Source organism: Citrus sinensis, chromosome 6 (genome assembly GCF_022201045.2).
Source record: "Citrus sinensis cultivar Valencia sweet orange chromosome 6, DVS_A1.0, whole genome shotgun sequence".
In the NCBI taxonomy this organism is placed as follows: domain Eukaryota; kingdom Viridiplantae; phylum Streptophyta; class Magnoliopsida; order Sapindales; family Rutaceae; genus Citrus; species Citrus sinensis.
The window spans coordinates 16,191,744-16,263,402 of record NC_068561.1 but is presented as its reverse complement, the minus strand read 5'-3'; the positions used below and the strand labels follow the sequence as shown (position 1 = coordinate 16,263,402).

At 34.3% G+C, this 71,659-nt stretch overlaps 6 protein-coding genes and 2 long non-coding RNA genes across 12 annotated transcripts in view; 6 read left to right on the top strand and 2 right to left on the bottom strand.

The window, feature by feature from the left end:
- The window catches only part of LOC127903015 (uncharacterized), a 3,563-nt gene extending 2,758 nt beyond the window's left edge, over positions 1 to 805 (top strand). For all 3 annotated transcript variants that reach the window (XR_008055769.1, XR_008055771.1, XR_008055770.1), the window contains exon 3: positions 1 to 805. This exon is cut by the window's left edge. This is a non-coding gene — a long non-coding RNA (uncharacterized LOC127903015).
- A 6,053-nt stretch (positions 806 to 6,858) lies between these two features.
- LOC102618921 (aquaporin PIP1-2) lies at positions 6,859 to 8,417 on the top strand. Its single transcript, XM_006480923.4, has 4 exons — positions 6,859 to 7,378; positions 7,475 to 7,770; positions 7,905 to 8,045; positions 8,136 to 8,417. The coding sequence occupies exons 1-4, from the start codon at positions 7,045 to 7,047 to the stop codon at positions 8,226 to 8,228; spliced, it is 864 nt and encodes a 287-aa protein (XP_006480986.1). The 5' UTR covers positions 6,859 to 7,044; the 3' UTR covers positions 8,229 to 8,417.
- Positions 8,418 to 33,165: 24,748 nt separating this feature from the next.
- On the top strand, positions 33,166 to 35,764 carry LOC102617099 (glycerol-3-phosphate 2-O-acyltransferase 6). 2 transcript variants are annotated; one of them, XM_025100264.2, is made up of 3 exons: positions 33,166 to 33,903; positions 33,997 to 34,089; positions 34,727 to 35,764. In XM_025100264.2, exons 1-3 carry the CDS (start codon positions 33,280 to 33,282, stop codon positions 35,612 to 35,614), a joined length of 1,605 nt encoding a protein of 534 aa, XP_024956032.1. In that variant the 5' UTR covers positions 33,166 to 33,279; the 3' UTR covers positions 35,615 to 35,764. The 2 variants fall into 2 exon arrangements, with proteins under 2 accessions (XP_024956032.1, XP_006480979.1); XM_006480916.3 differs by lacking the exon at positions 33,997 to 34,089 and having other exon boundaries at positions 33,168 to 33,903.
- Positions 35,765 to 42,297: 6,533 nt separating this feature from the next.
- LOC102616799 (protein ENDOPLASMIC RETICULUM-ARRESTED PEN3) lies at positions 42,298 to 44,307 on the top strand. The gene has a single exon (XM_006480915.3). It carries the CDS (start codon positions 42,512 to 42,514, stop codon positions 43,928 to 43,930), a length of 1,419 nt encoding a protein of 472 aa, XP_006480978.1. The 5' UTR covers positions 42,298 to 42,511; the 3' UTR covers positions 43,931 to 44,307.
- A 570-nt stretch (positions 44,308 to 44,877) lies between these two features.
- LOC102611396 (protein NRT1/ PTR FAMILY 5.5) lies at positions 44,878 to 47,509 on the top strand. 2 transcript variants are annotated; one of them, XM_052443552.1, is made up of 5 exons: positions 44,878 to 45,165; positions 45,279 to 45,338; positions 45,436 to 45,650; positions 45,760 to 46,301; positions 46,378 to 47,509. In XM_052443552.1, exons 2-5 carry the CDS (start codon positions 45,311 to 45,313, stop codon positions 47,270 to 47,272), a joined length of 1,680 nt encoding a protein of 559 aa, XP_052299512.1. In that variant the 5' UTR covers positions 44,878 to 45,165; positions 45,279 to 45,310; the 3' UTR covers positions 47,273 to 47,509. The 2 variants fall into 2 exon arrangements, with proteins under 2 accessions (XP_052299512.1, XP_052299511.1); XM_052443551.1 differs by having other exon boundaries at positions 44,879 to 45,197; positions 46,378 to 47,508.
- Positions 47,510 to 48,141: 632 nt separating this feature from the next.
- LOC127898697 (uncharacterized) lies at positions 48,142 to 48,866 on the top strand. The gene is made up of 2 exons (XR_008055746.1): positions 48,142 to 48,423; positions 48,550 to 48,866. It is a non-coding gene; the product is annotated as an uncharacterized LOC127898697 (long non-coding RNA).
- A 2,023-nt stretch (positions 48,867 to 50,889) lies between these two features.
- Positions 50,890 to 52,804, bottom strand: LOC107177426 (protein NRT1/ PTR FAMILY 5.5-like). Its single transcript, XM_015531199.2, has 4 exons — positions 52,583 to 52,804; positions 51,897 to 52,456; positions 51,118 to 51,799; positions 50,890 to 50,958 (listed from the first exon to the last, which is right to left on the bottom strand). The coding sequence occupies exons 1-4, from the start codon at positions 52,802 to 52,804 to the stop codon at positions 50,890 to 50,892; spliced, it is 1,533 nt and encodes a 510-aa protein (XP_015386685.2).
- Positions 52,805 to 69,061: 16,257 nt separating this feature from the next.
- Positions 69,062 to 71,659, bottom strand: part of LOC102611097 (protein NRT1/ PTR FAMILY 5.5-like) — a 2,862-nt gene continuing 264 nt past the window's right edge. Inside the window, exons 1-4 of the mRNA XM_006481338.3 lie at positions 71,431 to 71,659; positions 71,124 to 71,338; positions 70,466 to 71,010; positions 69,062 to 70,366 (exon numbers count right to left, since the gene is read on the bottom strand). The exon at positions 71,431 to 71,659 is cut by the window's right edge and continues 264 nt beyond it. Of these exons, the coding sequence (XP_006481401.1) occupies positions 69,478 to 70,366; positions 70,466 to 71,010; positions 71,124 to 71,338; positions 71,431 to 71,467 (1,686 nt within the window). The 5' untranslated portion in view covers positions 71,468 to 71,659 and the 3' untranslated portion in view covers positions 69,062 to 69,477. The remainder of the gene's footprint in view (positions 70,367 to 70,465; positions 71,011 to 71,123; positions 71,339 to 71,430) is intronic.

Here is a 71,659-nt window from a genome sequence, read left to right as displayed (position 1 = left end):
GTCATGATATGAGTGCTTTTCACTTTTACCGATTTTTTTTGTCACTTCTTTTTTTCTTTTTTTTTTTGTGTAGGCGGCCTTCTACCTTAGCCACAGTCTTCGAGATTTTAGTGGTACCTCGACTACACAGGCGGAGGTGGAGAAATTACAAGGGGAGGTCAGACTTGGTCGGTCTCAGGAGGAGAAACTTGCGGAAGAGGTCAAGGCCTTACAGGGGTGCTTGGACCATCTAACCCGATGGAACACTCGTATATCCAAGGAATTAGAAGGGGTTAAGGCTGTGTATGATGAGCTATTATCTCGCCAGAAGGAGATGGTCGACAAAGCTTTTACTCACATCATGACGGAGGTTTGGAGTGTAGACCCAGAGCTAGTGGTACCTCGGGTGGAGAAATAGGTGGACAAGTTAGCCATTTTGAGATCGATCAAGGATAAAAAGGTAATCCAGGCTCCACCAACTCTCAGCCCATAGCGATCTTCTAGGGTACCCCAGGTACCTCAGGCGGTTCTCCCCTCTATTAGCACTGTTCATGAGGGTAGTAGCTCTTTGATCGTGGGTGCTCATGTTGATGCCCCCATTGAGGGGAGCGGTGAAGAGGATGTTCCCCCTTCTGCATGATCCTACTTGTTGTTATTTAGAGTTCATCCCTGGACGTTTTAGTAGTCTTCTTTCTTCGCTATTGTACTTTTTATCGTATGATATCCCCATTATGATGTATTGGGATAATTGTCTTTTGAAAGGTTGCCTCGGCAATCTCGCAACCTGTTCACATTAAACTTTCGCAATAGACTTGATTTGGCATGCTATTAGATTCCTCGCTTACGATTAATTTGTGTAGACTTGTGGAGGTTCCTTCGGTACCCCAGGTACCTCCTGATGTATTTTTGGTGCTTGTGTGGAGATTCCCGTAGATATGCTCGTTGCTCGTCTTAAGAAAGATTATGGCGTATCTCAAATAATTTAATAATTCGAACATCATCATAATGTAAAATGAAATTCATAATTGCGCAACTAGGATGTAAATAAAGATTATGGCGTATCTGTAATAAACTTGTGGAGTTTCCTTGGGTACCTCAAGTACCTCCATTTTTTTTTTGTTCGAGGACCTACTCGGCCCCCTTTTCTGCAGAAATGGTAAAAAACATGCTTATTTTTTTATCTGATTCTGGTCAATATTTAATGAGATAATGCAAGTAGAGGTAGATGCTTGCCAACCTTTTTTCTTTTCGGCATTTAACTCTGGTGATTGTCATTTGTCTATTCTTTACTTAGCTCAAGTAAAAGAATGAAGGTGTGGGTGTGTGCATACCTTAACGGAATCTCATGGTGCGAGGGTATGCTGGTTTACCTTGCCTTCGAGCCTTCTTTGACCCTCCCTCTTTAAATTTGTTGTATTCTTTCTTATTGGCTTCGACCTCGAACAGATCTTCACGATCAAGTTGGGTCGAAAACCCCAGATTTTTCAGATTATCTTGTAATGGAGCAATTATAGCTGAAAGGTGCATACAAGACATGGTACAATAAGATGAAGTCGCATTAATGGCGAAAATTTAACTGCAGTTACATTTAGTAATAAAAAAGGAGAATACACATCATCTCATAAAGTAAAAAACATACTTATAAACGATAGAAGCAAGATCATTACATGATAATGTTTTGTTATCTTAAAGATGGGGGATCCTGAGATCACCCTTGTCATTAGAGACTTAGAGAATTGAAAAGTGCAACTAATCAGTTTGAGGTACTCTGGGTACCCCGCATGATAGAATATACTAGACAATAGATCAAAATTATAGACGCATAAGCATTGAAGAAAAATAAATAAAGTAAATAGAAATAGGTAAAGTGCTTCCCTTTATTAGTAGTACTTCCTCAGTATGGTAGCATTTCACAGGTTCTTTATAATTGTTCTTTTCATTTAGAGTAGCATGTGTGCTCCTTGCTTTTTTTCCTTCAGCACTCGGGGATCTAGGGGTAGTTCTAACTCTTTGATTGACGCTGAATTGGGACTTTGGGGTACCTTGGGTACATCATGCATAACCGCATCCACCTCCATTAGCCCTACTCTTTTTTGTTTCAGAGGACTAGTTGTCTATAATACTTTCCAGCACGCAGCTCTCCAATGTCTCGCAAGCGCCTAATTAGTAAGGAGAATAGATGTCATTGCACTGCTGGGGTACTCCGATGGTAACAGGCAAAGTGATGATGCCATCGGGAATGACTATGTCCCTTCAGCATCTTTCTTTATAAAAATGATTGGGATAAGATAAGATAGTTGGGTAACTGGGGTACCTTAGAGTGATCTTGACCAGCGAAGTTGACTTCCTTCCCGAGGCGATCCAAGATTGACAACCTACTATAATGCTTGATGGCCAATCGAGACTCTCTTGTGAAGGTTGTACCATATGCTATCATTCAGACGTAAACTTCTTTCTTAGACCCTTGGGGTACCCGGAATACACCAGCGATATTCAATCCTCTTCAACGTGAGGTTGGACGAGGTTGGCTATGTACCTAGAGCGCTTAGGAGGGTGCTTGGGCTACCTTAAATTTCTTTGGTTTCTCATTGCTTTTTGCGGCTTTTGCTTTGTCTTCCTCTTATTTCAAGTGACACTTCTCATCCATCTTTATTTGTTGTAGAGCTCGAGAATGAGCTTCCCCATATGAGAGAGGGCGGTGCTTCTAAAATGACCACCATAACTTCCTCAAACACAAATTCTTTTCAAAACGAGTGAGAGTGTGTTGGTGACCTAACATATCGATGTGCAACACCTCTTGGTGGAAGCGGGTTACGTATTCGGCTAAAGACTCTGATTGCCCTTGCTTGATGAAAGCAAGCTCGGAAGATGCTATATCTTGGGAGGAAGCATAACGAAACTCATGAACAAAATCTTTTAAGAGCTGGTCTAAGGAAGATCCACTACCTGCTTTCAACGATCGGAACCATGATTTGGCTAGTTCGGTGAGGGTGTGCGGGAACATCCGACACATAGCATTGTCGCCCACTCCTTTAATCAGCATCTTGTCACGATACAACTCAGCATGTTCCACGGGATCCGAGGTACCCGAGTATTGCTGTATTTGAGGCATGGTGAACGTTTCCGGGAGAACCGATGTCTGGATCTCTATGGTGAATGGTGAGTTATACGCTGGCGCTAAAACATTGGTGGGATTTTATTTTTCATAAAAGAGCTTCACTTGAGCTTTGAGATACTCCATTTTTCCATGAACTCGCGGGGTACCCTAGGTGCACCTGAGGATACCGCAGTTGTTTGGGAGGCTCTTTTAGCCTTCAACTTGTGCCGGAGATCTTCATGGGCTTTTTGTTTGCGTTTGCTACCCTAGCTACTACGGGAATAACAAGAGGCAGTGGAGCATTCTTCCCGAGAACCGCCGGTTTGAAACTTTGAACGGGTGCCCGATGGCTTGTGCTTTAGTCTACTTCCCTCTAGTATTTCAGATCTTGGTACGATCTGCTTCTCACTGCGTGGAGGCGGAACATCTTGAGTTACTGAGGAAGTGGCTGCTTCGGGTACCCGAGATCTTACTGCTCTAAGAATCGCGTGAGCTAGATCCTCAAAGTGTTTATGAGTAACAGGCTCCTCGTCGGGGTGAATACCGGTTGATTGCTTAATAGATTTGCCTTTGTCTAGGCCAGACGCCCTCCTTATCGAGTCACCCATCTCATCACTGTCATAGTCCTCCGCTCTATCATGACATAGCATTAGGTAATCAGCGTGTACGTCGGGTGCCATGGCTGCGCAAGCTCACGTACTGATAAGCTTAGCACCGTGTAGAGGCTTTTTGCGGGATCCCCACAGACGGCGCCAATTGTTTTCGGCGGATTTTGGGTCAATAAATTAAAAGCCACAAAACCAAGTTAAGAACAATAATTTTTTTTTTGTCGGGGAGCGGGGTGCCTCACTTGTTTAGCGTGTACGGGCTGTATAAGTTGTTTGTGGAGTGAAAGAGGATTGAGATGGCGGTGGATATGGCGAGGGTCTGACTTCAGGTACGGAGGGCTGGTGAAAATTGTCTTAAACCTGCAAAACAACAAAAATAGAGATCAGAGGTGGAGCCGGGGGTGCCCGGCGACCACACTCCGACGCTCAAGTCAGAGTTGGGTTATCTCATGTTAGAGAGCTTGCAAGCTCTCGGTAATTGAGGTTTTGAGGTTGAAGAAACCTTAGTGTTTTTGGCGTGAGTGTTAACTTACTTCATAAAAATTAAACCTGAGTATTTATATGGTGTACCTTGGTCGCCGTGCCACCAGACATTATATTATTGGCGTTCTCTGCTGTCATGTCATGAATATTCTTGTTTTCATGCGTATGGCGACTTAGGCGTATTCACGTGCTAGGCATAGTGGAGTGGTCTCGCGTACCTCTGCAATTCCATTGTAATTTTGCAGGCGTGGCAGGAAAAATGGTGGTCCCAACTATCATAATATCAAACTTTTGGTTGATTCGCTGGAGTGACATGCGGTTGTCTCCTCTTTTGTAGCTCGAGATTTCCCCACCGATTCCTTATTTTTTTACACGTATTCAACCGATCTTTTTGAACTTCGGGGCCCATCTATCCCTTGACATTTTTATGAATATTTTTCTAACTTTTTATACCCTTACATAGTGTACCCGAGATATTCTCGAAGTACCTAGGATAACCGGGGTACCCAAGGTACTCGAAGTAAGCCAATTTCTTAAATATCAACATGTGGCGCTTCATCATTGGCCTCTTGTTTTCTTCCCAAACAGTCACTTAAATGCATTTTGTTCCTAAAATTCGAAAAATGTTATGTGGTTTGTTTCACTCTTTTGATTCGACCTACCTCATCCAATATGTAGGGTATGTGGCTTCTCTTGTGTTCTCATGAATTGTCACCTTCATAATTCACATTGTTATCGATAATTATTCCAAAATAAAAAAAAAAAATAAGTCCTTCCAACTTATGTATTTTAGGAAAACGTTATTTTCGAAACATACTAATTCTCAATCATGGGATGCGATAATAATATTATTTTGAACACGAGCTTTTTTAGAAGAAGCAAGTCCAACGACACAAGTCAAAAGTCGACGAAACCAAAGCCATATTCTTCTTTCTGTAGCATTACATCACTAGGAAGTGTCCAAAATAAAAACGCACATCACAGATTCATTCACATGGCGCTTAAAGTTTTAGGTAGGGGACGGCAAAAGTCGGTAGCCGCGATTCTCGAGCCTGCCACTACCGGCCTTTGATCGCGTGGCTGTGAATCAACCAAGTGCCCCATCAAAGTGACCCCACGTTCACAGATACACTTGATCAACCGTTTCTTCTTCATTGATGCAACTCCAAAACAAAAACATTTCCGTGTAAATCCAACCCTCTACGAGTCTCTAAATTTGGGCCCTGCTTTGAACGGCCAACGCTACGAGCTTTTGCTGCGTAGCAATTATTGAGGGAAAAACAGAGTCTTGTTCCGTTTTCGACTGATATATTTGTAGGGTTTGAAACAAGAAGAGGAAATAAAAATGACCAACGATCCCCACGGTTCAGTCTTTTTTATTAATAATCATTAGACATCATTTGAAATTATTAGAAATGCACTAAAGCTTTCTTGATCTATGTAGTCCAACGGTCTAAAAGAAGTGAACAATTTGATCAACGCATGATCATAAATGAGCTTTATTGCAATAAAATTAGTTGTGATTATTAAGGAAATTCAAGAGCAGATCTAATCTTGTCCATAGAATTATTTAATTACCACGTGTCTAAATCTCTTATAAAAATTAGGAAAAATTAAATTATGAGATGATCCAAATCCTTAATATACTCCTGTTTCAATTCTTATTTATTTGTACTCTTCCTCTAATCCTCTTAATGTAGACATGCAACTCTACATTGGTTGTCTGAACCCAAAGCAGCTAGAATTAGAATTAATGTTAATGATACTCATTATCATGTCTGAACGTCTAAATTTTATACAACATAATAAAGCAATTGCATATTATTACACAGCTCTGATTCTAGTTCAAATATAAACTAATTTTCACAGAATCTGAATATTTGGATACGAGCATGACTGCTGATAATGTTCTGAACCTATACATAAGTGATACCACCTGTAAGTTCAGTTCAGACATTTTACTGAAAACGGCAAAACAACAGGAAGATTTTTAATTATCAAACCAAACAATTAAATTAATCAGATTAACTAATAGCTACCTTGAAGTAGAAGTTTTGTAAAATAGTTAATTGGAAGAATGCCTTTTGTTGTCTGTCTGTGAAGTGCCAAAACCAAATGTTGTGAAGAGCAAAACACCTCAATCAGTTATATATTTTGATAAAACGAGACATTTCATCACGTGCGTGATCTAAAATACAAATTTGGGGCTAGTTAGACAAAGTTATTTAACCTCAAATTTACATTTTCAAACGTATAGGCTATTGTGAAACGGTTATATATTGAAGAAAATACTCTATGGTAGCAAGGAAATTAAGTATACAAAAACAAAAGAGAAAAATTAACGGTAACGCATACATGTGCATCGCGTGCAAGTCAGATTGAAAAGATAAAATGCTTTTGTTAGTGGTTCTTTCCGTCCAATTTTGTCATCATATTTTGCCGTCGTTTTCTTGTAAAAAGGCATCAGACTTTCAGTTGAAGTTAAGAATAAAATGCAAGGTAAGGTATAGAAATTAAGTGAAGTGAAAATTACCCATGAGTAATGTAAAGAAAGAAGGACAAAGACATGCAAATCTTTCAATGATCTCCAGCGAAAGAAAGAGTCACTTTTTTCCAAGGCATGATGAAATGGTCGGTCACATGTCACAACAACACTCTATTTTTTTGGGGAGAAACAGTTCATTTTTTTCTCATTTAATCAATGAGCTCATGCCTCAAAGCCACCAAAAGCTTCACTACCCTTTGTCCCAAACTCACGTTACAAATACCCCCCGGCTCCCTCACTCTTAAATCGTGAGCCCGTTGTGCCATTTATTGATTCAATTCACTCCCAAGAAACTTGAACCTATCTTGTCTATTAATTTTCACAAGAACATAATGGAGGGCAAAGAAGAGGATGTAAGAGTGGGAGCAAATAGGTATCGAGAGAGTCAACCTATTGGAACCGCGGCTCAGACTCAGGATGTGAAGGATTACACGGAGCCACCTCCGGCGCCGCTCTTTGAGCCCGGCGAATTATCGTCGTGGTCCTTTTACAGGGCTGGCATTGCGGAGTTTGTGGCCACGTTCTTGTTTCTTTACATCACTGTTCTAACAGTGATGGGCGTGTCCAAATCCAAAAGCAAATGTTCCACTGTGGGAATCCAGGGCATCGCTTGGGCTTTTGGCGGCATGATCTTCGCTCTAGTCTACTGCACTGCTGGCATTTCAGGTAACACAAAATTGAATTATAACATGTACAATCTTTATATTCGATTCTTATTGGCCTGTGCCTAATAATTATTATTCTTTTTTTGGTGATGCACAGGGGGTCACATTAACCCAGCGGTGACATTCGGGCTGTTCTTGGCCCGAAAGCTGTCGCTTACCAGGGCAGTTTTTTACATGATAATGCAGTGTTTAGGGGCCATATGCGGTGCCGCCGTTGTAAAGGGCTTTCAGAAAAGCCAATATGAAATGCTAGGCGGCGGTGCCAACATGCTCAGCAAAGGCTACAGCAAGGGAGATGGCCTTGGAGCCGAGATTGTTGGTACCTTTGTTCTTGTTTACACTGTCTTCTCGGCCACTGATGCCAAGCGCAATGCCCGCGATTCTCATGTTCCTGTAAGCACAATGCCACATTCACATTGCTACTAATTTCTCTCTAGCCTTATTGCTGTGTACGATGTATATAATGGCGTGGCATGTTTTAAGACGCTATGGTTGTTGAATTAATATTTGATTGGTGATTGTTACAGATATTGGCACCCCTGCCCATTGGATTTGCTGTGTTTTTGGTGCACTTGGCAACAATTCCTATCACAGGAACAGGCATTAACCCAGCTAGGAGTCTTGGCGCAGCTCTGATATACAACAAGGACCAAGCCTGGGATGATCATGTAAGCAATTAACTAATTTCTTGGCCGCTTTGAAGGAATTTACTGCTTGATTATGTTTTACTAATGTTATCTTGTTATGGGTGTGTGCAGTGGATTTTCTGGGCAGGACCATTCATTGGAGCAGCGCTTGCAGCTTTATATCATCAGATTGTGATCAGGGCCATCCCATTCAAGTCCAAATGACTAGTCATTAATTTCGATCCGTTCAATTAATAGCCATGTATGGAGTTGAATTGCCCACTGTCACTGGGTTTGCTTTTAATTATCTGCTGTATATGTACAACCCTTCGGTGTTTGTGGTTCTTGAATTGTGTATGACTATACATGTTCATGGCCGATTCCTATTATAAATAAATTATTGTTTCTTGTTCACTGTGAATTGTTTGATTAAGATGGCCTTTCTACTGTAACATCAGGATACCAAGAAAGTTTAAAAATAAAAATCAAATAAACTGCAATATCGCAAATGATTTTCAAAGGTCACATGCAGACTTCGAAATTCAAAGGTTCTACTGGGCCGGGCCGGGCCGGCAAATGTTCGATTACAATCTATAAACAAGTGGCTCGTTGAAGAGTATTTGCGGTTTGCGCCATCATTTATGGGTGTGTTTGGGAGTGAGGTGCTGTAACTTTTAAGCTGCAACTACTATAGAGTAAAAGCTACAGCTGTAGAATAGAAGTTAGGAAAAAAATTTATTAAGCTATCAAAACCTAACTACAAGTGTTACCAAACACCTTAGTAGCTGGGTTTTGGCAGCTCAGCTACCACATCACACTCCCAAACGGGCTATATATGTCTTATAATTACAATTTTATCTTATTTACTTCATTTCACTCTTTTATAAACACGAAAAATATAAAATCCCATATACAATACTTTGAGCCGTGCCTCTTCCACAGGGTCAATTTTCAACTTCCTAAACAGAATGTACGAATGATATAAAATCTAAGAATTGACCCTGTGATGCAGTGAGGTAGCCCTAAGCATATTCAGTGCTTTAGACATATGTTCAAGTTAACCGATGAATAAATCACCTTCACGGTGAGACTGTGGTTAAAACAACTCGACAATATGAAATTTAAATAAATAATTCACAGGAGAATTAAAGAAGAGGATGGTGGATGCCAACTACTTCAGTATGTAAAAAATAAGAGGTTTGAAGTTCGAACCTACTCATATAAGTGAGGAGAAAAATTAATTTTCCTTAAGTTAATTAGAAAAATTATTTAAAGTTTTTTTTTTTAAAAAAGGGTGTTTATAAAATAAGTATTTGAAAAACACTTTCAGATTATATGATACTATATTATTTCTGATTTTAATTGACTAAGGTCAACAAACTCGAATCCTTATTAAACAAATAAATAATTTAAAAAATAACCCGGCTACAAATTTCATTGAGCACTTAACTTGTTTATACTGGAATAATTGCATTTTATGCCACCGAATTGGCTTAATTTTAAATTAGTTTCCTTTTAATAGGTTTTTTCTAGCTCGATCGACATTTCTTTAAAGGTTTAAAGGGAAAAAAAAAAGATAAATGCAATCAAAACTCAAAACAAAACTAAATTAGACTCATATACGACTTGTAGACTATTTAGTTGTCTACATCGTTAAGTAGAAAACCAAACATAGATAGGAAACCCTAAAATACTTCTTGAAAAAAAAAAGCATTTAAACATGGATAAGAACTTGTACAAATAAGTCAAACCATGCGTTTGAAAAAAGAATGTTTAGCTATAACGACTTGGCATGTATGAAAAATGTTAATAAATCATTAATTAGCATTGCATATGCTCATTGAACACATTATAAGGGAATAATTTAATTGGTTTGGCTCTTGTAGTGGAAGTAAGAGGTTAAGAGATCAATTCCTCATCACCTCATCTCACAAAGTCATTTAGTAGACTAATGTATATTTCTTAGTAGACTAAAGTAATAGTTGGTGTGAGAGAAAAATGAGTATCATTTGATTTCTTACTTCCACTACAAAAAAAGTCAATTCAACCAAGCTATTTCCTTAGATTATTTTTTCTTTTGAAGGTTATTAATTTTTCATTGCTGGATTTTCTTTTACAAGTATTGTGTAATTTGGTTCACTAAAAAAATTGTTTTATTAAAGTAAAAGATAAATTAAAGATAAGAAAACTATACACTTCAATACAGTATATTTTATCTTTTAATGTGTTGAAATTTATGTTTTTATGTCTTTTATATTGTCCATTGCCATATTGAAGTAAAGGAATCTTTTCTAGATAATAACTGTGTAAAATATTTTACAATTCGAAACTGTAAAAGTATGTATCTACATGAAAATTTGTGGAAATATCCGCACTTAAAATATTATATATATATATATATATATATATAGTTCTAAGATAATTGTAAAAGGGGATAATAGAGGTAAAGGATATTATAGTTAAAAGGAAATTTTAGTGTCCCTTTTTAAATATTTAGAATTTTCATGGTCATTTTTCTAAATTTTGAGGTATAGATATTCTTTTGTAGAAAAAAAAAAGAAGAAGATAATTTCCAAAGAATTTTATGGTGTTAGGGCAATACAAATGGGATCTTAATTCTTGGGGAACAAAAAAGTGGGCGACCAATAAGGTCTAGCAGATGGAACTTGAAGCTTCAATACTAGGCCCAAGCGTTTTATTTCAAGAAAAGGCTCCCTGTTGGCTTCATAAGTAAGCTAAGAAAACTTGTACTTTCTCTAAGTACACCGATAGTTGCAACCATGACCTCAGGTAATGGCTCAAGCAGGGGAGAAAGTCATCCAGTTCTAGACCCGCGGTAAAGATCTACTCTAATTGGCCCATTCATGAAACGAGCCCAAAAATTGTATAAATCTAACAAAAAAGTCTTGAATAGTCATGGTCGATATATACATATCGATCAATTATATAACAAGCGACAATAATCTAACAGATAAAATCTATTTATTCACTTGGTGAATAGATTATATAAATTTAAATAATAAAGATGGTTTATAAATTTAACACTGTTTAATATAAAATACCTTAAAATTGATCAAAGAACTCTTCCGAACTTTTAGAAAACTCTCTGTTTGAGTAACAAAGCTGCAAATATTTAACATCTCATTCACCAATATTAATTACTCCCTTTCATCTCATCTTTTGTCTAATCTACTTAAAGAAAGAGAGACAAGGACCGCAATCTTACTTGTATCATCTAATAAATATGGCTTTTCAAGCCTTCGAATAAAAACATCCCACACAAATGCGTATGTGTAGTTTTGTAAACTAAAGCTGGCCGCGATGTGTTGTTGACGAACAAATCAAAGCCTTGTTTTTCAGTTATTTCGAAAGCGAAAGCTGCATTATTTGGTGAGAAAAATCACTCTAAAGTAGAAGCTGTTTTATTAGCTGATTCTTTCTTGCTTCATTAATGATGCTGTAGAGTAGCTTTGGTGTACTTATCCTTTCAATTATTTTCCTCACACTCCATTAAAGATCCCGTATTGTTTGTTACATATAAAAAGATTGGATATTTATAGCTGTGATAGGAATTGGTTAATGCAACTCAGTACCAAAAAGTATGTAGACCATATACTATCTTACGTTAAAGGTAAGTAAAATGGCAAAGATTCGACAAGAGAGTAATTAGGATTGTACCATGTATGGAGAGAGAGAAGCTCATACTACTACTGGCTTTAGACGTCGTCCATTGTTGCGGTAATTTAGTTTCTTCTAATTTTTACAGCTTGTCAAATAAAAAGAAAAAGAAGCAATTTCAGATTAAAAAATGTTAAATATAGTAGATCTTCCATAAACTAATAACCATCATTGAAAATGATTTTTTATTAGTTTTGATAATTTGGTCGACCATCATGATACATTACTAATCCGATAAATTTATAAGATAATCGGATTTTCTGTTCTTTCACTCACTATATAAATTAATAATCAATTAATTTGAAATTAAATATTTTGCAACTGACGTTCTCGGTGATTCATCATATATACGTAACAGGTGACATCGTGAATCCTTTAGTTTTTCAGACGAGTGGCCCTCGCCACGATCACCCTATCTATAATGTCAATTACACCAACATCAATTCTGTTTTTGGGATGATGGGGAAGCAAGCAATCCTCTTCAGGTCACCATTCGTACTGTCGGTCACGAAATCGCACGTACACCAATCTCATACTCGACGTAGTTACTGCTCTAATAGTGATACCAAATAATATTTAAAAAAAAAATCTTAGTTAGAACTCGTTCTCAAAAATCCATTTGTAAAAGAAACGTGCCAATAAATTTATATTTTTATTTAGATTATTGTATTTTTCTAACATTACGTGAGTTTATTGATTTTTTATCCTCTTTTGTGTTTGTATTAGTAAATAGTTCAAGTTCTAAACCCTTTAATCTTCCAAATATCATAAAATTAGTTATATGTTATGGTTATTGAATTAACGAGGCTTTAAAATAGAAGACCCCACTCCGTTCAATTCATGTTTCATTTCAACGACAATAAACTTTGTGAGTGATATTGATTCACAATCTATTTGATTTTTCTCTTCATCAATTGTCGGTCGGTCACTCTATATTTCAAACCATTGCCTCCAGCTACCGACCACTTGTTGAAAAATCCTTTGACTCATTTCTGCATGTAAATAGTTTCGGTTTATTGATTGTCATCCATTCGATTTTAGATTCTCAAATCTAATGGTTAACAATGGGCGGCCGCAAATTAATATCGTAACTTAGCTTTTAATTTACATTTCTCAATTGTGTACGTATAACAACATTATCGTTATAAGAATTTAAAAGGATACTCTGTCGTCGTACAATTCACAAACAATCATGATTACAAAGAGTAAACACCTACAAAGAAAAAGACAGAGAAATTTTTTTAGTGAATTTTACTTGAAAAGAAATCAATGTTTGTCAAACTTTACTAAAGTATGAGCACTATGACATCATAAAATAGGATCTAAATAAAAGAAAAGCAAAACATGGGTAATCCAACCGTGACTTTACATATGAATTTGGGGTCTTAAATGGATACAGTCTGGCCGAAATCTAACAATTCTAATACTGATAGCACATCGCACAAGCGTTTTATCAAAAATATGGGTTGTGCATTATGATATATGCACTGATTTTATTTATTTTTGGGTGCAATTTCAGCATTTTATATTGTAATCTGAGGAGCATGCACTGGAATGTCCGTACTGGTCACAACTGGCGATGACTTAAGATAGAGAGTTGTTGTACCAGAAATTTATATATGCTTAATCTTGAGTCTTATAAGTAATCGTGGTCATATTTCATCTCTTTAACAGTATAATTAATGAGAGAATTAAGAGGTTTAATCAGAAAATTAAACGGGTTTGGTTTGATTACATTGACGTCTTGATTAAGTGAGTTTTCGAAACTAACCGATAAATTAGGTGAGACCTAAGGCAAGGCAAAGCATGTGTTCATAACTAATGACTCCAATGGGGGTGCTTCTAGTGACGCAGCATAATAACTAATGCACGGGAGTCATTCGTTTTGTGAATTTGACCTTTGCACCTAAAAATTAAAATCAAGGTTGAAGGGAAAAATGTGTTCGAATTGGAGAACATGGTTTGTCGTGATAGTGATTACAAGTGCCGAAATTGTTTGAAAAGTTAACAAAATGATTAAAATCTGTAGGTATATTACTTAATTTTTTGATAAATTATATATTGATATCCTATTTCATCTCTGGTATTAAAACTGTAACGCAAAAAAAAAAAAAAAAAAAAAGTTAAAGGATATTGTGAATTTTTATCAAGTAAATTAACTTATTTTAATTTATTGAGGTCATGGATAATCAATTTATAACTATAGTACTATACAAATAACGTGTTCCTTGGAACGACATATTTTTTATGTTAATGTTTTAAGGCCGGAGATAAAATGAGATATTAAGATTTCAGAATTTACGAGGGACTTAGTCATAAACATAATTTCTAAAAGAAGCTATACTATCATTCCTAAAAAAAAAAAAAAAAAAAAAGCAGCTAGACTGTCATTCTTCCTTCAATAAAATCAAGTTTTTTTTAATTAAAACTCAAATATTGGACATAATCATCCTCTCTTTTTATCTTTTTAATCTTTTAGAATGATGGACATATACACAGTTTTTTATTAAATAAAACTTTATCTAGATTTAGAACTTTGATAGTGTGAGTGTGTAAAATATTGGTACACATGTATCTTTTATGTTATCGATATATAACATTATTTACATATATATTTAAAATTTTAATAATGTAAATGTGTAAATTTTTTTTTGGGGTGGGTGTATTACATTTGTTAAATATATAGATATTAAACGAGTTATTGGATAATCAGTTTATTTTTCTTGTCCGGTTTAGGTCTCAATATTTTGACACAATTATTAAATGACTAATGTTTGAGTCGACTTAAATTTAACACGACACGAACAAGATCATGTGACATGTTTTGCCAGCTCTGTATGATATGCTGTGATTTTTTTCACTTTATCCAAAAAACTTTGAATAGATATGATGAATTTTATACTATAAAGACTAATCATTTGTCCCTTATTATTTATTTGAACCCTAATAATATGTAGAATGTACTTGGTCGTGCTCAATTATGCTGTCTGCAGCTAATTTGAATTGATATCTCTTACAGTAGCATTAACTAGCTAGGCTAATAGACCTTGCTAATTCTAATGAATTATTCATTAGGCTCTCTCTTTACCAAACAAGCTTTAGATTTCCATGAGATATTCATGAGACCACTAATAGCTAACTAAAGGCTTGACCGAGAGTCTTTTTGGATGTTTCTTAAATTACAAGGATTAGACTTAATAGGGCTATATAGAGATATTTTATTATTCAGTTTCATGCTTATATATTGACTCGTGCCTCGTATAATTACTTAATTAGTATTTTCTTTAAGATTCTAAGTCTCCTCTATTTGTAATTATCATGAATATTATTAAATCTCCATATAGTACATTTTATCTTCAATATCCATCGATCCAGCAATGCTAGGATGTTCATTCAATCGAAAATTATTTTATCAAAGCTCCTTAAATGTGTTACGTCTTAATTGGGCAAGAACGATTGTTTGAAAATTAAATTCATCATCTTAAATGTAAAGATATTCGGATAATATCATTTGGAAATTGATTAAAATGTGAATAAGATTTTTTTTTTCTAAATTACAAACACGAAAATAATTGTATATGTTTGACAAACAATACTTCCACGTAGGTCGAATGAGTTGTTGGCAGCAGCCTATTATAATTTAATGTGAAGTTTGTAAATACACAAAATTCCTAACCTCAACAACAAAAAAATACACACAGAATTTAAAGAAATTAAGTGGCTTTTTAACTTTTTGCATGCTGTGGCTTTGATTTGCTTTCAAGTTAAAACTTTCTTATGAAGCAAGATTTAGAGGATGAGAACGAGTTTTGGTTGCTGTCAATATCTACCCGTTAGAAACTTTTTGCTCAAGTACTAGTGGAGGATTTTTTTTAAGTGTTTTAAAGAAATTCCCCAAGTTAAATTTGAGAAGGAATTTTATTTTTATTTTTTGCTTTATTATGTGCAAAAAGTCAAGAATAGCCAGCTTTTGAAGAACCTCCACAAATACGTCGCCCAACTGGTTGGCTCGCATTGATAAAGTCATGCAAATCTTGGCTTGGCTCCTAGCCTTTCTTCACTATAGCTAGCTGCTTAAGCCAAATTTGGCTCTCTTGTTAATTTAAGGTGTTAACACTTAGATTTCATATATAATTCCAACCACGATTGAGGAGAAATTTAATTGATTTTTAACATTAAGCCAACGAAACTCAACAGTGCTAATAATAAAATTTCTTGTGCTAGTATAAGAGGTATATAATTCCAACCACGATTGAGGAGAAATTTAATTGATTTTTATTGATTATGACATGAATAGATATTTGCACGTGGGACTAGTTGGCGTCATAAATTATACGGATGCAAAAATAAAGAAATAACTATATTAAAAAGATTGTGCATTTATTTGGCCAATGAAGTCCAAGCTATTTACTGCAGAGTACTAAGAAATAATGTATATACATATAGAATTCAATTGCCTTCTCATCAATTTGAATTTTGATCCAATTGTGCTTCCGAACAGTTTCTTTAATGAGTGGTAATATGGTGGGTTGTTGGTTGGCCAATATCATGACTGTTCTTATCACTCATGTCCCCCCCCCCCCCTTATGTATAAGAAAATTGGTTCTAGTTTACGGTTAAAATTAAATAGTATAAATATTTTTATTGCTCAACCTTAAAGTTCCGTTTAGTATAATTTTTTATTTAAAACTTATTTAAGTAGAGTTTTTATCAATAAAATTTTTTCAAGTAGAGCTTTTACTAAAAAATAGTTTAGTTATTTAGTTGTCAGTAAGAATTTTTTTAAAAAATTATAAAATTACTTTAACGGACAAGTTTTTTTAAGTTATATTATGAAAAGAATGAAATAAAATTGTCAAATAAATAAACGATATTTTGAATATTTACTATTTTAAAAAAAACTTTTCAACCTCTATTCTCAAAGGCTTAAAATTTGAGTTTTTTTTCTAGTAAAAGCAAAATTGCCTATTTAATCTTCAAAAGTTCTATAAAAAAAACCACAAAAAAATTGAAAAGAGCGTATGGGATCAAATTAACACTTATGGCCATTAGATAATGAAATACAAGTTATGCAACCTAAGGAAGGGATGAATTGAGATTTTAAAAACTTATGCTAAGCAAACCACATAATACTTCAATCCAATGCCTTCATAAATTCGAAAACAACAAATTCAATAAATCACAATAATAAATAAGTAAGGGAAGAGGAAACAAACACAAGGATTTTTACATGGTTCGGCAATTGTTGAGTGTTAGAAAATGCATATTTATAAAGGAGAAAACCGTCATTTTACATTTTAAGTCTTACTAACAACCCTTACTTTTATATATTTAACCTTCTTGTGATTTAATTACATGTGTTTTATTTTAATTAAGTATTTTATGTATTTTAGGGGCATTATAGTCATTTCACAATAAAGGAGAGATCAGACGGCAAAACGGACATCACTTTTGAACTCAGGACGGTCGAAAACCTTAGGAAGAGCATAAAAGGAAAAATGGCACTATTCACATGTACGGTACTATTCACGTGTATGGTACTGTATACGTTACTGTTCACGACACTGTTCACATAAACGGATGATGACGTGGCATTGACCGATGATGTGGCATTGACTGATGAGGTGTCACGATCCTGTTGGACTAAAATTCTTATGTACTGTTGATGGTGACGTGGCAGCATATCAGTGGACGAAAAATCTCGCGTACGGTGCATGCATCACACAGGATTATTTTCAACCAAACCGCATTACTGTTCATCCGGGTCAAACCGTGTTACTGTTCATCCGCGTGGTCAAACCGTGGACTGTTGACTGATGACGTGGCGCAATCCTGAGCGTCCAAACTGTTTTTAATCCGATGGCCATGATTTACTCCATGTATCTATAAAAAGGGGGCCTCCCCCCCCTAATTTGATATCTCTGAATCTATTTTTGGGATCCATTTTCTGTAATTCCCTCTCCATCTTGTATTTTCTTCGTATTTTAATAAATTCTCATTTTGCCCCTAGTTCAATTATGAGTGGCTAATTTTCTTTTAAGCTTGGGTTGAAGGTGAAGTCTCAACATGTGTCATGGGCTTAATTTGGTAAATTTATTTTCTCTTCCCCTCTAGTTTTTGTGGATGTTTTGACTTCTCGTCGACAAATAATACTAATCTTGTCTAGTACCGCCTTGGTTTCACCGGCCCTCTAGTACAAGGTTATTATTATTTGGCACGATAAGCCCTTAGCACCATATTGATTAGAGCGTGGTTCATGAGGTGTGGATTCCCCCCTCATGATTTAATTGGCATTAATAAGGAATATTTAGCCCATGATGCATGTTGATACGGATCCAGATACCCAAGTACATCATTTCAATAGATCTTCGCTTCAATTTATTCTCGTCATTTCAATTCCAATTTCAGAATTTATTATCGCCATTTTAATTTAAGTTTTAGCATATTCCAAATCATTTCCACCAAAAAATCCAACCACTCATTTACAAAATTAATTCTATACACAATTAAAATCCACCTCCTCGTGGGATCGACACTCGTCACCATTAGTCTATACTACAATAGATTCGTGCGCTTGCGAGTACATTAAAATTTGCACAACAAGTTTTTGGCGCCGTTGCCGGGGAGGTAAGTAATTTTAATTCATAGAATTAATTTTTGTGAATAACTTCTTTTATTTGTTTTCTTGTATTTTTTTTAATTATTAAAAAAAAAAGAAAAAAAAGTGAATCTACATATAACGGTTAGTATTTCTTTTCTTTTTCTCTTCTTTAACATTTTGTAATTTAATTTTCAATTTATTTTTCTTTGTAATTTATTTTATTTTATTTTAATTAATTTAATTTTTAGTTAATTTCTTTCACGTATTTATTTTTGTGTATTTTTATAGAAAGGTTGTAATAGCGCAATAAGGTTAGTATCGTAATTTCTCCCTCTTCTTTATTTTTATTTGTTTTGTTCCCATCTTTATTTTTTGTTTTGTTTGCATCTTTATTTTTATTTTATTTATTTTGCATGCATGGTCGTAGGTCATTATTACCTAATCTTGAACCTATAGACCTTGAATTAGAAAAAACACTTCGCACACACAAACACGTTAAAAATAAAATGGATTTACAAGCACCACAGGAGAGGCCACTTAAGGACTATTTTAGTCCCTTAGCTAATTTGAGCACATCATGCATAAGATACCCAAATGTAGCTGCTAGGAGTTTTGAACTAAAACCTAGTGTGCTAAATTGTCTCCCTACATTTTATGGCTTAGAAAATGAGGATCCATATAATCATCTGAATGATTTTCATGCCATTTGTCAAACTTTTAAATATGAAAATTTTTCAGACGATGATGTTAAACTCAGATTATTCCCATTTTCTTTAAAGGATAGAGCTCGTTCATGGTTAAATACTTTACCTGCTAATAGCATTTCATCATGGGAACAAATGGTAACGAAATTTTTGAATAAATATTTCCCAGTGCATAAAACCAACGCTATTCGCAGGGAAATCTCGGAGTTTACCCAGAGAGAGGACGAGCAATTTTTCGAAACATGGGAGCAATTCAATGGGCTACTCTTGAAGTGTCCACATCATGGGTACGAGAAATGGCACCAATGCCAATACTTTTTGGAGGGATTATTGCCGAATGTGCAAGAATGGCTAATGGCAACAAGTGGAGGAGAGCTAATGTCAAAAAGTGCATCAGAAATTTGGGAATTCTTCCAGCGACAAGCAGATAATTCCCAACAACGGAGTCGATCACTCAGGAATACTAGAAGAATTAAAGGAGTGAATGAGGTTCAAATTGGCGAATCAACTTCAGGAATCAAAGAAGTCAAGGAGATGGTTGAAGGTCTTGCTCGACAAATAGCATCATTATCGACTGCTAAATCAACAGAGCCACATGACCATGACTCATACTCAGATCAAGCCAATGCCATAGGTGTAATGAGAAAGCCATCAAATTACAACCCATACTCCAACACATATAACCCTGGATGGAGAGACCACCCCAATTTTTCATGGTCTCAAGGATTCCAACAGAATGGACCAATAGCTCCAGCTCCACCAATTCCACAAAATCCTCAAGCCTCTCAGCCACCATTTAGACCATACAATCAGAACCAGAACCACTCTCAACCTAGACCATGGGAGGATGCATTCCAGAATTTTAGGAATGTTACTCACTCCACGATTGAGCAACAGAACCGCACCATTGATGGACTACGAAATGAGTTGAGAGCAGGCTTCAACTCACAAGCTCAATCTGTTTCAAGCCTCGAGAAGATGGTGGGACAACTTGCTTCTTCAGTTCAAACCTTGGCAATGACCGTTGAGAAAGGTAAGTTTCCAAGTCAACCAGTGCCTAATCCTAAAGGAGTACATGAAGCAAGTACCAGTTCACCACAACAGCATGGAGAGGTCAAAGCAGTAATGACCTTGCGAAAAGGAAAAGAAATCGACAACAAAGTGGAGATGCCGGTGACAAAGGAAAATCAAATTGTACCTGTAAACGTTGAGGACTCACCACCGGAGGAGAGAGAAGAAGCCAACCCACGAGAATACGTTCCCAAAGCTCCATTTCCTCAGAGGTTAGCGAAAGGAAAAAATGAAAAATCTACAGGTGAGATTCTCGAAATCTTCAAACAGGTAAGTGTTAACATCCCTTTACTTGATGCTATAAAGCAAGTTCCATCTTATGCCAAGTTTCTTAAAGATTTGTGTACTAAAAAGAGAAACATGCATGTTCAAAAGAAGGCATTTTTAACAGAAAACGTTAGTTCTATACTCCAACATAAAATTCCTTTAAAATGCAAAGACCCAGGCTCCCCCACTATCTCATGTAGTATAGGGAACCACACAATTGAGAATGCTTTGTTGGATTTAGGAGCTAGTGTAAATTTATTACCTTACTCTGTGTTTGTGAAACTTGGACTGGGAGAATTACACCCAACTCCAGTGGTGTTACAACTTGCAGATCGGTCCACGAAAATACCTCGTGGTATTGTGGAGGACGTGCTTATCCAGGTAGACAAATTTTATTTTCCTGTTGACTTCATTGTAATTGACACTCAACCAATACAGGATTCAAGGAAGCACATCCCCATTATTCTAGGCCGACCTTTCTTGGCAACTGCGAATGCTCACATTCAATGTAGAACTGGAAATATGCAGTTGTCCTTCGGCAACATGACTATGGAGCTAAACATCTTCAACATTGCCAAACAACCTCACAGTGCAGATGATGGAATTGTTGATGTGGATTTAATCGAAGCATTAGTTGATGACACTTTTCTTTCAAACCTTAGTGATGATCCTTTACAAACATGTTTAACTCACTTTGGTTTTGATTTTGATATTGACAGATCGGTTGATGAGGTCAATGCCCTGCTTAACTCAGCACCATCTATGGACACTAATAAATGGAAGTCAAGAGTTGAGCAACTAGCACCATCAGAGAAGCAACTCATTCCATCATCAGAATCACCACCGAAACTCGAGCTCAAACCATTGCCCAACACTTTGGAATATGCGTTTTTGGGAGAAGAAAGTACTCTACCGGTAATCATCTCAGCATCCCTCAATGACGAACAAAAAGGTAAGTTGTTGGATGTTTTGAAAGAGCACAAAGGGGCATTAGGATGGACCATAGCAGACATTAAAGGTATAAACTCAGTAGACTGCATGCATTACATTCACCTTGATGAAAATGCTAAAACTACTAGGGAGATGCAACGTCGGTTAAATCCTAACATGAAAGAAGTTGTTAGAACTGAAGTCCTTAAGCTATTAGATGCAGGTATCATTTATCCAATTTCTGATAGTTCATGGGTCAGTCCTGTACAAGTTGTCCCCAAAAAGTCAGGAGTCACAGTAGTTACGAATGCTGATAATGAATTGATACCCACTAGAGTAACTACAGGATGGCGTGTATGCATTGATTATAGAAAGTTGAATTCTGTCACACGTAAAGACCATTTTCCTTTACCATTTATTGATCAAATGCTTGATAGATTAGCAGGCCATGAATTTTATTGCTTTCTAGATGGCTACTCAGGATATAATCAGATTCCCATAGCATCAAAAGATCAAGAGAAAACTACTTTCACTTGCCCTTTTGGCACATTTGCATATAGGAGAATGCCATTTGGATTATGTAATGCACCTGCTACATTTCAACGATGCATGCTAAGCATTTTTTCTGATATGGTTGAACGATTTCTTGAAGTCTTTATGGATGACTTTTCTGTCTTTGGTGATTCATTTGATCAATGTTTACATCATCTAACACTAGTTCTGCAGAGATGTATCGAGAAGAACTTGGTCTTAAATTGGGAGAAATGCCATTTTATGGTAAAACAATGTATTGTTCTCGGTCACATCATTTCGAGTAAAGGTATTGAGGTTGACAAAGCCAAGGTGGATCTCATTTCTAATCTTCCTCCACCCAAAACAGTCAGAGAAGTAAGATCTTTCCTTGGGCATGCTGGTTTCTATAGACGTTTCATTAAAGATTTTAGCAAAGTTTCTAGACCCTTATGCAATTTACTTGCTAAGGATGTACCTTTTATCTTTAATGATTCATGTCTTATGGCGTTTGAAAAATTAAAACAGTTGTTGACATCATCACCCATCATTCAGGCCCCGAACTGGAAATTACCATTTGAGCTCATGTGTGATGCATCTGATTATGCAGTAGGAGCAGTATTAGGACAAAGAGTTGATCGAATTCCCCATGTTATTTACTATGCTAGTATGACATTAAATGATGCACAGTTGAACTATTCAACTACTGAAAAAGAAATGCTAGCAGTAGTGTTTGCATTAGAAAAATTTCGATCTTATCTCATTGGTTGTAAAATAATTGTGTTCACAGATCATGCTGCTCTTAAATATCTTCTCACAAAGAAAGATGCAAAAGCTAGATTAATTCGTTGGGTGTTACTTTTGCAGGAATTTGACTTGGAATTCAAAGATAAGAAAGGGTCAGAAAATGTTGTGGCGGACCATCTCTCTCGTCTCCATTTTGACACAATAATAGAACAATTACCATTAAATGAGTCATTTCCAGATGAACAATTAATGAGTGTGGAAGTATTACCTTGGTATGCTGATATAGTTAATTATCTTGTTACAGGTAAACTTCCAGAGCATTGGACCAAGCAAGACAAGATCAAATTCTTTGCGGAAATAAAGAATTTCTTTTGGGATGACCCGTATTTGTTCAAGTATTGTGCAGACCAAATTGTTAGACGATGTGTCCCAGAAAATGAAATTCAGAATATCCTTTCATTCTGCCATGAACAAGCTTGTGGAGGCCATTTCAGTGCTAAGAAAACAGCGACTAAAGTTTTACAATGTGGTTTCTATTGGCCAACACTATTTCGAGACGCTTACACTTTTTGTTCTTCATGTGATAGGTGTCAACGAATGGGGAGCATTACACGAAGGAACATGATGCCACTAAATCCAATTTTAGTGGTTGAGATTTTTGACGTATGGGGTATCGACTTCATGGGACCCTTTCCCCCTTCTTTTGGCCATCAATACATATTGGTTGGTGTTGACTACGTCTCAAAATGGGTAGAAGCAATTCCATGTAGGACCAATGATCACAAGGTGGTGATAGGATTTTTGAAAAGCAACATTGTCTCGCGCTTTGGATTCCCTCGAGCAATAATCAGTGATGGTGGTGCCCACTTTTGTAACAAAGCATTCAAAGCTCTTTTGACAAAGTATTCAATCACACACAAAGTGGCGACCCCGTATCATCCGCAAACCAGTGGCCAAGTTGAGATCTCCAATCGAGAAATAAAGCACATATTAGAAAAAACGGTGAGGCCGGACAGAAAAGATTGGTCATTAAGACTTGATGATGCCTTATGGGCATATAGAACGGCTTTCAAGACCCCGATTGGGATGTCACCCTACAGGCTAGTGTATGGAAAAGCTTGCCACCTACCTGTGGAACTCGAGCATCGTGCATATTGGGCCATCAAGAAATTCAATTTTGACATGCAGCAAGCCAGCTCAGAAAGAAGATTACAGCTGGCAGAACTTGAAGAAATTCGCAATGACGCGTACGAAAATGCCAAGATTTACAAGCAACGAATGAAAGTCTTCCATGATAAGCAAATTATGAGAAAATCGTTCACTCCAGGTCAGAAAGTGCTTTTATTCAATTCTCGCTTGCACCTATTCCCAGGTAAGTTACGCTCTCGTTGGTCTGGCCCATTTATTGTTCATACTGTTTCTCCACATGGGGCAATTGAAATTAAAGACCCAAAGAACGGTGTCACGTTTAAAGTTAATGGTCAAAGATTAAAGCCATATCTAGAGTACCAACCACATGAAGAAGACACCGAAATAAATTTGAGTGACCCACCAAATTTGAATTGATTTTTTTTTCTTTTCGTTGATTTGATTTTTTCTTTCTTTCTTTTTATTATTATTCTTTTGCTAATTGAAATTATTTTTGCATAAGTGTGTTTATTTTACCATTAAGTTTTCTCTTATCATTTTTAATCATGAGTCTCATACTTAGACCGTTCCTCCTGAACATTCTTAAACCACTTCAACGTGTCAAAACTCATCTCAAAAGACAGATTCAATTTTGTAAAACACATCGCATTTGGGCTCTACAACCACCAGAGTTAGTAGCCTATGTTGAGGGTTTAGAACACCAACTCAGAGACATTGAGAGAAGTGTTTACGACATCCAGTTGGAGCTTGAGGTAAATTCAATAAGAGGACGATTTTAATTTTCTTTGTGTGTTTTAATTTGTTTTTCTATTTGTGTGCTTTAGTTTGTTACCCCGGTGAAATGGCGGATAACGGTACTCCGTGACAATCAAGTCGGTTACTTCAGTTTCCCATAATAACTGATATTCTGAGGCGAAGGTATGGACAGAAACGAGATTCTAGCGAAGCTTCACAAGCGATTCCCTTCACTTCCTCAGAATGCCCTCCTTACGATCTATAAAGCTCGGTCCGAACGCATGCGATTACTCATGAGGAATAACATACCTGCTGACATCCGTTGGTTAATCGAGGCTAAAGTACGATCGGCAGGTGAGTTACCTCCAAAATTTATTGCATACATGCCTGGTTGTGGTAAAGGAAATTATGCAAGAAAACGACGAGCTCGAAGAATTTCTGTTGCTTGTCATAAGTGTGCCAGAATGAGTTGCAATAAAAACCCATGTTCTTTAGGAATGGTGTCTGATAACAGGGAAGATAAGATTCAATTCATTAGGGATGGCTTGAATAAGGAGTCATTGGATGATATCCTTTTGTCTCTTGAAACGCATCCCAGTGGATATGTGCAAGGAGCGATTCTCCAGTTATGGCCGTTATTCCAGAAAGAGCATGCACGATATAGTCTCGGGAATCTGACTATAAACGACCCTGTTTGCCAGTTTATAAAACTGGATAGGAAGCCTATCCTCGACCCATAGAGGGCGTTCAAGCCGTTTCTGGACGTAAAACCAGAGGAAGATGTGAGCCACAGTCGCAACTACCTGTAAATATCCTTTTACTTTATTGTTATTTTATTTCACTATTGTCTTATTGTTTGCATTATTGTCTTTAATAATTTTATTACTGTTTGCTTTTTCCTTTTTACTGTTTTCTTTTTTACTTGCGAGCCACGTGCTTTACGCGTTATTTGACAGTGACATATTACCTCATACACAACCATGACCCACTATCACCAAGACTCTTAAATGTGATTTCTTTTTTGTCAAACACTCACAAATTGTTTTCGAGAAGTATCACAATGGCAGCTACTCCCAATAGACAATTCAAGAACATTTGTGTGCTTTCTGGATTTACCTATGGCAAACATAAAGAGTTCGTTGAGGCAGCCATAGATCTTGGTCGAAGCATAGCAGCGAGAAAATTACACTTGGTGTATGGAGGAGGTAATCGAGGGTTATCAAAAATGGTCTCAGAAGCAGCTTTTATCAGAGGAAGTCAAGTGTTAGGCATCATCCCAAGAGTCCTAAAACCATTGGGCAGTTCGTCTGACTCATCAACTGGAGAAGAGTTAGTCGTCTCAGGTATGCAAGAAAGAATAACTGAAATGCTTAATTATGCTGATGCTTTTATTTTCCTTCCAGGAGATCTTGCAACACTAGAGGCACTTATCACACTAGCATCTTGGGCCCATCTGCACATCCACCAGAAACCCATCGGTTTGCTAAATGTCAATAACTTTTATGATGGCTTTATCGCATTTCTTAACCATGCAATAAAAAACTATTTCATTCCCGCTAATGTGAAAAAACTCTTTATTTGTGCTCACACTGCTAATGAGCTACTGGATCTATTACAAGCTTATAGACCGGAGCCAGACCCCTGGACCTTTGTGTTGGAGCGTCCAAATAATGATGGTAACAGTAGCAGCAGTAAGAAGTACAAATTAGATTTAACTCTCCGCCTGTAAATATTTTCTTCTGTGTTGTACCACCCAGGTGATGTCTTCTAAACTCTACTTCTTTCATTTCAAACATTGAGGACAATGTTTCGTTCTGGTTGGGGGGAGGGAATAGTCGACAATTATGAAATTTTGGTTAAGTTTTTACTAATTTTTTGTTGTAGAAACTAACTGTTGCTAACTTTTTGTGTTGAAGATGGCTGAATATGGAGTGTAGTGACTCTAGAAACGCATCTTCATCGTTTAAAAAAAAATTAAAAAAAAACTTAAAAAAAAAATTAAGACATTTTCTTTTTTCTTTATTATGTGTTTATGTTTATTTTTCTTCTTTTTAATTTATCCTCTATAAAAATGCATTTTCCAACTTTTGAGTCGAAGATGGCTGAATATGGAGTGTAGTTCCTCTAGAAACGCATCTTCTTTAAAAAAAATAATAAAAAAATCATTTTCTTTTCTATCATTTTTGTAACTTTTCTAAATTAATTTTTCTACATCATTTTCACATTTCTGCATGCATATTTTTTTTTTTTTATGTTTAGAATAGGTTGGGGGGTAGAATGTTGTTTAAAAAAAAAAAAAAATTTGATTTGTTTTAACATTGGGTGACATGATTAATTTAAATTTTAGTATTTGTATTATCTTTGGTCTTAAGTGATGTTACATTATGTTTGCTACTCTACATGTTGATGTTGGAGACATATATGAGTTGCTTGAAGGAATGAACATGTCATAATAAGTACCAAGTGAGTTTTTGAGCCTATCATTTTTCTTGGAGAGTAACCCTTTTGCCCATTCTTTATACAGCTTAACAGTTTATTATTGTATACACGATCTCTAGATTTCTTTTGAGTTAACCCTTAATAAAAAAAAAAAAAAAAAGTGTGTTGCTACATTTGGAGGCCCATCTAACTAGTAGATATGGAAGGTTATTCAGAGCCCTAAAAGACGATGGAAAGGCCATCTTTGATCCGTTTGAGCCTTTCTAGCCATCCCTTTTATTAAATATCCATAGTTAACCCTTTTGAGCCTTTAAAAAAAAAAAAAAAACATTTTCTTTGTCAACTTATCATCTTGACCCACTCCGATTTGGAGTATTACCCGATGTCTTATAAGTTCCATCACCTATTTATGTTTGAGAAAATGTAAATAATTATTTTGTTCAGTGAAGTTATGCCAAATAAAAGCAAAAAAAAACAAAAAAACAAAAAAACAAAAAAACAAAAACAAAAACAAAAGTTGTTGTTTCAAAAGAATAAAAATAGGTGAAATCCACCTTGCAACTTCCAAAAAAAAAAAAAAAAAAATTCTCTGCATTTTTCTCAAACATACACTTTGTTTTCCTTATTTCCCTTCTTTGTTAACCATGTCCCTAGCTTACGTTACGTCCTAATAAAAGTCCTTCTTGATTTTAGGGAACTATAGTCCGAAGTAGAAGCTAGTTATATGGGCTAAAAAGATGTAGTGATGCATAATTAAAAAAAAAAAAAAGATAAATAAAGTGGGTTGACTAACATTTTATTTGACTTGAGATCGTATTATTTCTAAGCTGAAGGCATATTTATTTCATCTTGGTGAGAGCATGTGATATCACTTCTTTATTATTTTCTCTCTCAATTACCATTCATTGGAGTGACTATTTTTATTGAGATTAATTTATTTGTGAGAGTGTCACTACTTCCAGTGAGATTTTGGGGTTTGACATGTCATTCTTGAGAGTAGCTAAAACAAAGTCTACTGGGCTAATTCATGTGGATGGTTGATGTGGGTGTGATGTTGCTTTAGACTGGAGATAATGCTTATACTTTTATTTGATTGCTATCATTAATCTGATGGAATAAATACGAGTGTTTCTATTAAAATATATATATATATATATATATATATATATATATTGAATTTGAATTTTGTTTTCGCTTTATTTGCTAGGGACTAGCAATAAGCTGGTTGGGGGGTGTGTTGAGTGTTAGAAAATGCATATTTATAAAGGAGAAAACCGTCATTTTACATTTTAAGTCTTACTAACAACCCTTACTTTTATATATTTAACCTTCTTGTGATTTAATTACATGTGTTTTATTTTAATTAAGTATTTTATGTATTTTAGGGGCATTATAGTCATTTCACAATAAAGGAGAGATCAGACGGCAAAACGGACATCACTTTTGAACTCAGGACGGTCGAAAACCTTAGGAGGAGCATAAAAGGAAAAATGGCACTATTCACATGTACGGTACTATTCACGTGTATGGTACTGTATACGTTATTGTTCACGACACTGTTCACATAAACGGATGATGACGTGGCATTGACCGATGATGTGGCATTGACTGATGAGGTGTCACGATCCTGTTGGACTAAAATTCTTATGTACTGTTGATGGTGACGTGGCAGCATATCAGTGGACGAAAAATCTCGCGTACGGTGCATGCATCACACAGGATTATTTTCAACCAAACCGCATTACTGTTCATCCGGGTCAAACCGTGTTACTATTCATCCGCGTGGTCAAACCGTGGACTGTTGACTGATGACGTGGCGCAATCCTGAGCGTCCAAACTGTTTTTAATCCGATGGCCATGATTTACTCCATGTATCTATAAAAAGGGGGCCTCCCCCCCCTAATTTGATATCTCTGAATCTATTTTTGGGATCCATTTTCTGTAATTCCCTCTCCATCTTGTATTTTCTTCGTATTTTAATAAATTCTCATTTTGCCCCTAGTTCAATTATGAGTGGCTAATTTTCTTTTAAGCTTGGGTTGAAGGTGAAGTCTCAACATGTGTCATGGGCTTAATTTGGTAAATTTATTTTCTCTTCCCCTCTAGTTTTTGTGGATGTTTTGACTTCTCGTCGACAAATAATACTAATCTTGTCTAGTACCGCCTTGGTTTCACCGGCCCTCTAGTACAAGGTTATTATTATTTGGCACGATAAGCCCTTAGCACCATATTGATTAGAGCGTGGTTCATGAGGTGTGGATTCCCCCCTCATGATTTAATTGGCATTAATAAGGAATATTTAGCCCATGATGCATGTTGATACGGATCCAGATACCCAAGTACGTCATTTCAATAGATCTTCGCTTCAATTTATTCTCGTCATTTCAATTCCAATTTCAGAATTTATTATCGCCATTTTAATTTAAGTTTTAGCATATTCCAAATCATTTCCACCAAAAAATCCAACCACTCATTTACAAAATTAATTCTATACACAATTAAAATCCACCTCCTCGTGGGATCGACACTCGTCACCATTAGTCTATACTACAATAGATTCGTGCGCTTGCGAGTACATTAAAATTTGCACAACAGCAATCCCTGCCTATATCCACGCCTCTAAGTACACCGGGCTTGATAATTTCACTATCCAAGCCGCTCAAGACTTCAAATGCTTACAATTGACATCAAGGTGTCAATGAACTTTTACAACAAGAGATTATCTTCAATCTCTTAACTCAAGTGTATTTCTATACTTACAACCTCTCAATTTGATTTTACAAAAAGAATTACAAAAATTTCTCTCACACAATGTGTTTGAATACAAATGAAAGCCCAATATGTGTGAATAAATGAAATGAATACGCAAAGTTTATACTTTTTGATTTGCAGAGAAAATGCTCAAAATATTAATGGTTGCATCACTTGAAATGAGTTTGATTTGAGCCAATTTATAGTTGAAGAAGAAAATTATACGTTATTGACTTTTTGGTGATAACCGGCTTACCGTTTTTTGAATCCGGTTAGCCGCTTTTGTAAATTCGGTTAGCCGCTTTATGTTACCGTTATATTCAAAAATTTAAATTTTTGCACATCCGATATGCCGCTTTAATTCCATAGAGTTTCTACCCATAACCGGTTTGCCACTTTATAAGATCTGGTTAGCTGCTTTACTACAGTGACGGTTACAGTGAACTATTTTCTAAAATTATAGTTTTACCCCAAAATATTTTATAATTACATTATAACCCAAAACGTCATAAACTTTACAAAAAGGTCTAATTTCAGAATTTCTAAATAATACTTGTCATTCCCAAAACTTACTGAAATTATGATATAGCCCAAATTTATAGAAATTATAATATGAACCACAAAGTTTCAAATATTTATAAATAGGTCCAAATTTAGAATTCAAAATGATACTTATTAAAATCAATATTTTTCATTTTAGTCCATATCTCGAAAAATAACTAATTTCATAAAATCATTTTCTTGTTTTAAAAGTATAATGTGTAATTCTTTGTTTATCCAAAACATGTGGTTTGTTATCATCAAAATCAACATTTTATAGCCATATAGGCTAACAGATAAATCATTTCAAACTAGCACTCAATCTAAGAAAGAAGCGATGAGATAGCTAACCAACTTAAATAAGGAGCCATTGATATCATTATATAAAATTTGATATTGGCGTCACATATAATTCGATATGAAATTTCTAAATACCCAAATATAATATGTCAACAAGCAAAACACGGTGCAAACAAGTCTCATTCATCACAGAATCAAGGTAATTTACTCTTATTTGAATGAACAGGATTTGATTAGTTTTTTTAACATATAAGACAACCATATATTGCATTGGTCAAAAGCGAAGGAAATTGGAATAAACCCTAAACCCTTTTTACACGGCATATTAATTACATTTTTAAATTTCTGTTTACATTCTTAGCATTATCAAGCAAAACATTATCTCGCATGCTTGTGCGATAAGATGCTAAACTGTCCTTATGCGCTGCCATTTATGATACATGTTTAATTATTTGGCTCTTTCTCTTGTACTTCGGCCAGTTTGATGCAATATGTGAGAATTGATTTCTTATCGTTATCGGCTAATCATATTATGCCACTCATTCAAAGTTATCAAGAAAAAATATAAAGAGCTTTAATGGCAACGTAATAGCGATAAAAATAACTGAAAAATTATGCGCCATTAATTATAGTGTTATATTGAAAAATAGTGCTAATTGTTTACTTAACACTACAACACCACATGTATAAAAAAAAAACACTACAACACTCCAATGTATCCACACAAAAAAAAAAAAACTACAACACCATATGGTTTTATTTTTTTTGCCACCATTTTGTCAATTTTGTTTCTTCAAATATTAGTACCCAATTATCAAATACAAATAAAATAAATTTGAGTAATAATATAAGACAGTGATAAAACGCCCTTAAAGAATAGTCGTATGAAGAGACAACAAGTATGTGACTCAATTATTGCATAACCTTTTGTAATTAGGATTATGATCCTCTTCTAATTTAAGCACTTCTTAACTTTTAAAGATCTTGTACCACTTGTCCTCTAGTGTTAGTGTATGTTTAAGATTTAACTATTTTAATTTTTTTAATTTATTAACCACTAATAACTTAAGGGTGTGTTTGGTACATTGTGTTGTATTATATTGTATTACATTATTTTAATGTTAGTATATTATATTATGTTATATTACATTAGCACTGTATTATAACAATGTTGTATAATGTTAGTGTTACAATGTACTGTGTTAATTTTTATTTATATTATATTTGGTATTGCATTGAACTGTAATTAATTTTTTTTGTGATTAATTTAAACTATATATTTAGAAAATAATATTTATTAGTACTTAGAAAATTATTAAATATAGAAGTCTTAAATTTTAAAAATTTAACAATTTTTTTAGCGTAAATGTTAAAAGTATCATAATTCTACATAAACATTGAAGCTTGTACCCTTAAATTTTCGAAGCATATAACTTGTGAAATAAAGATCGAAGTAAATAATTTAATCAAATAATCTCTAAATAATATAACAACATAAATAAATAGTTAAAACCTACAAAATTAATTCAAAACTCATCTTAGGATGATAGAATAAAAGTTTATACATACCACAAGATAATCACAAAATAATAAAGTGATACAATTGTTATAACATATTTATTACCAAAATGGATTGTGCTAAATAATTCAAATAAGAGTTATGTAGTTTATGCAATAATATTATTTATATTATAATTAATTTTAAATTAATATTATTCATATTTAAATATGAATTATTAGTTATATTAAATTTTAAATTTATTAATAAATTATAATGTAAAAATAAAAATGTAACATAATATTACAAACTAAAATGTAATATAATATCATTGAATAATAAATAATAAATTTATTAATTTATATTAATAATTAGAATGTAAAAATATAAAAATAAAAATTACTATTATATAAAATTAAAAAGTTATATTTATTTATTACTATTATTATAAAGTAAAAAAAGGGGGAGGCTAATGACTTTTGTGTTTCAAAAGTTAGCAATACAGCTTAATCACAAAGGGGAGCGCGGGTTTTGACAATGCGGCAAAAGCAGTATTTTAATGCTGCTCAATGCAATCCATTTCATCACCAAACATGGTATATTTTAACTAATGTTGGGCCCACAAAATAAATATTATGTAGTACTACATGCCAAACATACCCTCAGTGAATTTTACTCAAAAACAGGTAAAATTACAAAAGAATCGTGATCCTTTGTAATAACTATTAGAGTAGACTTTCGGCTTAGATCATTTTTAAATGAGACATCAGTTATATTTTTCACCTAATTATTTCCATCCAAGTGTCAAAGAGTCTTTTCAAAAGTATCGCAAGAGCTCAAATCGATGGAAAAGAATGTAGAATTTCAACAAAAGAAAGACTATAGGGTATAGATTGTCTAATGAAGCAATTTCTATCAATGTATTTTTCTTTTTTCTTTTTCCTATGCTTGAGCAATTAAACTTAGCTGCCTTATCAGCAAAATTAGCCAAAATCTAAGTAGCTTAAACCTCAGCTAGCTTCTTTTAAGATGCGGCGTGGCCGGCGAATCTATAAACTAAAAAGTAGGCTAATTGAATGTTATGTAGGTGTTGGTATCGACTTCCAACCACTCAGACCCCCCTCTCACAACTGCCCTTTTTTACACGTCAAAAATTAAAATAATTGAAAAAATAAAAAGTCAAAACTATCCCTTCTTAATCCTCCACACGAATCCTTTATATAAACTCTTGTCTCTCTCCATTCTCCTCTCAAATTAAAACTCTCATAACATTTTTATTTTTATTTTTCGCTTATTTTCATATCATAGCTCAAAATATATTATTTTTGTTGTTTTTTTTTTCCCCAATTCGGTCTCATGGTCATGGGGGCTCATCGCCATTTTGAACCCATCGCAAAATGTAGCTCCGAGGGACGATCAAATCAGACGGTGGCTGCCGATCTTGACGGCACGCTTCTTGTATCAAGAAGTGCTTTTCCTTTCTCCATGCTTGTTGCTCTTGAAGCTGGCAGCCTCTTAAGAGCATTACTGCTTCTAGCTTCTGTCCCTTTCGTGTACTTCACGTACTTGTTCATATCCGAATCCGTAGCAATCAACACATTCATCTTCATCACTTTTGCCGGGTTAAAGATACGGGACATTGAGCTTGTTTCAAGATCCGTGCTGCCCAAATTCTATGCGGAAGATGTTCATCCGGAGACTTGGCGAGTGTTCAACTCCTTCGGCAAGCGTTACATTATCACTGCAAATCCAAGAATCATGGTGGAACATTTTGCCAAGACATTTTTAGGAGCTGACAAGGTTATTGGGACCGAACTTGAAGTGACGAAATCCGGGAGAGCTACTGGTTTTGCCAAGAAACCGGGAGTTCTTGTCGGAGAGCACAAAAGAGAAGCTGTCCTAAAAGAATTTGGTTCCAATTTGCCAGATTTAGGCCTCGGTGACAGAGAAACAGATCATGATTTCATGGCCGTATGCAAGGTTCGATCTTTATTAATTTAATCAATTAATCAATTGCCTCAATATTTTTTTAACTATTTGAGCTTTCTTTTTTTTTTTTTTTTTTTTTTAAAGACTCGATATGGCTGTGGTACCGCTTTCAGTTTCAACCGTCAACGTATGTTTTATTATGTGTTTGGTGAAAGCGTTAATGGCAGTAATGCTTTTGTAAGTGAAGAAGCTTATAATGGTTCTTCTTTTGGGGGTCTTTTCAACTTTAAATACCGTAACGGCTTTCATTTTTTGGCTGGATTCTGCTTTGATTAATTTGCTTTCTAAATTTGCTTAACTTCTTTGCCATTTTTTCCAATATAAAAATTGTGAAACTCCAACTTACGGGGCACAATTAACAAAGCATTTATTACACACGCATCGATTACCATTAACACACCCATATGGCTAGGAACCAATATGCATGCAATCTTCATGTCTAACCCACTAGTCATTAGCAAAAGCTGTCTTTTATGTACCTCATGTAAAAAACATGAGTAAATACCCTATTGCTGCATCTTCTCTTCAGTTATTCAACAAGTAATTTTCTTGTGATCATTTCCATAAGGAGCTAATTAATTTTTTATTATTAAAAAAAAAATGTCACCTCTTTAGGAAAAGATAAGGATAAGTTATAGTTCACTCTCTCTGCTAATTTTGTAATTCGAAATTTGAGTTACGGTCACGTACCATTTTGTAAATACAAGTATGTACGATTATTAGGCTGCTAGAATCTCGATTAACTGCGCCTACCTGGGGTAATTTGGTAATTTACAAATCATGAATTTTTTTTTTTGGGGTCAATTAATTGCAGGAAGGATACATGGTGCCAAAGATGAAATGTGAGCCACTACCAAGAAACAAGCTTCTAAGCCCAGTGATATTTCACGAGGGTCGTTTAGTTCAAAGACCAACTCCACTTGTTGCTCTTCTGACCTTCCTTTGGATGCCAATTGGTATCATATTATCAATTCTCAGAGTCTATACAAACATCCCTTTGCCGGAACGATTGGCTTGGTACAATTACAAGCTTTTGGGCATCAAGGTTGTCGTTAAGGGTACCCCACCACCAGCACCCAAAAATGGCCAAAGTGGTGTCCTTTTTATATGCAACCATCGCACTGTTTTAGACCCTGTGGTCACAGCCGTTGCCCTAGGACGAAAAATTAGTTGTGTCACATATAGTATTAGCAAGTTCACTGAAATAATTTCACCCATTAAAGCTGTTGCCTTGTCAAGGGAAAGAGAGAAAGATGCAGCTCACATCAAGCAATTGCTTGAAGAAGGTGACTTGGTGATCTGCCCCGAGGGAACAACCTGCAGGGAGCCTTTTCTTTTACGATTCAGTGCACTTTTTGCTGAGCTTACAGATAGAATTGTGCCGGTTGCTATCAACACTAAGCAAACTGTGTTTCATGGTACCACAGTACGTGGGCACAAATTGTTGGATCCTTACTATGTGTTCATGAATCCAAGGCCAACTTATGAGATCACATTCTTGAATCAGCTGCCGCCGGAGCTGACAGTGAAAGGCGGCAAATCAGCCATCGAAGTTGCTAATTACATTCAAAGGGTGCTTGCTGGTACATTAGGGTTTGAGTGCACCAATTTGACGAGGAAAGATAAGTACTCCATTCTCGCAGGTACTGATGGCCGCGTTCCATCGAAGAAGGAAAAGGAAAAGGAAAAGGAAAAGGCTTAAGATTCAAGAGATGGAAGATTGAAACGGAAAAGCTTATGATTAATTTAAGCTCTATTGTTTTTCATATGTTTTAAACTTTATGACAAAAACCAATAAAATTTGGTGGTGATTATGTTTAAGATTATAAAATATTTAACCATATATTACGTATATTGTATAGTTCTATCTAGCTAGTTTAGCGTGTGCAAATGGTTTTAACTCCTGCTATACACGTAGGCCAATTAATGCCTGCCTTTTTAATTGTCACAAATTTTTGCTTTTGAACTACCCATGAATTTATATCTAAACTTAATATAGCTGACGTAAAAGTTTAAGACTTACATGTACGTGCTAGTTAGTAAAATCTTTAGCAGAGTTATATATTTACCATGGTGGCTATGTGGTTATATAATTAATGTTAGATGTGACATGTGGGGGAATTTTTACTTCTAATTAAATGACGTATAGTCACACATTTACATTTGCTATGTTTTATTATTGCCTTGTGAAAAAGACAAAAAACAAAGAGATGAAAACGTAAGAAAATTTTAGTTATTTTTGCCATAGTATATATACTTCATAGAATGAAGATGTGCTCGTTAAACAAAAATTATATATAATTCTTGTGACATGTGTTAATATCATATTTTGGGAGAATAGAATATATAGAAAAGACAATTGAAAAAGTGTCACTTCATTGTCAAAATGTAAATGGTTCCTTTTGAACGGATGCCATTCATGTGATCAAGATTGCTTACCCTCGTGAGTTATGGCACCTACATATGGTTGAACTGTTTGGAAGAAAACAAACTTTAATTTTTGTGGTTGCCTGTCTGAATGATAATTCAATATTTGATAAATGCAATATTGAGATTTTTCTTAGAAAAGAAAAAAAAAATATTTTCAGCCAATTTCTCGGTTAATATAATCAGATTGTTTATTAGGATATTCCATTTGATTTAGTGGCTCATGTACTTCAATCATCATCATCATCATCATCATCATCATCCTTTTAAAGAATGTATCACACGCGGGTCGTGTTGTGCTAAGATTTTTGCCGTGCATAGGCAGGAGGCCAATAGTGCCAGGCCCAATACAAGGAAACGACGCTGTATTAATATGGGCCCACCGATGCCCTTCAAATTAAATAATTTGGAGCAGATGCCGTAAGGTACAGTCCCTTGAACGGAGAATGCTACCATACAAAGGCTGTAGGGCACACGGTTTTATTTTGTGAAAGTGTTATGCCTTATGGCATCTGTAAGGTAGCCAACCCAATTTTTAATTATATATTAGAAAAGTAAAAATTTTAAATATTTTTTTGAAAATTCTAACATTCAAATTTTTAATTTCAAACTTTGAAATTTGAAGTTTTATTTTTATTCTAATACATTTCAAATTTTATTTTCACAAGTTGTTGTTGTTGTTGTTTTTGTGTTAATTTGTTGTACCTGAAATTTGAATTGTGTAAAATTATAATTTTAATAGTATTCAATTAAGTAACCTTCAAATTAAGTTTTGTAGTTTCGAAAATTTGTGAAACATATAATGTTCACAAGTTACGCCCTACTTTCACCTAAAAAAGCTGATCTCTAAGGACTTAGAAAGCCTAACGATTCGTCATCTTCATGAACTGGCAAGATTTAGGACCAAAAAATTGGTAACCCTAATAAATTAAACCAGCTGGATACTCTCATGCAGCCATGCAGGCACATTAATTTCTATTTATTATATGGCTTTGAGTTTCACTGAATGGCACGTGGGTCACTCAGTGTTTTATCGTTTATGTTCCATCTGGCAATTTTATATTGGTTGGGGCGTTGAGTTATCAATAAATGGCACCTGGGTCACACATGGTTTTATCTTTTTCGTTCCCTCTGGCAATTTTTACATTTGGCTTTGATCCCATGGCAAAGCTGGGTATCCCGAATTAAATCGATTATCCATGTGTTAATCGCTCAGTTGAGTTTCAGCCTCCGTATCGCTAGCGCACAGATTAGTCATTTAAAAGTGTACTTTCTTCCCGACAGAGATAGAATTTAATGGGGTATTTGGAGAGGCTGTAAATGCAAGCATATGAATATCCCATTTTTAATTCTGTCAACGAAATGATGAAATCAGAAATAAAAATATTAAGATTTCTTTATGATGTTGTATATTTTTTTACAGTATAGATAATGAGATTAATATAAATTATTAATTTTAAATATTTTAATTTTAATCGTTCATTTCATATAATGGATAATTAAATAATTAATAAAAAAGTAGCAGATAACTTATAAGTTGTCGGTAAATATTATTTTAAATTTTAAATTAATATTAATTTGAGAAAAAAATTACACACATCTTAAGATTTAATTAAATAATCATACAAATTCCTTAATTTTATAAATGGTAACATAGACCTTTAATTTTTTAAAATAAATTTGAGAGTCTGCGAATAACCGCCACCCATAACGTAGGAAAAATCTTCGGTGGTAAATGGTCAATGCACTTATTCAGTTACTGATCATTTCATCAGAGAATGGAGAGTCCTATTGGGGGGTACATATCAATTCAATCATTTCATTCAGATTTCAGAATATAATGTGATTAACCAAGCCACAAAATTAGATGAACATAAAAAAAATTGCAATTGAATTACTCTTCATCGGCTTTGGTGGGGAAATCACAGATCGTACACAGGCCCCAAAGCTGAAAATTGTATGGGACAAATGAAAAGAATTTGGTAATATCGGACCCAAAATGCCCATGTACATAATTAATAAAATTAAGTCACTGCATTTGTTTATTATTGTAGCCCATTGCTGTCAATGGGACCAGCCGGGAACATGTTAGCAACAGCAATTTAGCAAGTTGCCTTCTGACAGAATCCCCACTGAGCAGCTGAAGCTATATGGATATTCATTGCGAAGGAGACATACCATCATCTTATGCTTCGTTCGCTGATTCTTGATTATTATTTTTTCTCTCAACAAACAAATTCAGAATGTCAAAGATGGGTGAACTGAAATCAAACAATTGGAAAAATAAATCAAAACGATAAATGGGAAGGGAAAAAAGAAAAACCAGGAGAGTGTGAGTCCAATTGTCCATACGTTCTGTAATGGTAAAAGTTTTAATTTCAAGGGTGCACTCCTAGAAATGGTCCAAGCCGGCAAGCCCAATTGAAGGGGAACTTTTGATGTATCCAATGGGCTCATAAAACCGTGGGTTACTTCAATAGTTCAATTCCTTTGATGACATACATGACCATGTACCATCTATCATTAGACTAAATTTATTTATTTTTATTATTTCATTTTAAATTAACAAAAATGTCACGTGATTTTTTTATTTATCTATTAAATAGTAAAGAAAATAATATCAATGAAAAGCACAAGTCACTGTTAGAATCAAATTGTCATTGGCACTATTAGAATAATCTTTGCCTAGTTCATTGTTCACTGAAGAACAAAAACTGAATTTGTAGCCACCTTGTTATATCGCCTCCAAAAGGATAATGATTGAATGTTCAGTATGAGTTTGAGCATTCAGGACCTACCAAGTTATTTCCAATAGCATAATATCAAACATCATTATCACAACATTTGTATTTTAATAAATATTAGGTCCATAATAAAGTAATGATATTTGGCATGGTTCAAATTTAGATATTAATTGTCACTGGGCTTATAGCTCTCAATAATATTGAGGTCGTCGGTCTAAATTTTCATAGGACTCTTTCCCTCTGTATAAAAAAATAAATTTTTATATTAGTCTCGATATATATTTATGAGTTGAAATATGAATATATATACATAAAGCCATAATAAATCTCAAATTATATTAAATCTATATATTGTTATCACTAAAAAAAAAAAAAGATTCTTTTTGTGCGTGTGGGTAGAGAGAGGGGGAGAGAAGACAATAAAAGAATAAAAATTATGTGGATAAGTTAAAGATAAAATAATAAAAATTTGAGATTCTTAATCATATTAAAATCATGGATAAGTTAAAGATAAAAGAATAAAAATTGAATACAATTAAAGACAAAATAAATTATATTGGAGCCTGTATTTTTTGTCTTTTGGCATGTTTCTAACTTTAATATGAATAGCCTCTAAAGAAAATAAGTCTTAAGTTTGAGTCTCACTAATCACTAGTGTGTATTTATTTTAATTATCATCTTTTTTAGTTTGAAAGCATTTGGCCTTTAAGGGAATGACCGAGTGGTTTTCAAGTAATTTTATTTGATTGACCTCTCTTTTAAATAAGAAGAGAGGTAAAGGGCTAAAAAATAAATTTATACTTTATATATATGTGGTGACAAGCTAAAAAAAAAACACATATTATAATACAGTGTATTTTCTCATGTAGTATATTAAAATATGCATTTTTTTTCACTTATCACTTAGTTTAATAAACTAAGAGTGTGTTTGAAATTGAGGTTGAGCAGTTATAACTTAAAAGGTATAGCACTAAAGTATTTGGTAAACATTAGCTGATATACCTTGTAAGCTATGTTGATATGATTTTTCACTTGTATAATGAAAAATATATTATATCTTTAATGGATATTATCATTTTCCTACTAAATGTATTCTGACACATCATGTCAGTACCACGGTTTAGTAAAAGTAAACCATTAATTTACCACAAAACATTTAAACTGTTAGTATTTTCCCACCATTCACTTAAAACTCAATTAATATGTAACGAAAAATTCATAAAAGCTCAATTTTACCCTTGGAGCATAAAAGATGATTTTACCCTTTAAGAAGGAAGAACAACAAATGATGATTTAATTACAAAATTCATAAAAGGTTAAAAGGTTAATTACATGGTCTTTTAAAAGGTCAATTTTACAAAATTCATAAAGGGTAATTTTTGCCCTTTAAGAAGGAAGAACAACAAATGATGATTTAATTATAAATTCATAAAAGGTTAAAAGGTTAATTACTTGGTCTTTTAAAATGTCAATTTTACCCATGGAGCGTAAAAGACCATGTAATTAACTTTTTATGAATTTTGTAATTAAATCATCATTTGTTGTTCTTCCTTCTTAAAGGGTAAAATCGTCTTTTACGCTCCAGGGGTAAAATTGACATTTTATGAATTTTTCGTTACTCATTAACTGAGTTTTAATGGAATGGTGGGAAAATACAAACAGTTTAAATGTTTGGTAGTAAACTGATGGTTTTACCAAACCGTGGCACTGACATGATGTGTCAGAATACCTTTGGTGGGAAAATGATAATATCCATATCTTTAATAATTTCATCAAAATTATTATTTAAAATTTATATTTACTATATATTACTAACTTTTGTTTCATAGTTACAGTTTTTTTCTACAACAACTGTAGCTTAAAAGATACAATACATCAATCTCAAACGCACTCTAAAAAATCCTTCATTGGAATCTATGTATGTATATATGTATATGTATATGTATATGTATGTGTGTATGTGTGTATGAGTTAGGATGTAATTAGGAATCTAGCACTTTAGTTAAAATGACAGGACCCACTACTAAGAGGGTGAAAAAAAAAGGCCAAATTTGTCTTTGCGACAACCAAAGTTTAATTTGTTAATGGAAATATTTGATTACCCCTGACTAGAACAAAAAAAAAAAAAAAATTGACCACTGATTTTATGTAATTCATAAATATCCCGTTATATTTTATGGGTGAAGCTATTTGAACCCACATCTTCTTTACACTTATTTTAAAAATAAATTCATTATTAAAAATTAAAAATTCTCGAAATTACTCTTCACTAATCCGTTTCTCTTTTTATTTTACAATTGTATATTCTCTTTCTACTTTCATATTCTATAAACTAAATATTTAATTTATCTCTCATTTGAATTCTTTTTTTTTTTAACTTTTCTTAATATATCGTGATCTATATTTCATGCTTTTTATATATAAGAAATTTTTTTATATTCATTAACTTTTACATTTGGTAAAATTAATCTATTAATATTCATTAACTTTCAAGATTAATAAATTTTTTTTGATATTCATTTTTAAATGGTGGGTTTTGTTCCTCTATAGCTAATGATATCAATTATTTGTAGTTAAAAGAATATATCTAAATGAATTAATGATAATTTGTGAAATTGAGAAGAAAAATAGAAGAAAGAATAAATTTAAGTAATTTTTTCAAAAATTATTTAGATAATAAAATTCTTAAATAAAAAGAAATTGTAGAAAATAAACCGGTGAATTCAAATAGCCCCACTCATGTTTCATTTTATACAATTAATGTGGGATAATTACATTAAAGGGGTGTGATTTCAATTTGTTAAACCAAGAGAAAACGCAATAAATGTAATTTAAAATACGTTATAATGCCTATAAATTTAAGAGTAATGATACAGCCACAAACTCTTGTACAAACTTATTTTGTACAAACTGATGTGGCATGATAAGATTGGTTGAATTAAATATCACTTGGCCCACATGATTTGTTTTTATTAATTTATATTTTCATTCAACCAATGAATTAATGCCACGTCAGTTTGTACAAAATAAGTTTGTACAAGAGTTTGTGGCTGTATCATTACTCTAAATTTAATATGTTGATAATTTATGCTAGAATTGGAATGTCTAATTGTTTGTCTTTTTTTTTGTCTCAAAAACTTTAGAAATTTGCCCTGTACATCAAATTTCTGGTTACTGTATATATAGGCCGGCATTTTTTAAAAAATTAAAAAATTAAAATAAATCTGTGCGGATAATGCAGATTATGATTTATGATTTTTGTTACATTTCCGGCGCACAGCCTCAAATTGAGCAACACAGCTACAAGTTCATCGGCTCAGCTATATAAAGAAGGGCATTACCGTCAATTAACCAAAAACCTTCCTCCTCCTTCCCCATTACACTCTGTGTCTTAAACGTCTTTACAAACACGCCGCCGTCTCCTAGAAATGGACAACGTAAATTCCGATCATACCCCTGACCGTCAAAACGGCGACCGAGTTAAGCTCAACGTTGGAGGCAAACTCTTCGAAACAACCCTATCAACGATCCAATCGGGCGGTCCAGATTCGCTCTTGTATGCTCTTTCGAACCGCCAAAGCGACGAACCGAACCCGATTTTCATTGACCGTGACCCGGACGTCTTCTCTGTTCTTCTCTCTCTGCTCCGCTCCAATCGCCTCCCTTCAACCGCCTCCCGATTCTCCAAACAAGAACTCGCCGATGAGGCCCTCTACTACGGCATCGATTCGCAGCTAAAATCGGCGATGTCTCCACCGCCGCTCCAAGGCATCGACGCCTCAATCGTCTCCACTGTGCGTCCCGCAGCCGACGCACTTCCCTCCACCTTTACAGCCTCTTCCGATGACGGATCTCTTTGGATAGCACACGGCGGCCAGATATCCGTCTACGATTGGAACCTCTCCCACTCCGTCACCGTCCGTACGCATCTCGACAACATCACCTCGATCCGCCACGTTTGGTCCGACGTGGCCGCCGTCGGCTCAGATTACTCCTCGGGCATCCACTTCTACGATCTCTCCAGCTCTCGCCACGTGGCGTCAGCTCACTGGACGGATCCAAGCGATCCGCGAATCTACAGAGCCACCGTCACCGCCATCGCCGACTCGCCAACCACAGTGTTCTCGTCGTTAGTCTGCCCGCACAAAGAGAACAGTGTCCTTTTGATCGACAAGTCAACGCTCCAGATCTCGTCGGAGATCGGCAGACAATCGGGAGCCTCGTCAAAGAACATGGCGGTCGGAAAGCTCACGTGGATCCCAGCCACGGGGGTGGTCCTCGGAAGCGCCATCGCGTGGGGGGCGTTCGGTTATTCCGGCTACGTCCGAATGTGGGACCCGCGGTCGGGAGAGGTGGTTTGGGAAACAAACGAGCCAGGCTCGGGACGGAGCGCTAGGTTCGGTGACTCGTTCGCGGACGTGGACGTGGACGTTGACGAGTTGACTTTGTTTAAAATCTGTTCCAAGTCGGGGGATATAGCGATGGCAGACTTACGTAATTTAGGGGAAGATCCGTGGGTATATATGGAGGACAAGAATCCCAGCATGATTAGTAGTAGCGGTAATAATAATGGGGAAAACAAGTTGATACATTGTTACAAAAATCAAGTGTTTGTGGGGAGAGGGGGCAGCTTAGAAGTTTGGTCAAGAGTTCGAGAGGGAAGAAATAGAAGTTGTAGTGAGGGATTGTTTAGAAGAAATTTTGTGGATAGAGTAGAAGATTCGGGTAGGGGTGCAATTAGTAGAATCGATGCCGGGGGGAATAGATTGTTCGTTAGTAGAGAGGACGTTGAGGGCATCGAAGTGTGGGAGAGTTCAAATCTTTCTGGGGTAGTTTGCGTTTTGTGATCATCTGGGGACTTGTGTGTGTATTGTTGGATACAAATGCTGTACAAGACTTTGTAGTGTTATTGTACAAATTCTGAGAATTTTTAAAATAAAGCTCTTGTCGAATTGAATGAGGAAGCCTGAGTTATAGATTTTAGACTTAATTTGTAGTCCACCTTGAAGGTAGGGCGACTACTTATCTCTGCCCATATAAAATAGGATTGCATTTTGGGCAGCAGAATCATCCTTTTCTTTCCTTCTCCGCTTAAAGTCGTATGTGTGAGGGCTGGAGAGAATCTTAGGCGAAACGTTCAAGGGATGTGCTACAAAGTACAAAAACTTGCAAGCACACTGATAATTGATGTATATTGTCAACTAATGGAAGTTCGTTTCTTACATTTCTGCTGCAAAAGTGCGGCTGTGTTATTTTTTTGACTTCATAATTCCATTCACCGGCCATTGCGCCTATACATTCCCTCATTCACTAGTAAAACGCTGTGGCACAAGAGAAGTGTGTATGCTGAGAAATTTAAAATAGATGTCGTGGGATTGATAGCAACATGCTTGCATTTTCGAATCATAATTTTGATACATGTTCTTCACACGACATGGGTTTTGAATTCTTCCAAGTCAATGTCAATGCCTAGCAGTTATTCAGCAGAGAAGGGAGATATCGTATACCAAAATACCCATTACCAAATTCAATTATTATGGACTTTTGCAATCCCAAACAGGAAAAATGATGGGGAAAAAACGCGGTATGGTCAGCTTTCATCTCTCCAGGGATTGCTTTCAAAAGTATCACTCTTTGTCCTCACAAATTTTCCCTTCTTTGCATGTAATGATTAAGAAAAATAATCATAATAATAACTAAACTAGCAAAAATGAATTTAGCCATGCTAGCAGCCGTGTGAATATATTGCACATTGCCCCTAGATTGGCTTTCGCTTAATATCCAAGTCAATTGGTTTACTTCATAAAATCCAAAGCACATATGATGAGCATCTCACAAATGTCTTTCTTATTAGAGATATGCACACAAAGGGGAGATGGGAAACTCGGATCTTCCTTTGAAAAAGCTTGGCACAGCAGAATTTCAACCAAGAGATTGTTTCGACATCGCTCTTAACCACATCACGCTTTTCTGGGATGGTTCTTTATTGACATCATTCATACCCATAAATTAGACCCTGCATTCCCAAAATCTTTCCAAGTCTCAACAGGCCCACTTCATTATTTCTTTTTTCTCTTTTGAGGTTCAGTTATTTGCATTTTTCCTTTAAATTGTGTAAGCTCTTTGTCCATTTTCCTTTTAACAATTTCTTGAACTCATCTGGGTTTTCTGTAACTTTTCACTTTCTTTTTGCAGAAAGATAGTGCGTGTGACACTATAACTTAGAAATGCTTTCCTCCATTGGCCGAATCACATGTAATAAACTAACTAGTGTATTTTATTATATAATAAACCCGATGTTTATAATATCTTTGCTTGTTTCTCAATTTCTTGTTGTTTTCTTCAATTGCAGTTCTTTTTTGGGCTGATATTTTTGCTGCCTATGCAATGTGGGTGATGATGACATACTTAACAAACGTATGGAAGATCAGCTTAGTGCGTGCTGCTGCCATTGTCAATTTCTTTTGGGGCACTGTCCTCATGCTGCCTTCAGCTATACAATATCTCGTTGATACTATCATCAGTAACTATTGGATGCTTTTGGTCTCCAGTCTTGCTTATAGTGCTGTAAGATAGTTCCTCTTATAGCGCTTTCAAAATCAAGCTGAATCACAACTAGTACAAGCGTGCCCTAATTATAGCAGTAGCTTAGATCACAAACAACTCTGTTTTGCAGGGTATGGGATTCTTGACAATGTCAACACCACCTGTATTAGCTGGGGCTATGGGCACCTGCAGTGAATACAAGCCTGAATGCATCGGCGAGGGACAGAAAATTCTCTTTTACACAGCTTTAGGTCTGATAGCCTTTGGAATGTCAGGTCACTTGGTCTCAATTGGAGGGTTCACGGCAGATCAAATGACAGATTCGAGAGCAGAACAAGTTTCCATGCGTTCCGCCAAGCTGTTTTTCTTCAGCTTCTTCGGGGTGGTCTTAGTTCCTATAATTGCACTTACAGCATTTCCTTACATAAAACCTTGGAAAATCAGATTTGGGATTCCAGCAATATTTACTGTGGTAGCAACACTTGTTTTCTTAAGTGGCTCTTGTTCTCATAGACGTAGGAAACCCCTAGGGAGTCCACTCACAACTGTCTTCAGAGTCTTTGTAGCCTCTGCACTCAAATTGTTTTATAGGATCTCAAGGAATGCCTCTGAGCTCTATGAGAGAGATAATGTTGATGAGATTTATGTTGTGCAGCATACTCGCAGCCTCAGGTTCGTACTCTCTCCAGTGTTTACCATCCACGCAGATATACTCGACAACTAGTAACTTTATATTTGGATTTTGCAGGTGCCTAGACAAAGCTGCAATTATATTACCGGACAAGACGCTAGAGCAGCAAGAAGGAAACAGATGGAGACTATGCAGAGTCACAGAAATTGAAGAAACAAAAGGTCTTTTACGAATGATTCCAATTTGCTTAACCTTCATCATACCAGGAGTAGTTTCTTCTATTGGGTTTACTTACTTTCTTGAGCAGGCAGACCATTTAAACCGAAAAGTTGGAAAATTAAGCGTCCCTCTTCCAATACTCTTATTGTTTTATGATATAGCAAGGACACAATTCACTAACCTCTATGCAAAGCTTCTCAACTCCTTTGGTGAATCGCAAAGCAAAAAATATGCTCCTGCCATTGGATTTGCAACGTCAATGGTTCTAGCAATACTATGCTGCATAACAGCAGCAAAAGTGGAGACTCGAAGGCTAGATGTTATTAGAAGCCACGGTTTAATTGACAAGCCTGATGATAAAATCCCTATGAGCATGTTTTGGTTGCTCCCACAGTTTTTACTCCTCGGAGGCTTTGATGGGGTTTGTGAAGTAAGCATTGCGTGCTTCTTCATTGATCAGTTTCCTCCCTTATTGTTCAAGTATGTGGCACATATTTTCAGCTGTACTTTAGGATTAGGAACTATGGGTGGTGTCCTGTCCGTTTACCTTGTGGGAATCATTAGTGAACGGAAAGGGAAGCAGAATTGGTTTCAAGACACGCTTAATAAGAGTCGTTTGGATAATTATTACTGGGTATTGGCTGCACTTACTGCTGCTAATCTTGTTTTGTTCATTGTTGTTGCAATATTGTATGCTTTCAGAGATTCGAGGTTGGAAAATCTTGAAGAGACTGAATTTGAAGAAACTGATGGGCCTTTCGAGGATGATGCCGAATGTTGTTGCTTCTGCTGAGCAAAAGATTTCATAGTTCAAGACTTCACAGTTTTAACTTTTAAGATTTCTCATCTCACAAGTCAGGGCAACCGGGCAATCCTTGTATTTTTTTTTTTAATTATTATTGTTATTATTATTATTATTTGTTTTGTAGTCATAAGATCGAGGCCATTTTGAGCCTCAATTTTTAGCCAAATCAAGCAGCCAAGCCTCAGCTCGTACACATATATTTATTTGTTATTACTATAACTCCAAAATTAAATATATATGCCCCAAATGATATATATTCTACTATGGAGCTCCCAAAAAGAAAATTAAAAAAGAGTTGGACTATTGGCACCCTTCCATAATTCTTTTAAAATCCCTCTTCTATTATAATTACATTTTAAGATAAATAATTTAATACATCTCACATCTATTTTATCTCACTTCACTTTTGTATTTTTTCTCTTTAAAAAAAAATTGTATTTTCTATACTATCACACTCACACATGTAATTTTTTTTCCTCAAATTATCTATAAATTTTTTTTCAATAAATAAGACAATCTATTGATAATAAATAAAACACATTCTGATAAAATTATCTGACTTTTTACATCATAATCTTATAGATAATTTATTTGATTCATTGATTTTTATCAAGAAGTTTATCACCGATAAAAATTTCATTTGTGAGAAGTGAGAAAAAAAATTAAAAGATTCACAAATTAAATGTGTTTATTTAGAAATAAGAGTAATTTTGGCATTAGGTTTAGTATAATTCAAAAGGGGGTTTTAAAAGAATTTTAGAGGGGTGCCAATAGTCCAACTCAAATAAAAATAACATTTAAAGGATGAGACCGTGTAAACGGACATTTTCATCAAGAGTGCTGCTAAACATCGGGAACCCTGAGAGAACGCTGAGAGAAACGGCAGCTTGTGCTACCGTTTCGTTCTCTCACCCCCCCCCCCCCCCCACCCCACATGAGTAACAGATATCTGTCCCCCATGTGAAAAAGAAAAAGTACTCCCTTTCAAATCATTTTCCTTCTTCGCTTTCAACAGATCCGTTCCAGCACTCCTTCTTCCTTCTTTGCAGGTCCAGCATTTTTGATGCCAAGGCTGGTATTGCTTTGAGCAAGAACTTCGTGAAAGTCGTCTCTTGGTATGACAATGAATGGGGTTACAGGTAATGTAAATCTTCTCTTTGTGATTGTTCTAATCTGTTTTTTTTTCCCCCCTTCTCCCTACCGATGCTTTGAAGTAAGTTCTATGATAGCTTTTCACGTCCTTGACATGTTCCTTTCTTTTGCAGTTCCCGTGTGATTGATTTGATCGTCCATATGGCAAAGACTCAAGCATAAAGCTGAATTTGTTGATGGTCCAAGGCCTTTGTTTTTCATGTTTCAGTTGGGTCTTAAAATCTTAATCCTTATGATTTGGATGTTTGGAATAAAGGACTAGTGCTTAATGGTCTTGGTTTTGGTTTATTATATGTTTAGTTATGAGGTTTATGGTTTTTCCCTTTTGGGGGGATTTGGAAGGCACAGAGTTGAACAATTTCATTAGTTTTTAACTTTCTTATATGAGAAACAGCCTTCTTTCTCTGTTCTTCTCATATTAGTTCTTGAATTCTGATGCTTGTGAAATCCAGCACTCCTTATTTTGCGGAGTGATTGTTTTGTTGAGAATTATTTTGGTAATTGTATTGTTGATAATTATTTTAATAATTAATTTATGATAATTGTTGGTAATTATGTTTGGTAATTATTTTGTGGAGTGATTATTTGTTGGGAATTATTTTGGTAATTGTATTGTTGATAATTATTTTAATAATTAATTATTTATGATAATTGTTGGTAATTTAAATAAGAGTGATTATGTTGTTTGGAATTACTTTTTGATAATTATTTTTGGATAATTGCTGGTAATTTTGTAAATAATTATTTTGTTGAAATTTTTGGTTGATAATTATTTGTTCAAAACTGCTGGTTGGGTATAAGTATATGATGACGATACTACAAATAACAAAGATTGAAAATGAAAGAATTAAGTATATGATGACGATACCAACATTATCCAGACATATTGCAAACAAAAAGCAAGATGGCCAAATTCAAATCACAACAAAAACATCCTTGAAATTGTCTATACTTGCCCGTACTTAATGTCAACAACAACTACTCCATAAAGATGGTTCACTTGTCAAGAAGCAATTTAGAAAAAAAAGCTACTGTAATTAGTTCGATTTAACCAAATTCAAACATCAATCACATCCATTGTTGTCTTCATTATGTTGTTGATGTAGCAAATGTTGGAAACTTCCAGATCCTTCGTACGTCATCGAATGAGAAGGATAATGTGGTTGCAAAGCATACGGCGGGAGTGGTTGCTGTAATACGTAAAAATTTAAAACCTGATATGAGATTTTTGTAATTAAAAAATATAAGTGTACACTAACAAATTGTGATTTTTAGATAAAAGCTTACTTGTTGCCAAGTATAAGGAAATGGTTGATAAATATTGTGCACACCACCTTGGGTTGGGTATATAGGTTATTATAAATTATTATAAATTAAGAATAAATTATTATAAATATTTCCAGCAATAATTTAATCCATTAAAGTTCTAATAATTTAAATTAAAAAAAATGATAAATCGAACACAATTTAAATACAAAAATTCAATGTGGAAACAAAATTTAAATTAAGAATAAATTATTATAAATTTTTCCAGCAATAATTTAATCCATTAAAGTTCTAACAATTTAAATTAAATAAATTATAAATCGAACACAATTTAAATTAAAAATAATTCTATGTTCAAACAAAATTTAAATTAAAAAATTCTAAATCAAACATATCATTTAAATAAAAAGATTTCTAAAAAAATCTAAATTAAACACATTATCATTTAATCAGTAAATGCAGGTACATTTCTATTATTATGATATAACAAAAAATAATAAACAAATAAAATATTATTCTTTAAGCTGAGATAATTACCAACTGAGTGTTACTTCAAGATCTAGATCCAGAAATGAACGAACTGAAGTAATGGTCACTGATTCACTGATTGGATGAGCTGAAGTAATGGTTTGTGATGAGTAAAGAAGTGAACGACTAACGAAGGAGAAGTGAACGAGTGAAGGAGCAAGGAGAGAACTCAAACTTAGCTTTGCTTGGTCATGAGCAAGGAGAGAACTCAAACTTTCACGTGGGGGGCAGAATTCACTTGGCAAAAGTGACTTAAGTGTCGGGCCAAATGGCAGCTTTTGGCAAAAGTGACTTGAGCTGATTTATTTTTTCACGTGGGGGCTCGCTTTCTTAGTCATGTTGGGGGGGAGCTGAGAGAACACGAAACGGCAGCACAAGCTGCCGTTTCTCTTAGTGTTCTCTCAGCGTTCCCGACCTTTAGCATTTCTCTTTCATCAAAACTCGAAACTCGACGCAACAAAATGAATATATTTATTATTCCATTTAACTGTAATTCAGCAGGCTGTGCATTAATTGAAAAAAAAAAAAAACCGACAATATGCTTGTTAAATAAAATTCTCAAACTTGCATTCTTTAGTTCTATCTTAATGCCTTATTACCTTGTTGTTATTGTTGACACATAAGTTTGGTTTTACATTAAAACTTGAAGCCAACGAGCATTAAACCAAACTCTCAAGCGAAACATCAACAACATCAGCAGACAAGTTGTTGATGACGACCTTATGCATCTTCAAGGAAGTTTTCAAGGAATTCAGAACTCGCATCTCGGAGAGGAAGCAACATTGCCAAGATTATGTACACAGCAAGATTGGCTGCTGTGAATGCAGCCAACACCCAGTAATAATTATCCAGACGGCTGTGATTGAGCGTGAACTGAAACCAATTACTTTCCCTTTCGATTCACTGATGATTCCCACAAGGTAAACAGATAGCACGCCTCCAATAACTCCTAGTCCCGTAACAGCAGTAGAAAAGAGTGTCGCGTATTTGCTCAGTGAGCGAGGACACTGATCAGTGAAGAAGTCATCGATGCTTTTTTCACGGATCCCATCAAAGCATCCCAGAAGAAAAAACTGCGGCAGCAACCAAAAAAGGCTCATGGGGATTTCAGCATCAGGCTTGTCAATTAAACCATGGCTTCTAGCAACATCCAACCTTCGATTCTCGACCATTGCTGCTGTTATACAGCATAGTATTGCTGCGACCATTGATATTGCAAATCCCACGACATGAACATACTTTTTCCTTCCCATTAAAGCAAACAAGAGAAGACACCCTGTGTACATTTTAGCGACCCTTTTGTTTACATTGTTATAGTACGGCAAGAGTATTACAGTAGTGGCCTTCAAGTTTCCGACTTTTTTGTTTAAGAGGTCTGCTTGCTCAACAAAGTAAGTGTTTCCAATTGAAGAAACTACCCCTGGTATGATGAAGGTTAAGCAAATCGGAATCATTCGTAAAAGACGTTTTGTTTCTTCAACTTCTGTAACGCTGCATAGTCTCCATCTGTTTGTCTCTTGTTGCTCTATCGTTCCGTTTGGTAATATAACTGCAGCCTTTTCTAGGCATCTGCAAAATATTAATTAATTAAATATAATATCTCTAGTTGTCAAGTACGATTAATGGCGGATATGGTAAGCACTATAGAGAGAGTGCAAAACTGTACCCGAGGCCACAAGTTGGTTGCACAAAAGAGGAATCATCACTGTCAGAAAAGGAATCATCAGTGTCGTTGCCCTCATAGAGCTCAGAGGCATCGCTCGGGAGCCTATAGAATAATTTGGTAGTAGAGGCTACAAATACTCTGAATACACTTGTGAGTGGACTCCCTTCAGGTTCCTTATTTTCATAAGTACATGTGCCACTTAAGAAAAGAAGTGTCGCTATTACAGTACATATTGCTGAAACCCCAAATCTGAGATTCCAAGGCTTTATGTAAGAAATTGGTATGATCGCAGCGACTGGCACCATGAACAATAATAGTTTAAAGAATTCCCGCTGGATTAAAGACAGGGAAATATGTTCATTTATTGCAATTTCAAGCTGTTCTTCTGCAAACTCTGTGGATTCGACCGAGCAGCTTGAACTTGCGAAGGCTAATAGACCTAAAGCTGCGTAAAAGAGAATTTTGTGTCCCTTGACGATGCATTCAGGCTTGTATTCACTGCAGGTGCCCACAAACCCAGCTAGAACGGGTGGGGTTGACATTGTCAATAAGCCGATGCCCTGCAGATCAGAGCCTTGTCTGTGATTTAAGCTACTGCTATACATGCATGGTTAGACTTTAACAAAATCCAAATTCTGGATTGAAACATTTCTGTGTATTACTACAGGAGAAACTAATTAACTTACGACACTATAAGCAAGACTGGAGAACACAAGCATCCAATATTTGCTGATGATGGTGTCCACAAGATATTGCATGGGCAACTGCAACACGAGGACAAGGCCTGAAAAGATATTGACAATCCCAGCAGCGTGCACCACGCTAATCTTCCATACTTCTGTTAAATATTCCATCATCGTCCACATGACAAATTGAGCCAGACAGTCAGCCCAAAGAAGAGCTGCCATTGAAGAATACATTAATACTACCAGATATTTAGAAACAGGCACTGCAGGCTGAACATATATATTACACTCTAACTGGGTTGATCATTAAAATACACATGCTGGTTTGTTAGTTACCTACGATTTTAATGGCCAAGTACATTTTGGAGTGCTTGTCTGACTTGCAATCTCTTTCTGCATAAAGAAATAAATAGATTTTAAAAACCGTATCGGATCAGCTAGTTTACAAAATTAAAGAAATTTGTAGTGAATTTGATCCTAATTCCACACTAGCCAAATGGACAAATTAAAGAGCTTGCACAATTCCTAGGAAGAATAGATCAACAAAAAAAAGCCAAACTTTTTCTATTAAATATACCAAGATCTTAACCGTCGAGACTAGCCAGATTTTTGAATTGCGGGGTCTAATTTATAGCAAGAAGGATTTGTCAAAAAAATTATTTTTTGTCGACATTTTTAAAAGAGTTGTGAAAATGATAGAATATTTTACTGGTTATTGATGTCCTAAGTAGCATATAACAAAGTTTAGAAGATTCTACTAAAATAGAATAAACTCCCTTGACTCATAATGAAAAATGATATTTATACAGAGTGACCCAAAAAAAAAAACAATAATAATAATAATAATACAAAGAGTATGCTATTGGCACGCCTTAAAAATCCTTATGAAAACCATGTCATAGAGTTACAATTTTATCCCTTTTTAAAATTACATCAAAGTATAACTGACATATTTTGAAATAAATATCACTTCTTCGCTAATCTAATCAGAAGTAGATTAGATGATTTTTCTTCTTTTTTGGAGATGGCCATTAATTCACTGTTATTTTAACAATTTTTTTTTTATAATTCCACGCTCAATAAAATTTTACATTAATTGTATCTCTAAATATCATCAACTATATCATGCGTATATTTGATATTTACTAGTTTTTCTTTCGTCTTTCTTGTCATTAAGTATAAGTTTATTTGGTCATATTTGATTCTTTTCAAATCTTAAAATTAATTTAAATTCAAAAGAAAAATGTACTTGTCTTAGATTAAACTAGTTTTCCCTATTAAAATCAATAAATATGCGACTTATATTACTTACCACTTACCTGAAATACTAACTAGGCAACCCAAGAGGAGGGTGAATTGGGATTTTAAAATTTAAGCTAAGCAAACCACACAATAATTTAATCTATTGCCTTAATCAAATTGAAAATAATAAATTCAATCATGTACAATATTAAAAGAGTAAGGGAAAAGAAAACAAACACAAGGATTTTTACATGGTTCGGCAATCCCCGCCTACGTCCACGCCTCCAAGCTTATCCGCTTGAGGATTTCACTATCCAAGCCTCCAAATGCTTCAAGTTTTTACAATTGACTTCCAAGGTGTCAATGAACCTTTACAATCAAGAGATTATCTCCCCAATCTCTTCACCCCAAGTGTTTCTCACACTTGTACACTCACAATTTGATGAGAAATAAAAATTACAACAATGAAATTCTCTTTAAGAGTGGATATACAAATGATAGCTCAATGAAGATTTAATCTATGATGATTTTCGAATTTGAAGCTCAATATAAGTTGTGTGCACTTGTTTTTGTTTGCTTAGGTTGCCAAAAATGAATTGGTTTTGAGTTTATATAGTTTGAGCTCAAAAACTAGTCGTTATGAACATTTTGGTCATAACGGGCTTGCCGTTTAGGAATCCGGTAAGCCGCTTTTATATTACCATTAAGGCAAAAATTTGAATTTCAGAATATCCGGCATGCCGCTTGCGAAATTCAGTAAGCCGTTTATGCTCCAGAAGCTTACTGCCCAAAATCTGGTTTGCCGTTTAACCATATCTGGTAAGCCGCTTTCAATTCGGATAGATTCTGCCCAACATCCGGCTTGCCAGTTTTTCACATCCGGTAAGCCGCTTGCTACAGCGACTGCTACAGTGAACTATTTTTTAAAATTATAGTTTGACCTCAAAACTTTATAAAATTATATTACAACCTAAAACGTTATGAAACTTTATAAATATGTCCAATTTTAGAATTTTTAAGTAATGTTTTGTTAATCCCAAAACTTTCTGAAATTATGATATAGCCCAAAATGTTATGACACTTTTCAAATAAGTCCTTCTCCAAAATTTCAAGCAATACTTGTTTATTTCAAAGTTTGCAAAACTCTTTCAATTAAATTATAAACTTGAAAAACAACCAATTTCATAAAATCATTTTTTCATTAAATATAAAACCTTTATAATGTAAAAATAATTATTTATTTAAAATGTATAAAAAATAATTTGAGCTTAAAAGATTAATCATTCTTAATCTTGTTTGTTATCATCAAAATCAACATTATGAAAACATATATGTTAACAATCTCCTTCTTTTTTATGATGACAAAAATTTCATGTATTTAAAGAACGATTCCTCAAATTACTCCCCCTAAATATAATCTTCTCTTACAATTTGCTAATTAGCTAAATTAACAGATTTAAATACATGGATTTTTCTCCCCCTTCATCATAAAAAAGAAAACTTAATTGGCAAAGAAAAATTGTAGTAAAATTTTTTTTTATAAATTTAAAAACATGTATTCTTCTCCCCTTTCAACATCAAAAAGAAAACTTAAAGGAAAAGAATAAGAGTAGCAAATTTATTACTCATGTTTGTTTGAATAGAAATTTCAACACATTCTCCCCCTAACAACAAACATTACCTCAAATACACGTTTAGTAATATTACTCCCAAATTATTATAAATCATGATACAAGCCAACTCCATACACAAATCATCACACCAAAATATCATGAACCATTATTCCATTAATTACCAAAGCAACAACTCATAACATAAAATTATCATATAAAACAACTATGCAATCAAATCATCATTATCTCAAAATCATCATCATAATCTCAAAATCATCATCATAACCAAATATCAATCATTAAAAGAATACTCAAAGTAAATATTATTCTTCTTCTTTTAACAACATCGAAATGATATATTACTTTGTCTCCCCCTTTGGACAAATAAAAAAGTTCAAAATGCATATTATCCAAAATCATATTATATACTCCCCCTAAATATATGGCCAATTTAAAATTTTAACCAAAATGATTTTATCCAAAAACATATCATATTTATCTCCCCCTTTATCGTAAAAAAGAAAAGATAGATAGATGCAATCGAAATAAAATCATAAAAAATAATTCGATGAAAATATTACCCATTTGGTGCAAGAAAAAATTTCGGCAGAATCTCCCTTTAAAAATGAACAAATCCTCAAATATACAACATGGTTAAAACACTTCCATATAGGCTTAAACAATTATTACAAACCAACAACTTCACCAATTCATCAAGCAACACACATATAATCATTAATCACCAAAATCATCAAGAAATCTATTTTAATAGTATTAATAACATGACTAGAGATATTAATAAATTTCATCATCCCAAGTTCATGCCAAATTTTTGAAAATTGCTCTTCGCAAAGAGGTTTTGATTTGTTTACCAAATCGGCATGCATATTATCAACTATCCAAACTCCATAATTACTAATCACATTAAAAATTAAACTCATTTAGGATCTAATGTGACATTTCAATATAACTTAAAAAAAATTTCATACGCTTAAAATTCTCGAAATATATGTATTTCTCCCCCTTTTAATATCATTTAAAGCAAATAATGCATATTTAACAATACATCAATAAAGTACAAAAAATGGATCCATTCACCAATCATAGATCTCATAAGATCAAACTTCATCAAATACATGTAATCATCAAAGCATGTTCTTTATCTCAAATCCTAAGCAAAGTAAAAATATATAATGGCAATATATAGATCATCAAAATCAACATAACTATTAAGAAAAGCCATCATTATGAGCTAAAGAACAAGTGATCAAATCCATTATTACAAATGCTTACATATATTTCTAAACGATGATCTAGTAGTTACATCTTGTGACGTATCTCCTAAAATTAAGTCCTTAGGGAGAGAAGAAACATATAATCCAAAATCATAGCAAACATCCATATAATCCCAATTCAAAAAAAAATAAAACAGTAAATGTTGGTGTGTCCAAATACAAGTATAAAAGACTACTTGTGAGTTTGATGATGAAAATGGATTTGAAAAATGATTTTGGACACAAGAATGGATGGGGAATAAGTTATATGAATCCATTTGGATCGAAAACGAATGAGAATAATGAATTTTGGAGTGAAAAAGAATAAAGGAAGAAACGATTTTTAGAGAGATAATGGGATCCGGTTTGCCGAAATGAAGAAGAAGATGAATGGTTTTAAAATGTGTGAATTTGGCTTACCGTTTACCGGAACCGGCTGTCCGATTTTGAGGCAGAAAATTCCCTTTCGAATCCGGCTTATCAAATTACATAACCGGTTATCCGGTTGTGAGGCAGTGGCATGAAAACCGTAACCGGTTTTCCGGATTTCACTAATCAGTTAGCCGATTAGTGTCCAAAATGTTACAAGCCGAAAACGGCTTATCGGTTCCCTTATTTGGTTGTCTGCATTTTTCCAGCATGTGTGCCAAGCCAATCCGGTTTACCGGTTGGCAATAACCGGCTAACCGGTTATGCTCCAGTGAGCACCAAAATTAATTTAGCTTACTGGTTTGCTAAATCCGATTATCCGAATGTGATCCAGAGAGTTTAAAAAAGAAAAACGGTTTTCCGGTTGATAAGAAGCGGTATACCAGTTAAGCTGTGGAAAATATTTTTGAAATTTTGTAAGCTCGTAGACTTATATTATACACCAATTTATTTTTGGCTTAGAAATTGATTGATTTTAAATCATTTTGTGATTTAAAACATTTCAATAAGCCTTTTAATGCATGAAATATAAATGTAAACATATAACTCATATATCATGCATACACATCATACAATCATGAAATATGTAAGTATTCAAAGATTAATAATTCAAGCATATCACTCATTTATCAAGCTTAGGCATTACATAATCATCAAAATCAAACAAATCTATCATGATGAGTTGACAAGCTATCGTCATAAATATATAACCATGCATCATGATAAAGCACTCAATGTTAAACACAATGATAATTCTATCATGTAAACATACAAGCATACTTTCGCAAATTCATTTATTATGATTCATTCAACAAAATTAATATGGCAAGATAAACTTATCCACTTCATGTTAATGCACTTAATGTTATGATACCAAATGAAATGTTAAATATTTACTAAGATTAAAAGACTATCACTTATAATCAATAAGGCAATAATAGTTACCAAAACAATTAAATCATCTTGCCTCATTATTTTTGCTTAGACCATGATCAAGTGATTATCCTCATAAGCTTCATCAAAGAACTCTCCACCATTCCTTATTTGTGGTACCTACAAAAAAAATATTCAAGTTGTGTGCTTTGGTACCCAAATACTCTTGGGTCCTTGAACGTTAGATTTAGTTCCTTTTGGAACCTAAATACATTTGACTCCATAATATGCATTTATCTTAACTGGACATCTAAAACTCATATGACAATTTCCATTACAATAATGACAAACAATCTTATGATCACTTGTGGAGGTAGCCTTAACAAAATAATTCTTATAATATTTTTGTTTCAAGTAAGGTTTATACCCAAGTCCTCTTTTATCAAACACACATTTTTGAGTGCTTAGTAATTTTTCTAAGTTCTTTTGATCATTTGTGAATTTTAACACAATTTCATTGAGCTCATTACTCTTTTTCTGAATCACATCATTTTCTTTCATCAATTTATCAACATGTGATTTTTCATGCTCATACGAAATATTTTGTTTAACTTTAAATGATGCAATTCTATCATGCAACATTTTATTATCTAACTCTAGTCCTTTAATCTTTTCATTTAATGAATCATTATATTTTTGTAAAGTATCATTTTCAATTTTCAAGTTATCTACATATGATTTTAGATGCTTGTGTGAAGTGTTAAATTTCTCATTTGATAATGCAACTTCATCATGCAATGTTTTATTCTCTAATTCTAATTCTTTTATCTTCTCATTCAATGAATCAATGCATTTTTGCATAGTATCCTTTTCATTTGTAAGTTCTAGCATTTTCTTCTTAAAGCATGCATTCTTTTTACCAAGTTTCATCCACTGATCATGCAATTCTTTAAAAGCATCATGTAATTCATCATAAGTAGGAAGATCATTTACCTCATCAAGTTCATCATTCGATTCATCTCTAATTGCCATAAGTGCCAAATTCGACACTTCATGAAATTCCTCCTCGTTTGTAGTCTCCTCATACACAATTTCAAGTTTTCTCCAAATTTCATAAGCATTAGAACAATTTGAAACTCTATAAAATTCCTTTTTATCTAAGGCACAAAATAAAGCATTCATAGCCTTGGAATTTAAAGACATATTTTTCTTATCCAACTCACTTAAAACATTCTTCCTAGGAATGAATGAATCATCACAAACTATTTCCCATATTTCATAATCTAAGGCTTGTAAAAACACTTTCATCCTAGTTTTCCAATAAGGATAGTCATTACCATCAAAGAATGGAGGTCTAGTGGTGGATTGGCCTTCCATGAAAGTTGAACTAATTTGGGTTGCTATTGATATTTAACTCTAGACGGTTAAGTCTACACAAGAGCACATCGCTCTGATACCAAATGAAATACTAACTAGGCAACCCAAGAGGAGGGTGAATTGGGATTTTAAAATTTAAGCTAAGCAAACCACACAACAATTTAATCTATTGCCTTAATCAAATTGAAAACAATAAATTCAATCATGCTCAATATTAAAAGAGTAAGGGAAAAGAAAACAAACACAAGGATTTTTACGTGGTTGGGCAATCCCCGCCTACGTCCACGCCTCCAAGCTCGTCCGCTTGAGGATTTCACTATCCAAGCCTCCAAAGGCTTCAAGTTTTTACAATTGACTTCCAAGGTGTCAATGAACCTTTACAATCAAGAGATTATCTCCCCAATCTCTTCACCCTAAGTGTTTCTCACACTCATATACTCACAATTTGATGAGAAATAAAAATTACAACAATGAAACTCTCTTTAAGAGTGGATATACAAATGATAGCTCAATGAAGATTTAATCTATGATGATTTTTGAATTTGAAGCTCAATATTAAGTTGTGTGCACTTGTTTTTGCTTGCTTAGGTTGCCAAAAATGAATTGGTTTTGAGTTTATATAGTTTGAGCTCAAAAACTAGCCGTTATGAACATTTTGGTCATAACCAGTTTGCCGTTTAGGAATCCGGTAAGCTGCTTTTATGTTACCGTTAAGGCAAAAATTTAAATTTCAGAATATCCGGCATGCCGCTTGCAAAATTCGGTAAGCCGTTTATGCTCCAAAAGCTTACTGCCCAAAATTCGGTTTGCCGTTTAACCATATCCGGTAAGCCGCTTTCAATTCGGATATATTCTGTCCAACATCCGGCTTGCTGGTTTTTCACATCTGGTATGCCGCTTGCTACAACGACTGCTACAGTGAACTATTTTTTAAAATTATAGTTTGACCCTAAAACTTTATAAAACTATATTACGGCCCAAAACGTTATGAAACTTTACAAATATGTCCAATTTCAGAATTTCTAAGTAATACTTTGTTAATCCCAAAACTTTTTGAAATTATGATATAGCCCAAAATGTTATGATACTTTTCAAATAAGTCATTCTTCAAAATTTCAAGCAATACTTGTTTATTTCAAAGTTTTCAAAACTCTTTCAATTAAATTATAAACTTGAAAAACAACCAATTTCATAAAATCATTTTTCCAGTAAATATAAAACCTTTATAATGTAAAAATAATGATTTATTTAAAATGTATAAAAAATAATTTGAGTTTAAAAGATTAATCATTCTTAATCTTGTTTGTTATCATCAAAATCAACATTATGAAAACATATATGTTAACATTACCCTCTTATTGTCTTCATAATATCCAATAATCCTCATGGCACAAAAAATTTAAAGAAGAAGAGAGACAAATGGGACAATTACTTGATATTTGATCTTGAGATTATAATATATATATATTCATTATAAGAAAAAATATTTAAAAAATTAACAAAAGGTATAAGAAAAATATCTTATTATTACTTTTGCATTGCCAAAATCTATAGTTTTTATTTTTAGTATTTAAAATTTTTTTATTTTAATTTCAATTTATATGATTTTTTTAATTTAGAATCAATATGAAAAAAAAAATGTATATAAAAATAAGGATAGTATTGCAAAATACTGGTGTCTGGAGGTTATTTAGTATTATGAAAAAAATAAGAGAGTAAGTGAAATGGTTGTAATTTATCATACATGCTTACAAGTCTATGCAAATCTAGAAGAGTTTTGATATATAACTCTTTAAGACTTACAAACTAAATTGACTCAAAATTATAATTTTCGTTTACAAACTTACCCTTATTTTTTCTTTGGAGGATAACTTTTTTTTTTTGGGTCAACTCAAATGTTTTCAATAGAAAATAAGGATAAATTAATGTTTCAATAACTTTTGAGAATAAATTGATGATCTCATTTTAAGAGGATGAAATATATCTTAAATTAAAAATGTGTTTGGGGTAGTTGTGCTATGTTCTATCCATATACTTTTAGGAGAATTTTCTTTAAAATCTATGGATAGGACAACTGTGTTGTGGCAACGCAGCTGACTCAAACACAATCTAAATGAAAAAGCAAATTTAGTTGAGTGGTTGAAAGAATTACAAACTAAACGACAAAACAAAATTTGTTGAAAGAAGAACAACGAATTTAAAAAAACAAAAAGATGTTACTCAAAACACTCGTCACCGAAGTTTCTCCGATTATATAATATGTATATATATTTAGTTTATCCTTATTAATATGGGAGATGTTAACTTCTGTTTATTTGTCAATTAAAAAAATAAAGTCTCTAGATAGAGATTCGACCCATGTATGGATTTACTACTCGCCAGAGACTAGAGTGGGTAATTAAGGCTAGCTCTAATAGAAACAATAAATACAATTGTATAACCTTGCAATATTTTATTGTCACGAGATGATTGCAAAATCTTTAGTCTCGACTAATCAGGGAGTCATTCTTTAAAAAAAAAATTGTACGTTCTCCCCTTATTTGTTTTAAAATTATGGGATTAGGTCACCACTAAGTATCAACCATTTTTTAATCAATGATGAAGATTGGATGTAATTACTTTATTATTGACTTTGAGAAATAAATTATTTATGATATATATTTTTAGACCTAAATTTTCTCTCTCCGACTTGCTCATTTCTTATTTCATTTTCTTTAGTGATCAGTCTTTGTCATCTCCTTCATCAGCTTCACACTACAAGAAAAGTTTGTTGTGGAAAAATAAGAAACTACAGAATGCTTCGTGTCTAGAAGAGTTTTGATGTATAACTCTTTAAGACTTACAAACTAAACAGACTCAGAATTATAATTTTCGTTTACAAACTTACCCTTATTTGGTCATATTTGATTATTTTCAAATCTTAATATTAATTTAACTTCAAAAGAAAAATGTACTTGTCTTAGATTAAACTAGTTTTCCCTATTAAAATCAATAAATATGCTACTTATATTACAAACTTACCCTTATTTTTTCTTTGGAGGATAACTTTTTTTTTTGGGTCAACTCAAATGTTTTCAATAGAAAATAAGGATAAATTAATGTTTCAATAACTTTTGAGAATAAATTGATGATCGTCATTTTAAGAGGATGAAATATATCTTAAATTTAAAATGTGTTTGGGGTAGTTGTGCTATGTTCTATCCATATACTTTTAGGAGAATTTTCTTGAAAATATATGGATAGGACAACTGCGTTGTGGCAACGCAATTGACTCAAACACAATCTACATGAAAAAGCAAATTTGGTTGAGTGGTTGAAAGAAGGGAAAATATCTACCGTCCACCCATTTTTTCTAACTTTTTTAAAAATACACAATTCTTTTTTTTTTTTTGGAATCCACCTAAAGTTACATTTTATTTCACTTTTCCACTTCCGTTTGGAATCCATTAAGAAAACTAATGGAAACTTAAAAAATGACCATTTTACCCTCAAAACGAAAATTACAATTTCACCCTAAAACATGCAAAAAATAATCAGATTTAATGATTAATATCATTATTGGTATGTTAATGAAGTACAAAAAAATCTTAACTACTAGAGATTATAACTCAATGAACAATAAAACTCTACTTATCTTAAATTCAATTGATGGTTTGCGAGATTGAGCTATTTTTAATACTACTGTTATAATTTAGCATTCTAATTATAGACATATTAAAAAAAACTCTGCATTTGATGGTTGTGGAATTAATTTCTTTATTGACTGATGGGGAAAATAATTAGATTTAATCTGATTATTTTTTGTAATTTTTAAGGTGAAATTGTAATTTTCGTTTTGGGGGGTAAAATTGTCATTTTTTAAAGTTTCCGTTAGTTTTCTTAACGGATTCCAACGGAAGTGGAAAAGTGAAACAAAATGTAATTTTAGGTGGATTCCATCCAAAAAAAGAAGGAATTATGTATTTTAGAAAAAGTTAGAAAAAACGAGTGGACGGTGGATATTTTTCCTTGAAAGAATCACAAACTAAACGACAAAACAAAATTTGTTGAAAGAAGAATAACGAATTTAAAAAAACAAAAAGATGTTACTCAAAATACTCGTCACCGAAGTTTCTCCGATTATATATATTTAGTTTATCCTTATTAATATGGGAGATGTTTACTTCTGTTTATTTTTCAATTAAAAAAATAAAGTCTCTAGATAGAGATTCGACCCATGTATGGATTTACTACTCGCCAGAGACTAGAGTGGGTAATTAAGGCTAGCTCTAATAGAAACAATAAATACAATTGTATAACCTTGCAATATTTTATTGTCACGAGATGATTGCAAAATCTTTAGTCTCGACTAATCAGGGAGTCATTCTTTAAAAAACAATTGTACGTTCTCCCCTTATTTTTTTTTAAATTATGGGATTAGGTCACCACTAAGGATCAACCATTTTTTAATCAATGATGAAGATTGGATGTAATTACTTTATTATTGACTTTGAGAAATAAATTATTTATGATATATATATTTTTGGCCTAAATTTTCTCTCTCCAACTTGCTCATTTCTTATTTCATTTTCTTTAGTGATCAGTCTTTCTCATCTCCTTAATCGGTTTCACACTATAAGAAAAGTTTGTTGTAGAAAAATAAGAAACTGCAGAATGCTTCCAACAGCAAAAATAGTCTATGCCTTCTTGAAAGATCCGGTATTATGGGTTTATCAAGTTTAATAAAATATCAATTAAATAGTTGTAATAAAAATAATAAATACTGCATAGAAGTAAAGCAAACCGGAGAAATTTTACGTGACAAACAAGCTCCTCTCCCGAAGATATATACAAGGGGACATAAAACAAATATGCGCCGAGTGCAAGTACCAAAGATATATACAAAGCGGAAAATTCTATAAACGATTTTGCCATGTAGTCAGTCTTCAATTCCTGAAGATCATGTAAAATTATCAAGGTGTCTTGCTTCACCACCAAGTCAGCAATATTGTTGAAGTAGATAAGTTTTGCTTTTCTTCAAAATAATTTTGATACAAAATATTTTACTACTCCAAAAGTTACTATCTAGTTAGTTACTTTGTTGAGTCATATTTCCTAGATATTTATTTATTTAATTTAAAATTCCATATGGAAAACAGCAAGCACATCATAAAGGCATAACAACAAACTTAACATTTTCCATCTAAATTAGTTGTAAAAATGAAGGGAAGAGAGTTTTGACGTCCCTTGTAGAAATTTTAGGTGTCTCCATGACCGTTCTCCCAAATCAGGGGTGTAATTATCATTTTCCCTAATAAATATCTATACTTAACCCATTTGCCGAAATTTCCCAAATCATAGCTGTCCTTTTCCCTATATCTATACTTAACCCCCATTTGCAGATTTTTTAAATTAATAAAATAATTCAACAGCTGAATATATGGCGATCTTTGTTAAATTATTGCTTAGGGTATGCGACTTTGTCTTCTTCATGCATGTTTCTATGTCTCATGAATTGTGCAAAGCCAAACTATACCACGCAGAAAGAGGGAAAGATAAAAGGAAAAAAAAAATCAAGAATCAAAAGTGCAAGATTAAAGTCCTTCCAAAATAATAACTAAAATATCAACTGTGAGAGTTCAAACACCTCGTATAACTTGAAGATGCCAAACGTTTTACTTTATCCGTTAAGTTTAATTATCTATAGGGATTCTTCGAAATTGGTAGCATCACCCGGAGAAATTTTAAATATACATATCAAATTTCAACTCTCCTCTACCTATAAGATTATGTTATAAATTCTAATTTGCATACAAATTCAGATGTAGCAGGTAATTGAGGTGTACTGGTGGGATAGTTGCGTTAGACCTCTATCACTAAAAGCTAATCTGACAATAGAGATTACGTGACATATAATGACTAAATAACTGCTACAATAGTTATTTAGGAACTAGTAATAAAATTGGAGTGGCTCATGATTGTTAGATAACTAACCGCGCGCCTATAACACATGACAGTTGGATAACTGATCATAATGATTAGCAAAGTGTTGTAATAGTTGTTTAGATGTTTAAATCATCGATGGTGTTGCTCCAAGTGCGGCCAAGGTAGACAAAGTTTTGAGAAATACTTTTGTTGTGATTTGATTGCCTGATTTACTTGTTAGCAATAAACCACAACTGATCTGTAGCTTCAATTTCGAGACAAAAAACTTTAGCTCTAGGATAATGGAGATTTAGAATACAAGATTAACTGATCAAGAAGCAAAACACACTCACACAGACAGGATTTAACATGGTTCGATTGTGCATAAGATGCACAATCTACATCCACGGGAGAAGCCACAGAAAAAACTTTATTGATGATTTGAGATGGATTCTACAGAGATAATACAGAGGAAGGTACAAGGAACAAGATGACTCTCTCTCACTTTCTTGGAACTCTCCGGAAAGCTCACAAAATCACTCACTATCTGCTTCAACAATCAGCCTCTATCCAGATTACACGGCCTTTGGACGCGTGTGTAATGGCTTCGTAACGAATTTGATTCCTTCCTCACATGCTGTCTCACGTGCTTCACTTAAGTTTGCCCAAAACGACTGAAAGGAACGCCGTTTTTCCCTTAAGTTAAGTGACACGCGACTGCACGTGATTTATGATTAAAAACACTTACTCAAAACGCAGCCGTTTTGTAGCTTCGAGTTCTGGATTCATTGCACTCCAGTCCACAACTTTGAGGAACTAGGTGAAATAGTTTTCGGGTAGAGGGAGAGATTGTCAGTCCTATAATCTTTAAATAGGTATACTTCCATTGAAATATCCTTAATGATTAATAAAACCAACAAGAGTGTGTTTATCCCGGAGAATATAGGCCTAACGAAACTGAACTACATAAATATCATGTGTTATTCTCTTTATTATTTCTGTTCTCATTGTATGCTATTATGTATGATATTTTTTTTTATTTGTTCTGCAACCGAGTTGATTAAAGGTAGCTGAGTGGTGACAAAGAACCGTCGAGCTACTCCAAGAGCTATCCTAACAATTTAATTTGGCTTTGATCTTCACAGTACCAGATTAATCCTTATAGTTTGAGAAATCACCATCGTTACTTGTTCTTTTTTTTTTTGGGGTGGGGGGGAAATCTTGATCAGTTGAATAGAGAGTGTGTCTTCGATTCTCAAGTATCTATAGAGAAGAAATAGCCTAGTTATGGTAAGGTAGCGATTCCTCCAATAAATGTTTCAACTTCCAAACAGATTAATGAATAGATTTGGTCAAGAAACGAAGCAATGTATGGGTGCATTGGAGGTTGTTTTCATTTTCATTCATATTTTAGTACAGTTGGGCAAATCGGGTTTTGATTCAAATTGATCGAGTTTTGATTTGGGTTACAACCGGATTGGGTTGAAAAATTAAACCCAATTAGGTTTAAAATGTGAACACAAATTGAATCGACAAGAAATAAATTCAATTTGGTTCAGTTTAGGTATGCAATTCAAATCTATTTGGCTAAAAAATTCGGGTCTAAATTTTGGTTTGAGTTCAATTTAGTTAGAACAATTCAATCCTTAATCAATGCAAAATAATAATAATAACAACAACAATAATAATAATTCAATTTAATATATGCAAGAATTTGGAGCACGTTTCAAGACCAACCGTAATTGACGTTAAGCAAATAAGCATAATTTGAAATGCTTCTTTTCAGTAGGGCATGGAAGAAACTAGCATGCAAAGCCGATACATCCTTCTTCAAGCACCTAGTGATTAATTGAACCAATCAAATAACACTTACTGCCGAAAAAATACATTCAATTAACAATATTTCCCCATATCCCATTCATCACCGGAATCGAAAATATAACCTTAATGTCCTTACCTTGTGCGGCTGACGATGGCGAATGAAGAAGAAGGCAGTGACAGCAGCAACCACAGTAGCTGGATTGGAAGCGAACGACTCAAGAATGCCTAGAAGTTGCAATGCCAGTGCACCTGAACGGAATTGATAGCAGCATCGGCAGTGTGCGAATGTGTGTGAGTGAGGCAATCAATGTATTGGGCCTGGAGTTGTGCCTATGCCGATGTGAAGCGCGAAGAAGAGAAGAGAAGAATTACGATTTTGATTTTTTTTTTCCGTATGTGACTTCTAGTTTTTTAATATATAAATATATTAAAATTAAAACTGAAGGGGTTCTAAGTTTGAACCCATTCAAATTTTGTAATGGGGTTCGATTTGATTTATGTTAACCTTAGAGCTGGCAAAATTTGACACGACCCGATTACCCGACACGAACACGACATAAATAAATGGATATGGGTCGTCAAATTTAACACGATTATTAAATTGGTCGAGTCCGGATCAACACGATTTTTTTCCGTGTCGGGTTTGGGTTAAAATTCTTGACCCATTTACCCGATTAATGACCCGATTATATTTTCTATTTTAAAATAATTTACATATTCTTATAATTAAAACTCAAATATTAGAGATGATTTTCTTTTTTTTTTTATTCTTTAAAAGGGTGAATATAAACACAATGTTTTATTTATAAAATTTTACATACATTTAGAGCTTCAATAGTGTAAATGTGTAAAAATTGATAGACATGTATATTTTATAATATTGATATATAATATTATATATAATTAAAACCTCAATAGTGTACATGTGTAATATATTGGTAGATATGTATATTTTATAATATTGATAAATTATGTATGTATGTATGTATGTATGTATATACATACGTATGTATGATAGTGTGTAAATATTTGATGTAACTTTTGTTCAATATATAGATATTAAACGGGTTATTGGGTAACCCAATTATTTTTCCGTGTCGGGTTTAGATCTCAATATTTTGACATGATTATTAAATGGGTCGGGTTTGGGTCGACCTAAATTTGACACGACACAAAGCTGACACGACACGAACACGACCCGATGACCCATTTTGCCAGCTCTAGTTAACCTGATCCGAATGCCCACCTTTATTTGAGAGTATCAAGTTTTAGAGAGGATATAATAAGAAAAATGAGAGAAAACCTGTTTCACCAAAATTTATTTATATTATGAGCTTCAGTAAAATAAGAAAATGAGTTCCAACAAAATTTTGTAGATTTATTCAAGAAAGCATTTATTACGACAAGCTTAATGGAAAGTGTTGGGCACAAGAAGATCATCATATTCAATGGTGGAGCCAAAAATTTAACTAGGAGGGGCGAGTTCAATCAAAAAGGTATTTTAAATATTGTTATTTGGTAATCCAAAACTAACCCAACGGTAAAAGTACGTATCACGATAATGGCTTTTCACTTGTGATTAAGGTTGAACAAATTGGAGTCATTCGTAAAAGGCCAACTTCTCTAACTCTGCATTGTCTCCTTCTATTTCTTTCTTGTTGCTTACAAGAACATATTGGTGAAATCCCAAATCTGAGATTCCAAGGCTTTATGTGAGAAATTACCATAAGTGCAACGACAGGCACTACGATCATGAGAAAGAATTCGGGACAAAGACGTGGAAGATCGTTCTTCTCTTCTATTTGCAGTACTACACTTCTCAAAATCCCACACTTTAATTTTTTTTTTTTAGGGGGGGGGGGGGAATCGAAGGAAAATTTTACTACAGTTAAATATCAATAAGACTATAAGAGTTACAGCCAAACGAATCTCATTCTCACAAGATTATTATAATAGAAGATCTCTAAGCACAAAGACAAGCGGAGATTTAAAAGGCTCAAAATGAGAGATAAGTCAATAAGGTAATGAGTAATGATACAGCCACAAACTCTTGTACAAACTTATTTTGTACAAACTGATGTGGCATAATAAGATTGCTTGAATTAAATATCACTTGGCCCACATGATTTGTTTTTATTAATTTATATTTTCATTCAACCAATGAATTAATTCCACGTCAGTTTGTACAAAATAAGTTTGTACAATAGTTTGTGGCTGTATCATTACTCGTAGGTAATTAACCCACCATACACGTGCTAGAAAACTTGATACTGTGGAGTCAGTGTTTAGCCAAACTCCTGGGAGCAATATCAACAACCATTGGACCTTATTATATGTCTTCATCAAAGCATCAACCTTGTCTTCATCCGAACAAATAATTAGACCTTATCTTCATCTTCATCAGAGGCCCATCATCGATATCAATCTGTTCCAAGCTCAAATAATTGTAAGGAAACCGCATTGCCGCTATAATGAGCACAGCAAGATTGGCCGCTGTCAATGCAGCCAAAAGCCAGTAATAATTATCCAAACGGCTCAAATTAAGCGTGTCCTGAAACCAATTATGTTTCCCGATCCTTTCACTGATGATTCCCGCATAGTAAACGGACAGGGTACTGCCAATAATTCCTACTCCCATAGTAGCAACAAAAATGTACTTCAGATATCTGAAAATCATGCGAGGAAACTGATCGCTGAAGAACATATCAATGCCTTTTTCATAGAACCCATCAGCGGCTCCGAGAAGTAGAAACTGTGGCAGCAGCCAAAACAAGCTCATGGGGATTTTTTCATCAGGCTTGTCAATTAAACCATGGCTTCTAACAACATCCAACCTCCGAGTCTCGCCTATTGCTGCTGTTACACAGCATAGTATTGATAGAATCATTGACATTGCAAATCCAACGACATGAGCTACGGCGTTCCATCCTACTGAAGTGAGATGTCCAACAAATCCTTCGTAGAAGGCCGTGAAACGGTCTTTCGAGATGTAATACAACAGTAGGAGCAATAGAGGACCGAAACTAAAATTTCCTCCATCTTTTCCGTTTATAACTTCTGCTTGCTCAAGCAAGAAAGTGTTTCCAATTGAGGAAACTACTCCTGGTATGATGAAAGTGAAACAAATTGGAATCAAATGTACAAGACATTTTGTTTCTTCAACTTCGGTAATACTGCACAATCTCCATCTGTTTCTTTCTTGTTGCCTAAGCGTCTTGTTCGGTAATATAATGGCGGCCTTGTCTAGCCACCTGCAGAATAGATTACAAAATCACGCTAGCTATCAAGTACAGTGGATGGATGGCAGGGGAAGGGGGCAGTACAGAGTCAGAGACCGAGAGAATGCAAACCTGAGGCCACGACTATGCGGCACAACATAGAGATCATTAATGTCACTTCTCTCGTAGAGCTCAGAGGCATGCCTAGGACACCTGTAGGATAATTTGGATATAGAGGCAACAAAGACTCTGACGACAGTTGTGAGTGAACTCCCTTGGGGTTTCCTACGTCTATAAGAAGAAGAGCCACTTAAGAAAACAAGTGTTGACACCGTAGTAAACATTGCTAGAATCCCAAATTTGATTTTCCAAGATTTTATGAAAAGAAATGCTATAGATAGAATGTTAGGCACCAAGGACAATCCCCAGAAGCTGAAGATAATCAGTTGGGGGCGGAAAGACATGGAAAATTCTTCTTCTCGAAAGTTTGTGGCTTGATCGGCTATGAACCTATCGATTGAGCCCATGTGACCTGAAATTCCAAAGGCTATTAGACCTAAAGCTGTGTATAAGAGAATTTTTTGTCCCTCGCCGATGCATTCAGGCTTGTAGTCACTGCAAGTGCCCATAGCCCCAGCGAGTGCAGGTGGTGTTGACATTGTCAATAAGCACATACCCTGCAAAACAGAATATATTGTGTGTGATTTTAGATACTGCTATAATTACTCCATGTTTGTAACTGATGTACTTCAGCTTGATTTTAAAAGTGCTAAAAGAGGAACTTAATTACAGCGGTATAAGCAAAACTGGAGACCAAAATCATCCAATATTTACTGATGGTAGTGTCAACAAGATATCTTATTGCCAAGGGCAACACGTGGGCGGTGCCCCAAAAGATATTGACAATCCCAGCAGCATGCACGAAACTGATCATCCACACTTCTGTTAGATAGTCCATCATCATCCAGAAGACAAATGCAACAAAGACGTCGCTCCAAAAAAGAACTGCCATTCAAGAATACAACCAGAAATTTAAAACAGGCTGAAGATATGAAACACTGGGTTGAATAAAATACACGTGTTAGATTATTAATTACCCAAGATTTTTCCAACGTTCAAGAGTGTTGATGGCATTTTTGAAGTGATTGCGTGACTTGCAATATCTTTTGGCGCGAGGGAATGAAATAGATTCTAAGAATCAGATGAATTAGTTTACAAAATAAAACTAAGTTGTAGTGCCGGAGTAGGTAAAGCTCAAATCAATTTTTCTTGGCTTCTTACCTTTTAAAAATTTAAACTCGGGTGATCAGACAAAAGACATAATTT

Bases quoted from the DNA above. Each gene is read 5' to 3' on its own strand.
- LOC102618921 (XM_006480923.4), top strand. From the start codon at position 7,045: ATGGAGGGCAAAGAAGAGGATGTAAGAGTGGGAGCAAATAGGTATCGA. The intron at 7,379-7,474 runs GTAACACAAAAT...GGTGATGCACAG, and splicing joins CTGCACTGCTGGCATTTCAG to GGGGTCACATTAACCCAGCG. The intron at 7,771-7,904 runs GTAAGCACAATG...TGATTGTTACAG, and splicing joins CCCGCGATTCTCATGTTCCT to ATATTGGCACCCCTGCCCAT.
- LOC102617099 (XM_025100264.2), top strand. From the start codon at position 33,280: ATGGTCATGGGGGCTCATCGCCATTTTGAACCCATCGCAAAATGTAGC. The intron at 33,904-33,996 runs GTTCGATCTTTA...TTTTTTTTAAAG, and splicing joins ATTTCATGGCCGTATGCAAG to ACTCGATATGGCTGTGGTAC. The intron at 34,090-34,726 runs GTAAGTGAAGAA...AATTAATTGCAG, and splicing joins TTAATGGCAGTAATGCTTTT to GAAGGATACATGGTGCCAAA.
- LOC102616799 (XM_006480915.3), top strand. From the start codon at position 42,512: ATGGACAACGTAAATTCCGATCATACCCCTGACCGTCAAAACGGCGAC.
- LOC102611396 (XM_052443552.1), top strand. From the start codon at position 45,311: ATGCTTTCCTCCATTGGCCGAATCACAT. The intron at 45,339-45,435 runs GTAATAAACTAA...CTTCAATTGCAG, and splicing joins CTCCATTGGCCGAATCACAT to TTCTTTTTTGGGCTGATATT. The intron at 45,651-45,759 runs GTAAGATAGTTC...TCTGTTTTGCAG, and splicing joins CCAGTCTTGCTTATAGTGCT to GGTATGGGATTCTTGACAAT.
- LOC107177426 (XM_015531199.2), bottom strand. From the start codon at position 52,804: ATGGCAGCTCTTCTTTGGGCTGACTGTCTGGCTCAATTTGTCATGTGG. The intron at 52,457-52,582 runs GTAAGTTAATTA...TCTGATCTGCAG, and splicing joins CCAGTCTTGCTTATAGTGTC to GGCATCGGCTTATTGACAAT. The intron at 51,800-51,896 runs GTACAGTTTTGC...AATATTTTGCAG, and splicing joins CAACCAACTTGTGGCCTCGG to ATGCCTAGAAAAGGCTGCAG.